The sequence below is a fragment of the Stegostoma tigrinum genome, unplaced genomic scaffold, assembly GCF_030684315.1.
Source record: "Stegostoma tigrinum isolate sSteTig4 unplaced genomic scaffold, sSteTig4.hap1 scaffold_50, whole genome shotgun sequence".
Lineage (NCBI taxonomy): Eukaryota > Metazoa > Chordata > Chondrichthyes > Orectolobiformes > Stegostomatidae > Stegostoma > Stegostoma tigrinum.
In genome coordinates, this window is record NW_026728430.1 from 4,081,544 (window position 1) to 4,153,632 (window position 72,089).

The following is a 72,089-nucleotide window of genomic DNA, read 5'->3' on the forward strand; positions in this document are numbered from 1 at the left end:
AAGTGAACCAATAACTGGAAGTCAGACATTCAAAACCATTGACGAAAAATAAAAGATAGGAGCTGAATTCCTGTCACACCGAAAAACCGTTTCCAAAATATTTTGAAAGACTCGTTTGCAGTCGCACAAGGAGTGCATTCTCAGGGAGAGAGAGAGTCTGTGGGTGGTTGAGGGATTAGGGGTAGGGTGTGGTCAGGGAAAACGTTGAGAAACAATCTCTGACTTGAAATGTAACGAAATTTCGTGAACGTGTGCCGCTGTATAAGATTGAGTAAAACAGAAGCTCATGGCTTTGGAAGATCTGGCATAAATTTCCATGTGATCAATTCTGACTGCAACTGACCAAACTTTATTTAAAATTGCACAGGAAAGATATTCCCGAATGAACAGTTGCTCGGAGATCCATTTCCAGCTTTAATCAAGTGCCTTAAAAATGCAACAGTAATCACTACCAAGATGTAGAATCCATTTAGTACTCAGTAATCTCCACCCAAGAAACACAGGAACAAGGCACATTGGTTTTGCAGTTTAACTCTCTTCTTATCAGCAGCGCTTTCTTTAAGCTGAAATAAATGCGGGACAATGTTAAAAATTAGATAACTCTAATTCATTTTCGACTATTGCAATGAACTGTATGTGTGGGTGCAAAGTATAATGAGCAAAACAGCTTTGCCCTGAATTTAACCACGTTCAGGGCCAGCCATACGAGAAAGGTCGTGGCGCTCAAATGCCATCTTCATTCTTACCTCCATAGATGCTTCTTCGCGAGTTGAATATTTGCAGGGTTTTCCTTGACCACTGGGACAGTTCCCCAGGACCAGACATTTCTCAAACCCAGAAACCAATCTTTATCAAAAGAGGCTATTATGCTGAAAAATGCTCTTTATCCTTGTCCTGCTGGTCCGTGTCACTAAAAGCTGGCCCGGGTGAGGTTGGAGCTCACAGCCTGGGCATTTCACGCGCCTCTGTACCGTCAGAGAAGGACCGCGCGCTCACCGATTGCATCACTGGAGGCACAGAGTAGCTCCGTGCCCTCATTCAGTGTTCCTTCATCACAGTTTACTGTTTGATGAGTATTCCTGTTGAGGGTCTGATGGTGCTCCTTACAAACCCTCTATCACTGTACTTATTTCCTGCTCCCGCTCGTTTCATTGTGTGGCACTGTGACAGTGTCGTGACCCGTTCTTTGTAATGTGGCAGCATGAGCTTCGGCTCGAGTCTGAGTCAAACCACTGACTGTTGTCCCCAATATTTCCTCTTAACATATCCTGAAGTGATACTGTAAGGGATCAGTTAATATTGCAATCAGACATGCAGAGACCGTGGTAAGAATTGCCGAGGTTGTGAGATGAAGTCTCATCCACACCATGTTTTGTTGACACAGATTATAAGTGTGAAGCTAGATGAACACAGCAGGCCAAGCAGCATCTCAGGAGCACAAAAGCTGACGTTTCGGGCCTAGACCCTTCATCAGAGAGGGGGATGGGTTGAGGGTTCTGGAATAAATAGGGAGAGAGGGGGAGGCGGACCGAAGCTGGAGAGAAAAGAGAGGTGGAGAGGAAAGTACAGGTGGGGTGGTAGTGAGGGGACAGGTCAAGGAGGTGGGATGAGGTTAGTAGGTAGTAAATAGAGGTGTGGCTTGGGGTGGGAGGAAGGGATGGGTGAGAGGAAGAACAGGTTAGGGAGGCAGAGACAGGCTGGGCTGGTTTTGGGATGCAGAGGGTGGAGGGGAAGAGCTGGGCTGGTTGCATGGTGCAGTGGCGGGAGGAGTCGAACTGGGCTGGTTTTGGGATGCGGTGGGGGAAGGGGAGATTTTGAAGCTGGTGATGTCCACATTGATACCATTGGGCTGCAGGGTTCCCAAGCGCAATATGAGTTGCTGTTCCTGCAACCTTCGGGTGGCATCATTGTGGCACTGCAGGAGGCCCATGATGGACATGTCATCTAAAGAATGGGAGGGGGAGTTGAAATGGTTCGCGACTGGGAGGTGCAGTTGTTTATTGCGAATCGAGCGGAGGTGTTCTGCAAAGTGGTCCTCAAGCCTCCGCTTGGTTTCCCCAATGTACAGGAAGCCACACCGGGTACAATGGATACAGTATACCACATTGGCAGATGTGCAGGTGAACATCTGCTTAATATGGAAAGTCATCTTGAGGCCTGGGATAGGGGTGACGGAGGAGGTGTGGGGGCAAGTGTAGCATTTCCTGCAGTTGCAGGGGAAGGTGCCGGGTGTGGTGGGGTTGGAGGGCAGTGTGGAGCGAGCAAGGGAGTCACGGAGAGAGTGGTCTCTCCGGAAAGCAGACAAGGGTGGGGATGGAAAAATGTCTTGGGTGGTGGGGTCGGATTGTAGGTGGCAGACGTGTCGGAGGATGATGCGTTGTATCCAGACGTTGGTGGGGTGGTGTGTGAGAACGAGGGGGATCCTCTTGGGGCGGTTGTGGCGGGGGCGGGGTGTGAGGGATGTGTTGTGGGAAATGCGGGAGACGCGGTCAAGGGCGTTCTCGACCACTTTGGGGGGAAAGTTGCGGTCCTTGAAGAACTTGGACATCTGGGATGTGCGGGAGTGGAATGTCTTATCGTGGGAGCAGATGCGGCGGGGGCGGAGGAATTGGGAATAGGGGATGGAATTTTTGCAGGAGGGTGGGTGGGAGGAGGTGTCTTCTAGGTAGCTGTGGGAGTCAGTAGGCTTGAAATGGACATCTGTTACTAGCTGGTTGCCTGAGATGGAGACTGAGAGGTCCAGGAAGGTGAGGGATGTGATTGAGATGGCCCAGGTGAACTGAAGGTTGGGGTGGAAGGTGTTGGTGAAGTGGATGAACTGTTCGAGCTCCTCTGGGGAGCAAGAGGCGGCGCCGATACAGTCATCAATGTACCGGATGAAGAGGTGGGGTTTGGGGCCTGTGTAGGTTCGGAAGAGGGACTGTTCCACGTAACCGACAAAGAGGCAGGCATAGCTGGGGCCCATGCAGGTGCCCATGGCCACCCACTTTGTCTGTAGGAAGTGGGAGGAATCGAAAGAGAAGTTGTTGAGGTTGAGGGCGAGTTTGGCTAGGCTGATGAAGGTGTCAGTCGAGGAGGACTGGTTGGGCCTGTGGGGCAGAAGAAGCGGAGGGCCTTGAGGCCATCTGCATGCGGAATACAGGTGTATAGGGACTGGACGGCCATGCTGAAAATGAGGTGTTGGGGGCCAGGGAATTGGAAGTTCTGGAGGAGGTGGAGGGCGTGGGTGGTGTCACAGATGTAGGGAGGGAGTTCCTCGACCAAAGGCGAAAAAATGGAGTCCAGATAGGTGGAGATGAGTTCGGTGGGGCAGGAACACGTTGAGTCAATGGGTCGACCACGGCATACAACGCATCATCCTCCGACACGTCCGCCATCTACAATCCAACCCCACCACCCAAGACATTTTTCCATCCCCACCCTTGTCTGCATTCTGGAGAGACCACTCTCTCCATGACTCCCTTGTCCGCTCCACACGCCCCTCCAACCCCACCACACCCGGCACCTTCCGCTGCAACCACAGGAAATGCTACACTTGCCCCCACACCTCCTCCCTCACCCCTATCCCAGGCCCCAAGTTGACTTTCCATATTAAGCAGAGGTTCACCTGCACATCTGCCAATGTGGTATACTGCATCCACTGTACCCGGTGTGGCTTCCTCTACATTGGGGAAACCAAGTGGAGGCTTGGAGACCGCTTTGCAGAACACCTCTGCTCAGTTCGCAACAAACTACTGCACCTCCCAGTCGCAAACCATTTCCACTCCCCCTCCCATTCTTTAGATGACATGTCCATCATGGGCCTCCTGCAGTGCCACAATGATGCCACCCGAAGGTTGCAGGAACAGCAACTCATATTCTGCCTGGGAACCCTGCAGCCTAATGGTTTCAATGTGGACTTCACCAGTTTCAAAATCTCCCCTTCCCCAACTGCATCCCCAAACCAGCCCAGTTCGTCCCCTCCCCCCACTGCACCACACAACCAGCCCAGCTCTTTCCCTCCACCCACTGCATCCCAAAACCAGTTCAGCCTGTCTCTGCCTCCCTAACCTGTTCTTCCTCTCACCCATCCCTTCCTCCCACCCCAAGCCGCACCCCCATCTACCTACTAACCTCATCCCACCTCCATGACTGTCCGTCTTCCCTGGACTGACATCCCCTCCCTACCTCCCCACCTATACTCTCTCCACCTATCTTCTTTTCTCTCCATCTTCGGCCCGCCTCCCCCTCTCTCCCTATTTATTCCAGAACCCTCTCCCCATCCCCCTCTCTGATGAAGGGTCTAGGCCCGAAACGTCAGCTTTTGTGCTCCTGAGATGCTGCTTGTCCTGCTGTGTTCATCCAGCCTCACATTTTATTATCTTGGATTCTCCAGCACCTGCAGTTCCCATTATCTCCGGGTCAAAGGCCTGTAGATTCATTTTTAGTTTTCATTGCCTTCCAGAGGTGTTTAGAAACCCCTCTCAGGCCACAGTGGTGTCCATCGCTCCCTTCGCACTTTCAATCTTTACTGACTGCGAATGTGACAAAAGAGCAGAGCATCTTCCCCCGTCGCCGTCACTCTCAGCGCATACATTCCAAAGAACTCAACGGCACGACGCCTGCGCAGTGCTCGCCTATAATGTTAATCAGGGACCTTTACCAGCGCGGGGACTGCTGGGTAACGGCCGTGACATTGAAAACCCTCAATCAATACAAATTTTACTGTGATGCGGCAGTTGGAAAAGGGTGCAGTACAAAACAACAATACAGCACAGACGCAGGCACTTCAGCCCTCCAAGCTTGCGCTGACAGATTTTGCCCTTCCATATTAAAACTGTCTTCTCTACAAGATCTACATCCCTCTATTCCCTTCCTATTCATAGACAATGTATATATATTTACTTTTTCCATCTTTCAAGTCTGAATCTATAAATAAGACAATTTTGTTAACTTATTTTAAATAAGTCTCGAGCGGTACCCATCTAAAATTAAAATTGTAACTACATGGCAATGGGTAAATGGAAAGGAGGTGATGGGATAGTGCTAATGTGTAAGTGGTCAGTACTCCAGAACCCTCCCTCTGACACTTTCAGGCTGTGACTTACAGACAGTCACTCACCTCCTTTTGGAAGAATTTGTTTTCCCTCAAATCCACTTAAAACCTCCAACTACTTATTTTAAAAGTGTTTCCCCCGCCCCGGTTATTGATTTCTGTACTAGGCGGAGATGATTATCCCTATCTAAGCAATCTATGCCCTCCAGAGCTTTGTTCACTTCAATCAGGTCCCCACCCAGCCTCCTCTTCCACCAGGAAAACAACACAGCCTCTCTACTTTTTCTTCATAACCCCATCACTCCAGCCCAAGCAACATCCTGCTGGATCTCTGCACTTGTGCAGTCACATCATCCTTTGATGTCATTTATGTAAATGATTTGGATGTGAACATAGGAGGCATGGTTATTAAGTTTGTGGATGACACCAAAATTTCTGGTGCAGTGCGCAGTGAGAATGTTATCTCAGAGTACAGCAGGGCCTTTATCAGATTGGCCAACAGGCTGAGGAGTAACAGGTGGAGTTAAGTTTGGATAAATGTGAGGTGTTGCATTTTGGGAAGGCACACCAGGACAGGAGTCATGCACTTAATGGTAAGGTCCTGGGGAACATTGCTGAACAAAGACTTTGGGGTGCAGGTTCAAGAGTTCCTTTAAGGTGGAACCAGAGTTAGATAGGACAGTGAAGGAAGACTTTGGTATTCTTGCATTTGTTGGTCAATGCATTATAGGTGTTGAAGTGTCATATTGTGACTATACAGGATATTGGTTAGGCCAATTTTGGAATGTTGCTGTCAGTAAAGACACTTGAAGTGGTTCAGAAAAGATTTAAAAGGATTTCACTGGAGTTGGAGGGTTTGGGCTACAGGGAGAGGCTGAATAAGCTGGGGCTATTTTCCCTGAAATATTGGAGGCTGAGGGGTGGCCTTGTAAATGTTTATAAAATCGTGAGAGACGTGGCAAAGGTGAGTAGTCAACGTCATTTTCCCAGGCTAGAAGTCCAAAACTGGAGCACATAGCTTTAAGTTGATAGCAGAAAGATGTAAAAGGAACCTAAGGGGCATTTTCTTTTCATGTCGAGGGTGGTACATGTATGGAATGAGCTACCACAGGAAGTGGTAGAGGCTGGTACAATTACAACATTTAAAAGGTATCTAGATGGGTGCGTGAACAGGAAGAGTTTGCAGTCGTATGGGCCAAATGGTATTAAATGGGACCACATTAATTAGGATACCTGGTTAGCTTGGACGCATTGGACCAAAGATTCTGTTTCCATGCTGTACAACTCTGTGGCTCTAAGTTGGAGAGTGGCAGAGTTGCTTCTGAGACTAAGATCCTGAATTTAAAAAGAGGAAGCCGTGAATGGCATGGCACACAAGCTGGCCATAATAAATTGGGGAGCATAACTTAAGGAGATAGAATTGGATAGGCAAGTGAAAACACTTAAAGAAAATATTGGAGAACTGCAACAGTTGTTCATTCCTATCTGGCACAAAAATAAAATGAGAAATGGGGCCTATCCATGACTAGGAGGGAAATTAAGAATAGTGATCTAGAGTCTTAGAAAATAAGAACATGACGTGCTGGTGTTGGACTAGGGTGGACAAGGTCAGAAATCACACAACACCAGCTTATTAGTCCAACAGGTTTATTTGAAAACACAAGCTTTCGGAGCCTCAGACCTTCTTCATGAACAGATTGCTCTTTCGCCCTTGAGACTGTTCTGCCATTCATGCTGATATTGCTGATCACCAACTCAGTACTTTCTCACTTTCAACACCCTTTGATCCCTTTATCCCTCTGAACAATAATCTAAACCTTCTTCACAACGTTCAATATTTTGCTAAACCACTTTCTTTGGTAGTTGAAGTCCACAGATTTACTCCTCTCTGAATGAAGAAACCCCCTTCCCGGAATCAGTCTGGTATATCTCCATAGCACTGTGACTACAAAGACAGACTATCATTCCTTAGATAAGGAGAACAATACTGAACGGAATACTCCGGGTGCAGTTGCCCTGGTGTCATGCAGTGTTGTTCAGTTCACTGGGTGTATGATATGTCGTGTCCGCCCCGGAACTATGACGCTTGGTATGAGTTTCAGCCAATGAGCGAGAGCTACATATATTCTTGCCCGTCATTCACTCCGATTGGTTAGACAATCGCCCGTGTTTTGTTGGCCACTCATATCTGCACCCCCCCCCCCCCCGCCCCAACATTCACATTGACGGCAGCTCCAGGCTAATCACACAGGCCCAGTGCGCAGTGCAGGCATTGCAGCAGGCTGCAGGTGGTGCCAGGTTGGAGGAGGGGACTCAATTTGAGAAGCTCTCCAGGCTCAAGCAACAAAATCCCTGTCCTGCTCTCGAGGCAGGAGTTTGTGAGACGGGGTAGGAATGGAAACCGCGGGAGGTGATGGCCTGGGCAGTTTATAATCTCGTAGGGGAGGCCTGGGGCCCCCATGTATCAGGCCAAGGATTACTAACCGCCATCTTGGTTAGGTCGGGGACGGGAATTCTCCCCAGATACTTGGCCGCCATTTTCGGAAAGGGAAGCCGTGTCTCACTTGGGCAGAAATCGATGAGGCTGTAACTAAGAAGGAAATCCTAGAGGTGTATGGGGAGGATTCACCAAACAGCCACTGAAGACTCAAACCCCGAATCAGACTCACTGATTTGATTTTCAGTCAGCCGACCGGAGTTGGGAACTTGATCCAGAGAGAAGAGGACGGAGAAAGGGAGAAAACTGGAAGAGGAGGACAGAGATAGGGGGATAGTTCTGGATTTCAGTCGAAAGAGGAAGGAGGGTAGAGCCAGGAGTTTACAGAATTGAGAAATAAGAGAGAAGAATAATGTTCCTTAGGATCTGGACATGTCTGTTCTGAATTTTTTCCTGCAATGACAGTAAATGACTTTTGTAAACTCCTTTTGCAGGATATTAGAAGAGAAGTATTTGCAGATATTAAACACAAATCAAATTTCCTGCTGTGAATGGTTGACTCATGCAATTTATGAGGAGCTGAGTCCCTTCAGCCTCTGAATGTGGAAGGAGAAATGTTTGACCTGTATGTAGGTGATACAGACAATATTCAGCTGACAATATTGCAGTGAGGAGACTGCATAAAAGATTTACCCTGTTACACATCCAATGTGGGAGCATTCCAGCATATTTCTTGTGGAGAGAAATTGAACCAATCAATCAAGAAGGTTGGGAAAACATTTACACCATTCACAGTGGGGAGATACTCTGCTCGAGCAATGTGCTGTCAAGGCTTCAGTTGATCAACCATTCTGAAGTGATACAAAGGTGACAGTACTGTGCAGAAACCATGGAAATGTGAGAACTATAGTAAAAAGATTCAATTACCCATCCCAGCTGGAAATCCATCAATGAATTCACATCAGGAAGAAGCCACTTACCTGTTCTGTGTGTGGGAAGGAATTTAATCAAACAACCAAACTCATGTCACATCAGAGAATTCACACTGGGGAGAGACCGTTCACCTGTTCAGAGCGCGGGAAGAGATTTACAGACATCCTGGCTCATGTGACATCAGTGGATTTGCACCGAGGAGGGGAGAAGCCATTCAATTGTTCGGTGCATGGGAAGAAATTCCCTCATTCATCCAGCCTTCAATCACACCAGCAAATTCATACTGAGCAGAAACTATTTGGCTGCACCTCCTATGGAATGAAGTTCAGACACGCATCTGCCCTCATTGGACACCAGCGAGTTCACGCCAAGGCGGGGGGGGGAGAAAACCATTCGCCTGCTCTGTATGTGGGAAGGGCTGCAGTCAATCATCCAGTTTGCTGAGACACCAGCGAGTTTATCCCAGAGAAAAGCTGTTCAGCTGCACTTCCTGTGGGAGTAGTTTCAGGTGTTCATCTTCGCTCTGCTCATCAGCAAGTTCACACGAGAGAAGGCCATTCACCTGCTCCATTTGTGGGAAGCGATTCACTCAGTCCTTCAACTAGAGATAAATAAGTGAACCTGAATACGTTTATACTGCAGTAGTTCAAGGAGGAAACTCACCAGCATCTTCTCCAGGGTGACTAATGATGGCCCAGCAAGAGATTTCCGTATTTTAAGAAAGAATTGAATTCTGCTACCAAAATTAAGTCTGACAATATTAGATCTGTTTCAACTGATGTAAACACAACTATAATTGGCTGCAGTTTGGTAATCTGGATATATTGCTGATGGTTTGGACAAGTGTCCCTTTTTAAAAGCACCAACGGTCATTCTGAATTCAAGATTTGTGTTTGGAGAAAGAAGCAGATGCCTTGTGAAAGGGAAAACATAAAAATCAATTTATAGAAAGAAAGCTGACAAAGGAGATGACCAAACAAGTTTTGTTCATCAATGCTTGCAGGGCCAACTGCTCCTTTCACTGCCCTGTATTGTACAGATTAACAGCGTCACATCTGATAGGGCCAGGGTAAAGAATGAAGTGAAACTGGGCTATTGTCATAACCTTAACTTTGTTTCACATTTTCTTCTTCTTTCTCTTGGCCTTGACATTCCCCTCTGAAATGAAGAAGTTTACCTGTATACCTGGTCAGGCAGCAAGCCTGACTCTCAATCCAGACCGAAAACAAAGACAAAAATAAAGCTTGTCTTTAAGCCTCTACCCTACACTGATGACAGTGCACTGGTGCACTCAACTTTCTTCTTTACCACCTTATCCAACTGTGTTCAGGGAGCTATCTGGAATTAGGCCCCAAGATCCCCCTTTATACCAATGATCCTAATGGCCCTGCCATTTACTGTATACTTTCCTCTTGCACTTAGCCTCCCAAACTGCATTACCTCAATTTTCTCTGAATTAAAGTCCGTCTGCCATTTCTCCATCCAACTTTCCGATTGATCTACATCCTGCTGTGTCCTTAGACACCCTAACTCACTATCCTCAGCTGCACCAATTTTCACAGCATTAGCAAACCAACTTAGATTTTCATCCAAATCTTTTATAAAAATAACAAACCTTGTGGAACACCCCTGGTTACAGATCTCCAGTCAAAAAACACCATCGCCACCCACCCTCTGTCCTCTAACCCAATCCAATTTACCAACGCACCATGGATCAATCTCATGTGACTTAATCTACTGGAACCACCTACAATGAGGGAGCTTGTCAAATATTTCCGTAGAGTACATGCAGACAACATCCACTGCGCTGCCTTCAATCAGCCTCTTGACTTCAAAAAAAACAAAAAAAAACACAAGCCAGTTTGTGAGACATGACCTCTTCTGCAGGAAGCCACGTTGCATGTTATCCACATGAACTTTAGCAAGGCCTTTGACAAGGTTCCTCGTGGCAGGCTGATACAGAAGTCGAAGTGACCTTGGTTACACCATGAGTTGGGTACAGAACTGGCTTTGTCATAGAAGATGAAGAGTAGCTATAGATCTGAAACCAGTGCTTTTCTGTAGGAATCAGACCGCTGTCGTTAACATATTTATTATAAAAAATATTTGGAGGAGAACATAGGTGATCAAATTAGTAAATATGTGAATAACAGATCTGTGGAGCTGTGAGTAGTGAGGAGGAATGCTAGACGATACAGCAGGATATAGATTGACTGGAGGCTTGTATGGAAAAATGGCAGGTGGCATTTAATCCAGACAAATGTGAGGTGATACATTTTGGAAGGTCTAATGAAGGAGGGAAGTGCACAGTAAATGGTAGAATTCTGAGAAGCACAATCATAGAGCAGTATCTAGGTCTACAGGTTCACAGTTCCCTGAAAATGACAAGTCTAGTGGAGAAGATGGTCAGGGCAAAGTGTATAAAAACTGGTCATGTTGCAGCTCGCGAGAACTTCAGTGAGGCTACATCTGCAATGTTGTGTACAATTCTGCTCACCAAACCACCACAAGGATGATCAGCTTTGCAAAGGGTACAGAAACAGGATGTCACCTTGTTTGGAGGATATTAGTTATGAGGAGATGTTGGATAAAATTGGTTTATTTTCTTTTGAACATCAGAGGCTGAGGGGCAACCCGGTAGAAATTTACAAAACTGGGAGAGACATGGATAGTTGGAGTCTAGAGTAGAAATGACAGTTTGTGTAGGGGACATAAGTTTAAAGTAATAGGGAAAAATGTAAAGGAAGTGTGAAAAGTAAGTTTTTACACACAGGACAGTATGTGCCTAGAATGCATTGCCAGAGGAAGTGGGATAAGCAGGTACAATCACAATGCTTAAAAGACATCTTGATGGATTTGTGAATTGGCAGGGAATAGAGAGATACAAACTGTGCAGGGGAAAGAAAGAGATTTCATGATTAGAAAATCATGCGTTAATGGAGGCTTGTGGGCTAAAGGGACTATTCCTGTTCTGTAGTGTTATTTGAGACCTCAGTTTTTCAAATACAGACTGGAATATTGGTAGAGTAAGAGGCAGCAAGGGTAAGTTTTCCTGGATTGTATGCACGATAAATTTCCGAAAACAGTGCATTCAGTTCAAAAAGAAAGAGCGCTCGTTTGGTCCTACTTCTTGGGAATGATGGGAGCCAAGTAGATCAAGTGTCAGTGTCAGACCATTCAGGAGACCATGATCACGTGTAGGAAGGTACAGAATAATGTCAGATAATAACCAGCATTAATTCAGAATGAGAAAACTCAATTGATGGAAAGTTGTCTTCAAGGGCAAGGTCAAAGCTGGACAGCAATGACTGGAGTGACAGGTTGATGGGACAAAGTATAAATAATAATAAGGGCTACTTTCAAAGAGAAGATGGCTCAAGTACACTCAAAAAGGAAAGGAAGTGCAAACATTCAGGGCTGCTTGTATGACAATTAGAATTTAAGATAAGATTTAAAAAAAACACTTATGATAGGTGTCAAGGAGAAAAGTCCAAATTGACAGTCACAAGGAATACAGAAGGTCCAGAAGTTGGGGCAAGCAGATGAAAAAGCACACAAGGAAGGGAGACAGTTAGGAGAAAAGGTTGGCAGCCAGTTGAGAGGCGCTGGTAACACACTGGCTGTAACAATGTAGGAGAGAAACATGCAGATTCTGGGCTCAGACACAGGGCAAAATTTAGGAGCCCCTTGGCCTTATCGGAAGCAGCAGAGGCAGTGGATCGATTGCCACCATGAGTGAGACAATGAAGCTTTTTGAGCTCCTCAGTTGTTGTTGTAGGTGAGGATGGAGGATACATGGGGGAGGGGGAAGAAATGTTCAATGAGAACAAACTTGTATTAGAGATATCATTAAAAAATAAACATACTGCAGGTCACACAGAAAGCTGATTTGGCTCTTATGCTAAATATAAAGACTGAGAACTGGAGTTATAAACCAGTGGAAACAGATTCCATTGAAATGGTTCAGTACTGACTGTGATTGAAAGCAAAATCCAAACATCCAATAGCTACCTACAAACTCACTTCTGTGTCAGCAAATGAGATAAATGAGTGAATCCCTTCCCACCCTCAGAGCAGACGAATGGCCTCTCTCCAGCGTGAACTCGCTGGCGTATATTGAGGCTAGTTGATCACCTGAACATATGTCTGCAAAAAACACACAAATAGTCTCTCAGCAGTGTGAACATATTGATGATTCATCAGTTGCCCAGAACATTTAAAGCACTTCCCACAGTTTGGACATTTAAAAGGTCTCTCGTCAGTGTGAGCAGCTTGTATGCCAGGACTGTGGTTCACCAAGTGAATCCCTCCCCACAATCAAGGCTTGCATTGTGCCAGTCCTGGTAATTAACTAAAACCGTGTCCACACACACAATACGTGTATGCTTTCTCCTTACATGTTCAAAATCTGATAATGTTCTGTTTACAATAAACTGAGGTGTCCATAAGACCCTGGGATTATGCCTGGTGTCAGTTTCCCTTTGAGTACACTGTGAAATCAATTTAAAACAGAACAATGCAATGAAGAGAGAGTCCACACAAACACCAGGCTGCCTATGCAATCAGCTCGTAATGAATCTGGTAGTTTGATTAGATTAGACTCCCTACAGTGTGGAAACAGGCCCTTTGGCCCAACAAGCCCACACTGCCCCTTGAAGCATCGGACCCAGACCCATCCCCCTATCACCCACACACCCCTGAACACTCCGGGCAAATTAGCATGGCTAATCCACCAATCCACCTAGCCTGCACATCTTTGGACTGTGGGAGGAAACCGGAACACCTGGAGTAAACCCACACAGCCATGGGGAGAATGTGCAAACTCCGCTCAGACAGTTGCCCGAAGCTGGAATCGAACCCGGGTCCCTGGCACTGTGAGGCTGCAGTGCTAACTACTGAGCCACCGTGCCACCCCGTAGGATTAATGACACACTATTTAAAAAAAAGTGACCACAAAAGCCAGTGATTCACTAATGTCGATCAGGGAACAGAAGCTGCCACCTGGTCTGGACTTATACAAGACTCTGGCGTCTTTGTGAGTGGACAGACAAAGAATGTTGAGAAAGAGGTGAAATACAGGTATTGACTAAATCCACATCTCAATCAGGACTTTGACATCATGTCACAAACCCTTAATCTTCACTGTTGTGAATGTCCAGTGTGGAAGATCTATGGAACACCATCACGGTGAGGACCCCCTCCAAGTCACACATCATCCTGACTTGTTTGAATCCAGTGCAGGATGAACAGCAATTTCCTCCAATTAAACACTGAGACAGCTTCTACACTGACTGCAACCTTCTGTCTAGTAACTGTGTGAAGCTGAACCAGACTGTTCACAACTCTGATGAAATACTTCACACTAAGATGAGCTTTCTCCTGCATCATCACCAAACTAACTGTTTCTATCTCAGTAACATCACCTGACTCCATCCACATCTCAGCTCATCTGCTGCTGAAACCCTATCCATTCTTTGTTACTTCTAGATTTAACTACTCTAACACAGACCGGTCCCCCACATTCAACCTTCCTGTAATGTTGGAGTGATTCAAATCTCTGCTGTCTCATTTCTAGTGTTATTGGCCCAAAGTGCATCACAGGTGCTAAAAAGATACATCAACAGATCTGTTAAAAGACTATCCAATTTAGCATCGTGATAGTACCATACAGCATGATAAGTTTTTCTCAAAGTGAGAATGGGACCTACTTTCCACAGGACTGTACAGTAGTTACTCTCACCGAATGCTGTTCTGGATAAACGCTGAGGATGAGCTAACATAGGTTTTCCCCTCCCTCTCTCGCACTGTTCTTCCTCATCCCTGTTGTACCATTTTGTTTCTATGTCTCCTGTACACTCAAACATGTCTGTGTAGCTCCTTGAAAAGATAACTTTAATAAAACTTCAAGTATATTTTTTTTTCTTCATGCAGCAAGTCATATGTGTATTGTCTCCTCTTTTCTTGCACTCGCAAAATCCTGCTGAGAAGAAAATGCCAGTTGCTGAAGGAACATTCGCAACAGTGGGATTCAAACCCACATCAATGAAAAGACTGGAGTCTTAATTCAGCACCTTAAGACTGTTCAGCCACAGTAACTGACAAGTCGTGGTCATCCTTATTGTCTTCAATGATGATGTCGCTGCACCAAATTTTAGTCATGGAGCAGGAGAGGCCTCGAGACTGCATTACCATTTCTTAAATCTCTAACAACCTCAACCTCAACACCATTTTTGCCTCAAATCCCTGCAGAGTCTCCAATTTCTCTCAGGTTACCTCTCATGCTTTTCTCTTCTCAAGAAAAGAACTTCTTGCTGTTTAACAGAAAGTGTGAAAGAAACATAGGAGGTCTGGCAATGAGACAAGTGAAATCATGTTAGTTTCAAGATATTTGCACTATTTCTTTCTCTCCGCAGGAATGGCTTCACTAACATCCTACATAATTGTTAAAAATTGTAACAACTATGTAGCAATTAAAGCTAAAATTCGATCTTCTCTCTTAATCATTTGCAGCACCCGCAGAGGACTTTAGACCCATTTCTGTCCTTTTCCATACCCATCCTGAATCGAAAAGAGCGAAAATAACAGACCTGCTGAATTTATCCAGCACATTTTCTGGACATTTTGGGTTTCTAAATTAATTCCCTCAATGTGTCAAATGTCTTAAATGCTTGCTCACAAGGTCTTGGTATCTGCTATTTAAATAGTGCACTGTGAACACTTCAATCATCCATTTTATATGAAACAAGCACACAGTAACTGAACCGTCTTCACGCAAAAATACAAAAATGTATTTCCTTTCTCATCTTTTAAGCCCGTTTGGTTTTTTGTACCATTTAATATGAAGTCTTACAACTGCACCAGAAACCTCTGGTTAAAAAGATTCTGAAAATGTAGTCCGTAACATGAGAATTGGCAAAAGTTGTTGACACACAGAAGAAAGAAAATGTTGTGTGAGATTCAGCAAATAAAGGAACATTTCTTAGACTGTAGCTGAAAAAAATTGGTTTATTGAAACAGACTTTTTCACCATTCGACCGAGTGACTGGAGTTATACAGGGCACTTAAAGATGAGGGCAACAACATCACGAAATTAATTTTGAATGTTAAATCCTGGAGCAAGTACTGAAAATGGATTGCAATGTGAATGAGAAGAATACATTGGAACCTTGGGATTTTCTAAAGCAGTTACCTTTTACTTCCTTGGACTGCAGCGGCGTCAGTGAAAAACCCATTTGTCACCTTATAAAGCAGGATTTGAACATTGACTGTGGAAGGCCAAGTTAACTCAGTTGTTGGAACATACGCTGTTTAAGTGCAGAGTTGTGAGTATGAGCCCAACACTGGGCACCACCTGTTTATTTAGTATTTTCCCTTTGCAAATTCCCTTCCTCCAGCTATTCTTGATGACCCTTACATCCCATGAATCAGCTTAGCGAATCTCTTTTGCACCGCATTCAACGCCAGCATATCCTTTCTTAAATACGAGTAGCTAAACCAATATGGCTTCACCAACATCCAATACAGTTGTTACAAGATGTCCCGATCCTCAAAACACCAACACCTCGCAGTTAAGGCCAAAATTCCATTTACTTTCTTCATAACTTCAGCATCAGTTTAGGACTTTAGACCCATCCTTGTCCTTTTCCATACAAATCCTGAATCGAATAGTTATAATAACTACCTGCAAAATGCTATCCCACTGAAACTTCAACCACTTGCTCAACTTTGTAACCTAAAGTCAAGTCCAGGACCTTCCCCTTCCTTGTTGGGACTTCTACTTAGTGGCTGAAAAAATGCTCTCCTGGATGTATTTTAAAAATTCTGATAAATCCTTCACATTATGACGACTCCATTAATGTTGAGGAAGTTGAAAGTCTCTGCTACCATAATCCTGCTACTTCTACACTTTCTCAAAATCTGTCTCCTTATTTATTTAAAGGGGTTTTCAAAAATGTCACCTGTCCTTATTGCTGTATAGATTCCCGAAGCAAAATAACAATATTTCCTCCTCCTTTACCACCTCCACTGCCTTGCATGAAGGCCCTGTATCCTGGAATACTGAGCTGCTAACCATGTCCAAGTGACAGCAATGGCTTTATGACCCCACTAATTTGTATCCTCAAATCATCTGCCTTATTCATCTGACTCCAAGCATTAAATACCATTCACCCGTGGCAAACTCGCTTATATCTTAATTGCCCAATGACAATGCCTTCCAGACTCTCTTGTTTCTTCTCTTTTTGGCCATTATTATTTTTGAACATTCTCTGGATTTCAGCCCACTGCTAAACTTTTTACGTGACCCCCAACAGTACTGGAAACCCATCCCCAGCTCCCACAAGGATGCAGTTCCCATTCCAGTTTAGGTGTAACCGCTGTGTGTAATTCTACTCTTCCTGCTGAAGGACGGATGTTGTAAAACTTCAAAAGGTTCAGAAAAGAATTGTAATGGTTATTATTGTAATAGTGTACCATTAGTACACTAAGTTTCAAGCATTTTGGGATGACTCGGTTCCCAGTTGCTCATATGAAATGTACTGACTGTCATTGAGTGAAAAATAAAAACCACAGGTTCCTCGCACTTGTTGGAGGTGAGGATAGAGGAGATAGGCTCTCCATCTCCCCTTTCAAAATAAATTAGTCTGCTTTTGAGATAAAGATCCAATGCACAGTAGTTTTAATAAAATTTATATCATTTTTTCTCCCAACAAGGTAACCAGACATGTGGTGTTTTCAAACATCATGAGAAACAAGCCCAGATAACATGACTTGAATACAGATAATACGAGCAACAAAAATTCCTACAGATTCTTGGGAACTCATTGGTGTTTAACCACAGTGGCTCAGCGGTTAGCACTGCTGCCTCACAGTGCCAGGGACCTGGATTTGATTCCACCCTTGGGCAACCGAGTGTGTGGTTGTTGGCATATTCTCCCTGTGGCTGCGTGGGTTTCCTCTAGGTGCTCTGGTTTCCTCCCACGTGCTGGTTAGTGGATTCGCCAAGCTAAATTGCCCAGAGTGTTCAGTGATGCGTACATTAGGTGGGCTACGGGGAGATGTGTCTGGGTGGGATGCTCTGAGGTTTTGTGTGGAATTCTTGGGCCGAAGGGCCTGTTTCCATACTGTAGGAATACTCCGAATTCTATGAAAACCCGTCCTAATGAACTAGGGAATCCCTTTTCACACACTGCGGGTGGATTGTCTTTACCCAGTGTGAATGTGTTGATCTACAGCAATAAAACGTTATCATTTTCAAAACCTACTCTACAGTTACGTATTTGTTATTGAGATTAATGCGAAAGGACTAATAAATTAAACGCCATTTATTTCAATGCCAGAGGCCTAACAGCTAAGGCAGAGGAACTCAGGGCAAGATTGGAAACATGAAACTGGGTTATCATTGCAATTACAGAGGCAAGGCTCAGAGGTGGACAGGGCTGCCAGCTTAATGTTCTAAGATATAGTTCCTATAGAAAGGATAGAAAGTCGAAGGGGGAGGGGGAAGCAAAGCAAGAGAGGAGGGAAAAGTGGCATTTTTGAGCAAGGATAACATTACGGCGTTACTTAGGCAGGATATATCTGAGAATACATCCAGGGAAGTTATTTGGGTGGAACTGAGAAATAAGAAAGGGATGATCACCTTATTGGGATTATACTATAGCCACCCCCATTAGTCAGCAGGAATCTGACAAATAATTTTGAAAGAAGTTATCTGGAAGAATAACAGGGTGGTGATGGAAGGGATTTTAACTTTCCAAACAGACTGGGAATTCCATGGTCTAAAAGGCTTGGATGGAGCGGAGTTTGCTGAGAGTGTAGAGGAAAATGTTCTGATTCAGTATGTGATGTACCGACTACAGAAGGTGCAAAACTTGACCTGCTGTTGGCAAATAAAGCAGGACAGGTGACTAGGGTATCAGCAGGGGAGGACTTTGGGGCCAGTGACCATAATTCTATTAGTTTTAAAATAGTGATGGAAAAGAGTAGACCGGATCTGAAAGTTAAAGCTCTATATTGGAGGAAGGCCAATTTTAATGGTATTACACAAGAGCTTTCAAAAGTTGATTGGGGCAGATGTTCGCAGGTAAAACAGAAAGTTAGAAAGTGGGAAGCCTTCAAAAAAAAAAAGAGATAACGAGAGTTCAGGGACAGTATACTCCTGTTCGGGTGAAGGACAATGCTGGTAGGTATAGGGAATTCTGGATGACGAGAGAAATCAAGGTTTTGGTCAAGAAAAACGAGGAAGGACATGTCAGGTATAGACAGCAGAGATCGAGTGAATGCTTACAAGAGTATAATGACAATAGTATACTTAAGAGGGAAATTAGTAGGGCAAAAAGGGAACATGAGGTAACTTAGGCAAATAGTATTAAGGAAAATCCAGTGGGATTCTACAAATAGATTAAGAACAAAAAGGATAACGATGGAGAGATAGGGCCCCTTAAAAAGCAGCAATGCCTCCTATGTGTGGAATTGCAAGAAATGGGGAATATAATAAAACAAGTATTATGCATCAGTATTTACTACAGAAAAGGATATGGAAGATATAGACTGTGGGGAAATAAATAGCAACATCTTGAAAATTATCCATATTACAGAGGTAGTGATGCTTAAAACGTATAAAAGTGGATAAGTTCCTGGGACCTGATCAGGTGTATCCGAGAACTCGGAGGGAAGCTAGGCAAGTGATTGCTGGGCCCCTTGCTGAGATATTTGTATCATCGATAGTCACAGGTGAGGGACCAGAAGTTGGCTAATGTGGTGCCACTATTTAAGAAAGGTGGTAAGGAAAAGCCAGGGAACTATAGGCCAGTGAGCCTGATATTAGTGGTGGGAAAGTCGTTCTAGGAATCCTGAGGGATAGTACTTGAAATATTTGGAAAGGGAAGGACTGATTAGGGATAATCAACATGGCTGTGTGTGTGGGAAATCATGTCTCACTGACTTGATTTTTTTTGATGCAGGAACAAAGAGGATTGAGTAGCGCAAAGAGGTGGATGTGTTCTATATGGATGTCACTAAGGCGTTTGACAAGGTTCCTCATAGTAGACTGATTAGCAAGGTCAGATCAGATGGAATACAGAGAGAACCAGTCATTTGGAAACAGATCTGACTTGAAGGTAGAAGACGGAGTGCTGGTGGAGGGTTGCTTTGTCGACTGGAGGCCTGTGACCAGTGGTGTGTCATTTATAAAGATGATTTGGATGTGAATGTAGGAGTTATAGTTACTAAGTACCAATCCTTGCAGCATACTGCAGGTCAAAGGCCTTTCCAAATGGCCAGCTCTCCCTGGATTCCATGTGATCTAACCTTGTTAATCAGTCGACCATGAGGAATATCGAAAACATCCACCGCTCTGCCATCAATCTTGTTTCTAACTTCTTCAAAAAAACTCAATCAAGTTAGTAAGGCATAATTTCCTATGGACAAAGCCATGTCAACTATTCCCCATTCAGTCCACGCTTTCCAAATATATGTAAATCCTATCCCTCAGAATTCCCTCCAACAACTTACCCACAACTGACGTCAGGCTCACTAAAAGTTTATTGTTCCCTGGTTTTATGTTACCACCTTTCTTAAACAATGGCACCAGATTAGCCAACCTCCAGTGTAACAGCTCACCTATGACTGTCAATGGTGCAAATATCTGAGCAAGGGGCCCAATCGCAAGCTTAGCTTCCCGCAAAGTTCGAGAATACACCTGAAGAGGTCCTGGGGATTTATCCACCTTTATGCTCTGTATGGCATCCAGCACCACCTCCTCTACAACATGGAGCTTTTCAAGATACACATTCATTTCTCGAAGTTCTTTAGCTTTTGTATCCTTTATCACAGTAAATACTGATGTAAAATACTTTTTTGTATCTCACCCATCTCGTGCATTCCCACACATAGGCGGTCTTACTGTGCTTTTAAGAAGCATAGTAGTGTCAAAATTGGCCTCATTTAAAACTTTGACTCTTCGACCAAAGTCTATCCTTTTCCATAATTATTTTAAAACTAATAGAGATATAATCATAGGCCCCAAAATATTGTCCCCCCTGCTGACCCCTCAGTCACCTGCCCTACCTTATTTCCCAAGAGAAGATCAAGTTTTGAGCAGGGACTAATGACACCAGTACAAACAGCCCAAAGATCAAAGTTCATTCCTTGATTTAAGGGCAAAATCCTTCAAATGTGGTTGTGGTGAACTTGCTGGTGTGTTAACAGTTGGGATGATTGAGTGAATCCCTTTCCACACATAGAACAAGTGAATGGTCTGTCCCCAGAGTGAACTCGCTGGTGTCTCAGCAGGTTGGTTGAGTGAGCAAATCCCTTCCCATACTCGGAACATGTGAACAGTCTGTCCCCACTGTGAACTCGTTGGTGTTTCAGCAGGTTGCTTGACTGAGTGAATCCCAGCCCACAATCAGAGCAAATGAACAGTTTCTCCCCAGTGTGACTGCGTTGGTGCATTTCCAGCTGGGATGGGTAAATAAATCCCTTCCCACAATCCCCACATTACCACAGTCTCTCCCCAGTGTGACCGTGCTGGTGTTTGGGCATTTCAGATGAATCTTCACAGAATCTTCGACACACAGACAATACGCATTTCTCCCTGGTGTGAACAGTGCTTCTTCCTTTAATGTTCAAAATCCTGAGATAATTAGGTTACGACAAACAGATTGAGTGTCAGATCTGGATGTGGTTTTGTTTGATTTCTCTGAATGCAATCACAATTTCAAACTGAAGAAAAAAAAAGTAGAGAGAGAGAGAGAGAGAAACCAGAAGAACACACACAAAGATTGTCAAACTCAGAAATTAATCTGATCAATTGTGGATGCAACACTGAGGGGCACTGCTGGATTATCAGTAAAACTGAACTGGTTCATTAAATGTCCTTCAGGGAAGGGAAACAGTCAGCGTTTGTCCAAAACTACAAAAAGAGATAGAGTTTGGACAGACATGAAGGGCAGGCATTTTATTCATCTGAAAATGAATCCAATTCCTGTTTTCTCTCCATACCCTCTGATCCTTCTGAAGGACTAAGATGCAGAAAAATACCTGAAATCTGAAATAAAAACAGAAAATGATAGAGATACTCAGCAGATCTGGCAGCATCTGAAATGGTGATAGATGCAGGAACCATTGCAATCTTGAAGAAGTGTTGAGATGATCATCCACTGCACCAAAATACAGGTTACACACCGAGTGCCAGAAAACGGGCCTAGCTTCAATAGGTGCTTGATGGCCAGCACCGATACAATGGGGACATTGTTGAACACAATGTTACCCGAGTGTCTGACCCCATTTAGTTCCGTGTTTCTCTCCTATTCTCTTTTAGGAAACAGGCAGCAGCAAGTAGTGAAGAATGCAAATGATATTTCGGCCTTCATTGTGAGAGGATTCGAGTACAGGAAGAGGGATATCTTTCTATAAGGGCCTTGGTGAGACCACACCTGGAGTCGTGTGCACCTTTGTTCTCCTTTCCAGAGGAAGGATGGCCTGGCTACTGAATGATCGTAAAGAAGGTTCACCAGACCAATTCCTGGGATCACAGGACTGATGTATGAAAAGAGATTTGATCTTGATTAATCCTTCTTTCTTTTAATCTTTCAGCCACCGACAACATCATGAACTAATTTCAAATCCCATTTGCTGATTTGAGTCTTTTACTGCTAAAGCTATACTTTGGTTCCCATTCCCCTGTCATACGAGTTTAAATCCTCACCAGTGGAACTAGCAAAAGCATCAACAAGAATATCTGTCCCAGCTCTGCCCTGGACAATTGTTCAAGCTTGTGCATGTCCCACCTTCCCCAGAAACAAACAAACAGTCTCAATGCCTCAGGAATCCAAACCTTTTAAGTTATAGCTCCAGCCATGCACTCATCTCATCTGTCCTCTTATGCTTTTACTAGCACGTGCATTGTAGCAGCTCACACTGTTACGGGATTAGATCACAAAAGGTCCTGTGGGGGGTATAAAAGAGTCCTGTTGAGAAGGAACATTAGGGAATTTACTTGGGTTTCTGTAAACAGACAGTTCAAAACACATAAGCATTTTAACAAGAGGCAGTTTTTAAAGGCCTGGTTCAGCCACAATCACAAGTTTGTTACTTAATAAAAAGTAGAAGCAAAAGTCTGATCCTACAGCATTCTGAACTGTTTAGGTAATTGTAACCAGAAATGCAAACAACCAATTAACGTGAAAGGGTTAGCTGAATTCCTAGAGCAAATGTTTGTCAGCAATAAAAGCAGCTCACTGTATCATTATGGAAGGAAAAGCAATAAATGGTGTAAACACAACCTCGAAAAGACCAACAACATAGGAAGGGGCAAAGGAAGATTATAAAGAGAGAAGTCAGGGCTGCAGAGAGATAAAACAATTGAAATGTAGATACGGATAATTTGAATAAATTCTTACATCCAAAGATCAAGGGAAGAGTGACAAAGATAGATTACAAAATCCGAAATGAAGATATGGTTAGTGCCTTAGTTATTTGTGAAATCTGAACAAATTTTGTTTCATGGCTTGGTAAAGCTCTAAAGTGACTGAATTTCACACTCAGTGGAACTGGAATAGATGCTTTTTATTAAAACAAGAAAGTAATAATGGAAAGCGCTTAGAGTAGAAAATGAAACTTCAGTTTAAAAATCATTTACAGAATGCAAATCGTTGGGATTGTAAACTGCAGCAGCAAGTCAGAAACACTGTTTGATCTTTTAAGCTGAAGTAAGAGAGGGATTTTTCCACAATTTGTCAACTGTATTACAAATTGTAGTCACTTTATATCAGAGTTGAGTTTAAAAGACTTAATCACAATTCCTAACAATCCACACTACAGTTAGTAGAGAATTTGGAAAAGTTCTTAGTGATAAGATACCATTTTGGTTTTTGGCAAAAAAATGTGGTGCAGCTGGCAAATGTCTGAGGAGGAATATAACTGTCAAAAGCATTGTAAGGTCCCAAAGACAGACGAAGTAGTTTTCGAGCTAACCTCAGGAGATTATAGAAGGGTTTAGGACTGAACATAGTGTTGTCCACGATTGTTTGAACATACGACATAGAACATTACAGCACAGTACAGGCCCTTCGGCCCTTGATGTTGTGCCGACCTGTCATACCGATCTCAAGCCCGTCTAACCTACACTATTCCATGTACGTCCATATGCTTGTCCAATGACACCCTAAATGTACCTAAAGTTGGCAAATCTACTACCGTTGCAGGCAAAGCGTTCCATTCCCTTACTACTCTCTGAGTAAAGAAACTACCTCTGGCATCTGTCCTATATCTTTCACCCCTCAATTTAAAGCTATGCCCCCTCGTACTCGCCGTCACCATCCTAGGAAAATGGTTTGCTTACTGGATTGGGTATATTGATTTGGGGTGTGTGGCTAACAATGACAACAATATTGCATGTAAATAACACCTAGCGAATGGAATAAAAATATCACAATCAGCCAGGGAAAGTTTGAGTGTCACTGTCCACTCTTCCAATCTGAGCTGTATTTAAGAGGGGAATTAGGCCTCATGTGAAAGCCAGGTTTGGAGTGGACTCTGGCCTCTCCCACACATGCGGTAACAGAGCTCTGAATAAAGGTCACTTGTACAACTGAACACAACACAAACTTCTCCCGACAACAATGTGGCACTGGGTGTAAGCTTGACAATGCTACATTTGAGATCTCGTATTTTAGTGTATCTCTTAACTTCCTATCTTCAGCTTTCAGGTCCTCCTCCCTTGGTTTTCCTATGTCACTGGTACAATCGGATGTTCACCCTCCCACTCCAGAATGTCCTGAAGCTGCTCCGTGTCATCGCTAATCCTGGCACCAGGGAGGCAACATACCATCCTGGATTCATGTCTCTCTCTATCCCTTACTATTGAATCCCCTGTCTCTACAGTCATATTTATCGTTTCCCTCCCCTTCTATGCAGCGGAGTTACTCCGAGTGCCATGAACCCGACTGATGCTGCTTCCCGAGTGGCCACCCCAACATCCCCCACCTCTCTCCCCCACCCCCGACCCCCCAACTGAACAGTACCCAAAACAGTATATCTATTTGAGGGAGATGACTCCAGCACTTCCTTTCTGAGCCTTTTACTTGTCTGATAGTCACCCATTCCCTTGCTGTCTGTGTAATCTTCACCTGCTGCGTGACCAGTCTGTTGAGAATGCGACCACAACCTTCTCAGTTACCATGGATGCTCCATACTGACTGCACCCACAGCTCAAGCTCTGAAAAGCAGTTAACCAGTAGCTGCAGATGGACACACTTCCTGCACAAATAGCCAATAGGGACACTGGTAATGTCCCAGAGTTTAATGCGGAAAACTGTGAGGTGATTCACATTGGAAGGAGTAACAGGAATACAGAGTACTGGGCTAATGGTAAGATTCTTGATAGTGTGGATGAGCAAAGAGATCTCGGTGTCCATGTACATAGATCCCTGAAAGTTTCCACAAGTTGATAGGGTTGTTAAGAAGGTGTACAATGTGTTCGTTTTTACTGATAGAGGGATTGCGTTTCAGAACCATGAGGTCATATTGCAGCGGTACGAAACTCTGGTGCGGCCGCACTCGGAGTTCTGGTCACCGCATTGCACGAAGGATGTGCAAGCATTGGAAAGGGTGCACAGGAGATTTACCAGAATGTTGCCTGGTATCGAGGGAAGGTCTTATGAGGAAAGGTTGAGGGACTTTAGGCTGTTTTCGTCAGAGAGAAGAAGGTTCAGAGGTGACCTAATAGAGACATACAAGATGATATGAGGATTAGATAGGGTGGACACTGAGGTCCTTTTTCCTCAGATGGAGCTGGCTAGCACGAGGGGATATAGCTTTAGATTGACGGGTCATAGATATCGGACAGATGTCAGAGGTAGGTTCTTTACTCAGGGTAATAAGGGCGTGCAATGCCCTGCCTGCAACAGTAGTAGACTCGCCAAGTTTAAGGGCATTTAAGTGGTCTTTGGATAAACATATGGATGATAATGGAATAGTGTGGGTTAAATGGGCTTCAGTGTGGTTTCACAGGTCGACACAACATCAAGAGCCTATGTTCTATTGTGCAAGAGGAGCACATCACAGGTGTGATGTCTTCTGTTTTGACTTCTCTCCAGATTAAGCCAGTTTCTGCCTTAAAAAGAATTTAATTAAGCTAGGTCCTCCCCCTTCATTTCAAACATTACTATTATAAACCTAAAGCCCCTAACTTTATTTAAGCTAATATATACTTTAAAAACTGGAAGAAAATTCTTTACAGTATCAAATATCAATTGGCTGTTTCCATTAGGACTGAGAGACTTTCTGAACTGCCCAAACTGAGACTGAGCATCACACTCAATCTTTCAGTTTCACTTTCTGTTTCACCCAACTCCAAAGCACTCTCATTTAGCCAAGCAGCACTCACAGTGCAGCCTTTTCATTTTCATTGTATGCTCACACCCACTCTGATCTCAGCCTCCCATACTGTTTCAATGCAGCTCAATGGAAGCTCAGGGAACAGCATCTTCACGTTAAATGCAGTAATTTATAAACCTCAGGAATCAACACAGACTTCAGCAGTTTCAGGATCAATGGAGTTGTCAGGAAATGGAAGATTCCACCTGGAGGGGTGCTGGAATTTGTGCCCATCAGGAATTTTAAAAGGAAGTTTGCAGGTATTCAAGAATGAAAAATGTATAGACTAAAATCATGAAGTGGGCGATTGGGACTAAATATGACAGTTCTTTCAAAGAGACGAGGTGTTGTTTGGACAAATCTACCCCTCTCAGGCCAATATCTCCTTTCTCAGCTGCAGGGTATAGAACTGAACACTTATCCCAGAGGTGATCAAACCAAAAATTTGAATATCCTGCTTTCAAGTTACAAACTTACCAGGAGTATTCTCCCATGCATAGAATGGTTAAACCTCTTTCCTTTCACTGTTAAGTGTCAATGATACTCAGATCCTGATCACTCCGCTTAATGGAGAACTTGCATTGGGATCCTGGTTTGCAAATTATTCTCAATAAATATCCTGTAAAGCAAATCCACAAGAGACAAATAACGGTCAGGCCTGGACAGAAATCCAGAAAACACAAGATTGTCTGGAAAAGGCAAACATTTCTCTTGGTTTCTGTTAGTTATGTATAAATCCTCCTCTTAAAAGCACCCTGCTCCCCCACACAGAAAGATGCAGAGGTAAAATACACCCATTATTACAGACTGAGGAAGTCAGACATTAATAAATTTGACGAGGGAGCACAAGGGGACTCAGAGCACTTTCAGTGATTTGATCCCAATCATATGAATACTGGGCAAACGGATATGCTTTAATAGATCATAATATTTAAAGCAGGACTTCCTACAGTGAGAGTGCAACAGGTAACATGAAGTTCTAAGCAAGGATTAGCGGATCCGAAACGTTATTTTTTTTCCTTTCACAGATGCTACCAAACCTACTGAGCTTTTCCAGCAACTTTGTTTTTGAACATGCAGTTCTGAACACGTTTTCGGCATTTCTCCTCCATTAAATATCTAACGGATAACTTGCAGCAATTTATACTGCCTGAAGCCAGTACTCCGCCAGCGTCAAAGGTCCTTCCCAGGAAATACACGCCGTGTCTCACAGTCTGGGAAAGAAGTCCAGAAAAACAAAAACAAAAACAAACATTTCTCTTGTCTTAATCTCCCCTCCCAAGCAAGAAAGGCTGCGCTTGCGTTCCACTGCAGGTTGCCACCTATAAATATGGCGATCCGGCATGAGTCCCGAAGATCACTGCCCCTAATAAAGATGGTGGCAATTACCTCTGCCTATCGCAGCCTCAGGTCCGTAGCAGTTTTTCCGTTTGCTGCAAAACACGGGACCGGCATGTTAAAATTTGTTTTCTGACATGCATCAACGGCTAATAAAGCCTCTCAGTCAATACCGAAAGTATTTCCCTCCCGTTTTTTTGCAGCTTTCCTTTTTATCCCGTGTACTGTACCTTCCGAAAGCAGCTAACCCTCATTCGCAGAGATATTGCGCCCGCGGACAGAGGCGATCACATGATTTTCACACAGACAAACATCTCACTCGCTCTGATTGGCTGGAGGGTAGGCCGCTTCCATTGGCCCCGCCCCGTGCTCCGATTGAACCAAAGCTGACATCGCTCACAGGGAGATAGCAATAGCTGCAGGTGTTGGAGTCACAGATGACACAGTGTGGAGCTGGAGGGACACAGCGAGCCAGGCACCATCAGAGGAGCAGGAAAGTTGATGGTTCAGGACCCTTCTTCAGAAATGGGGGAGGGGACGGGAACTGAAACATAAACAGAGTGGGGGCTGGGGAAGGTAGGTGGGAAGGTGATAGGTGAGTGCAGGTAGTCAGTGGTGAAGATTTTTCCTGCTGTTCATCAGCTCTGTGAGTGATGGTGAGGGTTCATCCCGAGATGAGGGAAAAAATGGGCCACTCCTGATTCTCCTAATGTACGACAAAACAGCTTGTATTTTATGGAAACTTTTACTCTGTCATTTTCCTCGATGTTTTGGCTGTTTCAGAGACTTGGATAGAGCAGGGTCAGGAATGGATGTTGCAAGTTCCAGGGTTTAGATCTTTCATTAAGGTCAGGGAAGATGGTAAAAGAGGGTGAGGTGTGGCTTTGTTAGCCAAGGACAGTACAACGGTGGCTGAAAGAACTTTTGATGAGGTGGTATGGGCTGAGATCAGAAACAGGAGAGGAGAGGTCGCACTGCTGGGAGTTTTTTATAGGCCCCTGCAAAGTTCCAGGGATGTGGAAGAGTGGATTGGCAAAATGATTCTGGGCAGGAGTGAAAAGAACAGGGTGGTCATTATGGCAGCTATTAACTTCCCTAACATTGAATGGAAATGCTATAACTCTAGTATGTCGGATGCATCAGTTTTTGTCCAATGTGTGCAGGAGGGTTTCCTGACTCGGTATGTCGAAGGGCCGACGAGAGGGGAGGCCACACTGGATCTGGTACTTGGTAATGAACCAGGCCAGGTGTTTGATTTAGTGGTAGGTGAGCACTTTGGACAGAGTGACCATAATTTGGTTATGTTTACTGTAGCAATGGAAAGGGTTAGGAATATGCCACAGGGCAAGAGTTATAGATGGGGGAAGGGCAATTATAATGTGATTAGGCAAGATTTAGGAGGCATAGAATGGGTTAGCAAAATGCAAGGGATGGGGACAATCAAAATGTGGAGCTGGTTTATGGAACAGATATTGCTGTCCTTAATAAGTATGTCCCTGTCAGGCAGGGAGGGAGCGATAAGGTAAGGGAACTGTGGTTTACAAAAGAAATTGTATCTCTTGTTAAGCAGAAGAGGGAGGCATATGTGACGATGAGACAAGATGATTCAGATGAGGCGATGGAGAGTTACAGATGAGCTAGTAAGGATTTAAAGAGAGAGTTAAGAAGAGCAAGGAAGGGACATGAGCAGACATTGGCAGGTAGAATAAAGGAGAACCCTAAAGCGTTCTATAGGTATGTGAAGAATAATACGATGTCTCGGGTAGGAATAGGGCCAGTCAAAGACAGAAGTGGGAAGTTGTGTGTGGACCCTGTGGAGATTGGAGAGGTGCTAAATGCTTATTTCTCATCTGTTTTCACTGAGGAACAGGAGAATATTGTAGAGGAGGTGACTGAGTTACGGGCTACTAGAATTGAAAGGATTAAGGTTAGTAAGGAGGAGGTGTGATCAATTCTAGAAGGTGTGAAGTTCGTAAATCCCCTGGGCCAGATGGGATTTTTCCGAGGATTGTCTGGGAAGCCAGATAGGAGGTGGCAGAGTCTTTGGCCTTGATCTTTGAGTCCTCATTATCTACAGGTTCAGTACCAGAGGTCTGGAGGATTGCAAATGTTGTGCCCTTGTTCAAGAAGGGCAGTGGGGCTGACCCAGGTAATTATAGACGTGTGAGCCTTACATCTGTTGTAGGAAACATTTTGGGAAGGATTATAAGAGATAGGATTTATTATCATCTAGCAAGCAACAATTTGATTGGAGATAGTCAGCATGGATTCGTCAAGGGCAGGTTGTGACTCCCAAAACTCATTGAGTTTTTTGAGAAGGTGACCAAGCATGTGGCTGAGGGAAGGGCAGTTGACGTGGTGTACATGGACTTCAGTAAAGCCTTTGATAAGGTTCCACATGGTAGGCTATTGAAGAGAATACAGAGACACGGGATTGAGGGAGAATTAGCAGTTTGGATTAGAAACTGGCGTTCCGTAAGAAGGCAACGAGTGGTGGTTGATGGAAAATATTCAGCCTGGAGTCCAGTTACTAGTGGTGTGCCTCAAGGATTTGTTTTGGGACCACTGCTGTTTGTCATTTTTATAGATGACTTGGACGCAGGCATAGGTGGATGGGTTAGTAAATTTGCAGATGACACTAAAGTCAGTGGAGTGGTGGACAGTGTGGAAGAATGTTGCAGGTTGCAGGGAGACTTGGATAAACTGCAGAATTGGGCTGGAAGGTGGCAAATGGAGTTTAATATGGATTAAATGTGAGGTGATTCACTTTGGCAAGAATAATAGGAAGGCAGAATACCGGGTCAATGGAAAGATTCTTGGTAGTGTGGCTGTGCAGAAGGATCTTGGTGCCCATGTACTAAGATCCCTGAAAGTTGCCACCCAGGTTGATAGTGCTGTTAAGAAGGCTTACGGTGTGTTAGGTTTTATTGGTAGAGGGACTGAGGTCCGGAGCCATGATGTCATGCTGCAACTGTAGAAAATGCTAGTGTGGCCTCGTTTTGAATATTGCGTGCAATTCTGGTCGCCCCATTACAGGAAGAATGTGGAAGCATTGGAAAAGGTGCAGAGGAGATTTACCAGGATGTTGCCTGGTCTGGAGCGTAGGCCCTATGAAGAAAGGCTGAGGGACTTGGGTCTGTTCTCTCATTGGAGAGAAGGAGGCTAAGAGGGGATTTAATAGAGACATACAAGATGTTCAGAGGATTAAATAGGGTGGACAGTGAGAGCCTTTTTCCAAGGATGATGACTTCAGCTTGTACAAGGGGACATAGCTACAAATTGAGGGGTGTTAGATTTAAGACAGATGTCAGAGGCAGGTTCTTTACTCAGAGAGTGGTAAGGGCATGGAACACCCTGCCTGCCAGTGTAGTTAACTCAGCCACATTAGGGACATTCAAACAGTCCTTGGATAAGCATATGGATAATGATGGGGTAGTATAGGGCAAGGGGCTTAGATTAGTTCACAAGTCGGCGCAACATCGAGGGCCGAAAGGTCTGTTCTGTGCTGCATTGTTCTACGTTCTATGTTCGAGGTGCTTCACAGATGAGCAAAACATCGATTAAAGATATCAATTTTACGATGTATCATAAAGAATAAGAGAGAGGTTCAGGGAGGAAATTCCATAGTTTGGGTTGTCAGCAGCTCTAACCCTGGAGTGTTGTAAGTGGGGTGGGTCAGAAAAATATCTGGAAAGGGGAATTGCAGGAGTGCAAAAAACACATATGGCCTTCATGACGGCAAAGGTTTCAGAGACTGTCATTAGAGAGTACGGATGTCGCATGGAGCTTAAGGCATTACTCTGCACTCAATCCATTACAAGTCATGACCACAAAGGTACAGAAGATTTCTGATGCCTTAATCAGGCTGATCAATATTTGTATCGATGGGCTTGCAAAATGTCAGTAATCGCCTCTACCTCAGAGTCATGGTATTGTTGGGATGCTGCTACAGAAGAGGAGACAGGGAGCAAGGAATGTCACATAAAACGCTCTCCTCTTCTCACTATTTTCACTGCAAAACCAAGGGAGCACCTAACATACCACCTCTATCTCCCATCACAACACTTTGCCCCACAATAACTCTGTCTGCCCCTGCACAAGGAGAAGTGGGATTCTTTTCCAGGACCATGTGGTGCCCTGAAACTCTGAGTGAAGACCAAAAGCATCTGAGCGATGAGAGCAAAGATTTGAGAAGACTGTCTGCACCTTTGCTGAAACTTACAGGAGCACCAGGTCAAAGCAATAGGCAGCATGTGGAGTACAAACTGGAATTGAGTAAGTGTGCGTCTGTACAAATTTGGACAGGCCGGGGGTTTGGGACACTTGACAAAATTTTCAGTTTCCTTTTTGAATAGTCACCTGAAATGCCTTTTTAGAACCACTTCTAACCCTTATCCATGCTCAGATCTGGAGGGCCAGGTCACTCTTGCACTGGTTTCATCCTGCAATTTTATGAAGTCAGCAACAAGATGAGTTTCAACATTGACTTTGAAGATTATTGAAAGCTATCATCGATTGCCATTAGAATGTTTTGATTTTGATTTATGTTGTCTCGTGTACCGAAGTACAGTGAAGTGTTTTTGAGAGCGGTGCAGGCAGATCATAGCAAACAATGATTTACAGATCAAAGTGTGTGCTTAGACAGAGCAAGGCATGCAAGGTTATGCCTGCATAGGAGGTGTGCAAAGCAAGATCAACACTATTTGGAGTTACAGAGTCCATTCATCAGTCGAATAATGGCAGAGAAGAAGCTGTTCTTGAACCCCTTGATGGGTGTGTTCAATCTTCTGCCCAATGGAAGAAGTTGGATGAGAGCATTACCGAGATGGGACGGGTCATTGATGATGTTGGCAGCCTTTCTGCGGCAAAGAGAAGTGTAAATGAAGTCCATGGATAGGAGGCTGTTGCCGTTGTGGCCTCCTCTACATTGGGGAAACCAAGCGGAGGCTTAGGGACTGTTTTGCAGAACACTTACGCTTGGTTCGCACTTTACAACTGCACCTTCCAGTTGCAAACCATTTTAACTCCCCCCTCCCATTCCTCAGACGACATGTCCATCCTGGGCCTCCCGCAGTGCCACAACGATGCCACCCGAAGGTTGCAGGAACAGCAACTCATATTCCGCTTGGGAACCCTGCAGCCCAAAACGTATCAATGTGGACTTCACCAGCTTCAAAATCTCCCCACCCTCCACTGCATCCCAAAACCAGCCCAGCTCGTCCCTGCCTCCCTAACCTGTCCTTCCTCCCACCTATCCCCTCCTCCCACCTCAAGCCCCACCCCCATCTCCTCCATACTAACCTCATCCTGCCCCCTTGCCCTGTCCATCCTCCCTGGACTGACTTATCTCCTCCCTATCTCCCCACCTATACTCACCTTTACAGGCTCCATCCCCACCTCTTTGACCTGTCTCCTCTCCACCTATCATCTCCTCTATCCATCTTCAATCCGCCTCCCCCTCTCTCCCTATTTATTTCAGAACGCCCTTTCCCTCCCCCATTTCTGAAGAAGGGTCTAGACCCGAAATGTCAGCTTTCCTGCTCGTATGATGCTGCTTGGCCTGCTGTGTTCATCCAGCTCTACACCTGTTATTCTCTGGATAAGAGTTTGGCTTCTGTGATGATTCGTGCTGTGCACACAACTTTCTGCAGTTTCTTATGGCCTTGGGCTGAGCAGTCGTTGCACCAGGCCATTATGCACCCAGATAGGATGCTTTCTATGGTGCATCTGTAAAGGTTGGTGAGGTCTTCATGGACATGCAGTACAGTAGATAAACAAAACATAAAAAGTAAAAGTTCAAAAAGATGCCAAGTTAGACATGCTGAGACTTTGTCAGATTTGAAACTGTTTTGTGTAGGTAACAGTTAAAGAAAGCTCTTGCAGTTCTTTTGTCAGTGAGTACAGAAGTGCTGGTGAAATAAAGGATTATAGATGTAGCAGCCCTGAGTTAAGAGGAAAACAGCACAGGCATAAATATGCAGAAGATCACGAGGTTGACTAAGGTCAGTGTTGCTTATATGAACTGTGACTGGGCACAGTGGGGAGTTAATCAGATAAGAACAAGGATAAAATAGATCTGTGTCTGTGCAGTGGAGACCAACCAGAGTCAGAAGATGAAGGCCCAAGACAGACACTTTGAAGATCAAGGCTGCAAAAACTATCAGAAGTCCTTTTAACACTGTTGTTTAGCCACTGACAGGAACAGTACAACTGTTTGAGTGTAAGTTGTTGTCTGCATTTATCACTGCAGTTTGCCTGACAGCAGATCACCTTCTACTGACTCTGTCTCAATAAAGTTGATTGTTGCTTCACAGCCCAGCTCTGCTGCCAAGCCTGCTCCTGCCTGACAAGTGTAATCACAAAAGAAGATAATGCTTATTGCCAGTCCAGGCAGGCTGTGATTGTGGATGAGTGGGGAGGATGTTCGACAGAATGGGAAATGTTCATTCTGAAGAGATTGACCTGAAACAGTGACCATTAGTCTACTACTTTGCTGCTATGCCATTTCCCATTTTAATATGCCAATTCAAACTGTGCTGGTTTTGCTGAGTGTTCAGATCACAAGACCATAATGCATCCGAACAGAATTGTGCCATTCTGTCGTGACTGAATGGTGTGCAGTTCTGGTCTCACTGCTATAGGAAGGATGTAGTGAAAGGGCTGAGGATTGACAAGGATGTTGCCAGAGTTGGAGGGTTAGTGACTCGCTTGTCAAATTGACTTTATTTCTGTGTATTACAATTGTTGTTCTGCTCCAGTTCTTATTTTAATCAGATGTCGATAATAATGCCCAGACATACAAGGCAGAAAATGATCTATCTCCATCAGCAGGGTATCAACCCCCTAATATTTTGAATAATTTTTTTTATCTCATCTGCTGTCTGGTTGCATATCTCTTTCTGTTTTCTTTTTGTTTTCTTTTTCGCCACTTTGTCACTTTACAGCCTGGAGGAACATTGAAATCTATAACTAAACTGACCACATGATATCTGTTCTCCTTCTGTCTTCCACCTTCCACGCACCTTCCTTCCATTGATAATAAAATGTGAGGCTGGATGAACACAGCAGGCCAAGCAGCATCTCAGGAGCACAAAAGCTGATGTTTCGGGCCTAGACCCTTCATCAGAGAGGGGGATGGGGTGAGGGTTCTGGAATAAATAGGGAGAGAGGGGGAGGTGGACCAAAGATGGAAAGAAAAGAAGATAGGTGGAGAGGAGAGTATAGGTGGGGAGGTGGGGAGGGGATAGGTCAGTCCAGGGAAGACGGACAGGTCAAGGAGGTGGGATGAGGTTAGTAGGTAGAAAGGGGTGCGGCTTGGGGTGGGAGGAAGGGATGGGTGAGAGGAAGAACAGGTTAGGGAGGCAGAGACAGGTTGGACTGGTTTTGGGATGCAGTGGGTGGAGGGGAAGAGCTGGGCTGGTTGTGTGGTGCAGTGGGGGGAGGGGACGAACTGGGCTGGTTTTGGGATGCGGTGGGGGAAGGGGAGATTTTGAAACTGGTGAAGTCCACATTGATACCATTAGGGTTCCCAGGCGGAATATGAGTTGCTGTTCCTGCAATCTTCAGGTGGCATCATTGTGGCACTGCAGGAGGCCCATGATGGACATGTCATCTGAAGAATGGGAGGGGGAGTGGAAATGGTTTGCGACTGGGAGGTGCAGTTGTTTGTTGCGAACTGAGCGGAGGTATTCTGCAAAGCGGTCCCCAAGCCTCCGCTTGGTTTCCCCAATGTAGAGGTAGCCACACCGGGTACAGTGGATGCAGTATACCACATTGGCAGATGTACAGTGGATGCAGTCCTTCCATTGATGTTTTGTGAGGATTTCATCAGTGCCAGCAGCCGTGATCGAATCGGAGGAACAGGTTCCATTGCAATTACATTTAAATCCTCCCCCAACTGAAAAATCCCTCGAAAATTGAACACAATTTCAAGGAAGCTATAAAACACATATGGAGCAATGAATTGAATTGTTAATAATGTTTAATCCGTGTGATAGGATTATAGAACGAAAAAACACTGCTGATGGTTCGAAGCTGAAAGACTAACAGTGAAATGCAAGAGACACTCAGCAAGGCGGGACACAGTCTGACACACACACTACAAGATAACCAGGGGAATGGGGAGGGAATTTGTTGGTTATCCCGGGATACAGGGTCAACAGCGAAAAGTGGGAGACACTGGATTGGGAATCGCGGGATAAAGACACGTAACTGGGTCAGAGAATGGGGACAGCACAGCGAGGCTCCCTGTGGTACTCGCCTTGGACCGCCCCGCTTTTGGGCAGGTCTGAGTTCAGTTTCCGGAAACTGCAAGTTCTGTGAAGTGGGCGGGACTAAATTTGTGATTGACAGATAGGGGGTGTTTTTCAGTCCAGAAACAGCCTCTGCTCCGCCTTTTCTTGGTGAATGTTTCCCTGCAGTCGAGTTGGTGAGTGTTTAGAACTCTGTCGGTTTCCCGGTAATGTAGGTGAACTGGAGCTCACTGTGTGTTAGATCATATCGCCAACCCTCTCTCATCCCCTTTCTCCCAATCCCCAGTTACACGCTGCTGGCTCAGGGAGTTCTGGCGGATGCGGGGCTGTGGTCAATCTCGGCGCTGGTTTCGGTTCACAGAAGACGGTTTAGTTTTTCAGGTAATGACAGATCATTCTGCCCAGCAGGACAGATTCTAATGTTGTCAGCAGGGACCATACAGCCCTCACAGACTGGGGTTAGTTTCTTTCCAGCAGAACAGACCGAGGAAGGGTCATCGGACCCGAAATGCTATCTCTTCTTCCCAGATGCTGCCAGACCTGCTGAACTTTTCCAGCAACTTCCGTTTTGTTGTCGACTAAGGGGGGGACATGACTGACATGTATAAATTTATGAGGGAAATAGAGAAAACAAGAACAAATCTTTCTGCTTAGTGGTGGAATCAGTATCGGGCGACATGGATTGATGGTAAGCGGCGGGAAGTTTTGATGAGTTGAGCGGATTTTTTTCACTCAGGTAATGGGGGGAAACTGAAACTCACTGCCTGGCAGCCTAGTCGAGCTACAAATGTTCATAACACTTCCGGAACTATTGAGATGTATAAAATAAACACGGAAAGAACTGGGATGCTGTAAATCAGAAACAAAAAAGAAATTGTTGACAACATTCTGCAGATCTGGCAGCATCTTGGAGAGAAATCAGAGCTCAAGTTTCGGATCGAGTTTTTGAAGCCAGGATGTAGAACCCCCCAATGAGGAAAGAGGGGACCTAACTTCAGACAACCAACGCGGACAAGTGCTTGAAGTATTAGCGGGGAGAATTTTGCAGGCAGTTATCAGAACTCTTTTGAAAAGATTTGGGATTGTTATGGAAAAGGACAAGGATGGACCTGTAATCAAAGTTCTAACTTGGTTGATTTTAATAAGATATGATTTGGCCATAGTGCACAGGAAGCAGATACTTTCAGGTACATGTGCAAGAGGGAACATAAATGGAGAGATAAGGAGAGCGCTAAGGGAAATATGAATTGATACTGCCAAGTGAAATGAAGCAAAATGCTCTGTTGATTTACAGGTAGACGTATGGTTAAAGGATAAGGGGGAATGTGTAAGGCCCATTAAGGACCACAGAGGTATCTGTGCGTAGAACTAGAGAGTGTTGGCCTGGGTCGAAATGAATACTTTGTGTCAGTGCTCACTAGTGAAATAGATGAATCAGGGAGAAGGTCTGTGATAGAATGTAAAGAAACTATCACAGAGAGAGAAAGGAAGTACTAAGTAGTCTGGAAGGTTTAAATGCAGATCAGTATCCAAGGTCAAGTGAAATGTCTCCTGTGATGTTAGGATGAAATAGCAGGGTGCTTGCAAGGTTCTTAATTCCCCACTAACCACAAAGGGACCCTTCTGAAGGGCCACCGGACTCAAAACGTTAACTCTGTTTTCTCCTTCGCGGTTGCTGCCAGAAGTGCTGAGCTTTTCCAGCAACTTTGTTTTTGTTCCCAATACTTTTATTTAATCTCTTTGACATCAGCAAGACTTTTGGGAGACTGAAAGCAAAGCTAAGTGCGCATAGAATCCATTGAAATTTGGCAAATTGGATCCACAATTGGCTGAGGTTCAGGAAGCAGAGAGGTGGGTTTTGTTTTGTTTCTAACCGCAAATCTGTGCACATTGGTGTGGCAGAGTGGCCAATGTTGGGCCCTTATTTTTGTTTTAGGTAAATGCCTTAGATTTGAATGTATGAAGGTTGATCAGTTAGTTCAGATGATGCAAAAGTAATAGATGGTAAATAATGAGATGGATAGCCTTAGTTTACAGACCGGCTGATCAGTGGTAAATGGAATTTGATCTAGATTAGTGAATAGCAATACATGGACGAGTTATCCAGTCCTTGAATTCATTTGTTAATCAAACAGTTTGTGATTAGTTGACTAGCCAGGGGAGGAAGGCTATTTCCTTTTCCCATCAACATACACCATGACATAGTCCTGGATTGTAAATGGGGATTTTGGCTGTAAGACAATTTTGCTACATGTTGCTCACTCCATAGTCAGACCTCAAATGAGAGGCTCTAATGTATGGTGCTGCAAATTGTGAGGAACGAAAATCACATTTTGGCTTTTATTGCTAATCAATTTGCTGTCCCCTAAATCTTGATCATCTCTAACAGAAATCATGCAAACATGAACATGAGGAAAGAGGCCACCATTTTAGCAGGAAAACAAATGTGTAAAGCTAAGAGAGCAAATGATGACAGTAAATTTAAGAGACGTACCAGAACCAACATTTGCAGAGTAGGCACCCTCCCTGGATTCAACCCGCTCCCTTCCTTTGCTGCAAGTGAACAGTTTCCCGACCCTACCACCCAGAAAGACTAAAGAAATGGAAAGGGAGGAGACACTGCTTTGCTCCCAGATGTTGCACAGAGGAGGAGGTTTCACTGGAAAGACAACATCTGCATTGTGAGCCCAGGACTGAAGCAGCCAATAGGAATTGCTGTGCTCCGTGGTGATGTCTCAGGTTTCAGGCACGTGGACACGGGAGCCCCGCCCCCGCCTGTTGTTCCCCTCCTGCTGCCAGGGTTGCCGGGGCAACCAGCGGGCGGCTCGAATCAGAGCAAGAAGCTGCTCGGGATCTGCCCCTCCCCCTCCCTCCGGCGGCAATTGCTGAATCAGAAGGTGACCATGTGACTGTTCTGTCTGTTTATGGTTTGCCTGTTCTGTCTGTGGGGAAAGGTATGGACCATGTGGAAACAAAAAGGAAAGACCATGGAGGAATTTGAAAGTAAGGATGGGGCTGAACAGCGGGCCTTAGATTGGTTGTTATGAAATGTTTGTTGGTGGGATGTGGCCAGTGCTGCCTGGAGCAGCATTTATTGCCCATCTCAGGTGCTGTGGAGAACGAGCTGCCATGGGCCATGTCTATAATCTTTGACTGCCTATTATGCTGGGGACCAGGCAAGTCAGCGTTTCTACTGGACCTGAAGCCTGTCAATTTCGGATGGGTAAATCATGTTAGACAAATCTACAATTTTTTTTTGAAAATGTAACTGATAGAACCCGGTGGATGGGGTCATTTGGATTTTCTCAAAGCTGCTGATCAAGTTCCGCTTAAGAGGTTAGTGTGCAAAATCAAAGTTCATAAGATTGTTGGGAATTTACTGGTGTAGATTGTGAATTGGTTGGCAGACAGGAAACAGTAGAAATAAATGATCTTTTTTCAGTGTCTAAGGCTTTGACAATTGGGACACCACAAAGATCAGTGCCCTTGGACCTCATGTGTTCAAAGTGTACATCAATGATTTGTATGTGCGAATCCAATGTACTATTTCTAGGTTTGTTGACACAAAAGAAGAGGGATTGTGAGTGAACTTCAGAGTAATTTAGATGATTTGAGTGAGTAGCAAATGCATAGCAGATGCAGTATCAGTGTGAAGTTATCCACTTTGGTACCAAATTCAGAATGGCAGAGTATAATTCAAGTGGTGGTCGATTTGGAAATGTTCATGTACAAAGGGACCTGGGTGTGCTTGTACACCAGTCATTCAATACAAGCTTGTAGGTGCAGCAAGCAGTTAGGAAGGCAAATGGAACTTTCTCCTTCATTTCAAAAAGGTTTGAGTATGGCAGCAAGGTGCTCTTACAGCAGCTGTGTTGGGTTTTGTGAGGCCGCATTGAAATCTATGAGCAAGTTTGGTCTCCAAAACAAAGAAACATTATTCTTGCTGCAGGCAAACAGCAATTTCTTGTGTTGCTGAGTGAGGGACAAAAGTTATCACTGACCATGAATCAAGAAGAAGCTCCAGTTGTTGTCTTGGTTTCAAGTCAGATTTGGAGATGATGTCACTTGTTGACAACACTTTAAAGCATTTCCCAAAGCGGGAAGTGGGTGATGTTCCCTCACTTTTGCTTCATTTCCCTCTTGCAAAACAAGACAGAGTCTGAGGCACTGTTTGGTTTAGGCATACCCACTGCAGGGCCCTGCTCCCCACACCACCACCTCCCCCTGCTACACACACTAAGAAAGGAATGATGTGGATAAAGTAATCCAAAAGGTGTGGTGGGAAATACAAGACAAAATAGAGAGAGGTAGTGTTAGAGGAGCTGGAATCATTGAAAGTGGATGAGTCACCAGGCCCAGATAGATAGTTCCCTGGCGTGTTGAAGGAAATAGCAGATGTTGTGAGAATTAATTTTCAATCTTCACTTGACTCAGGTGAGGTGCCAAGGGGCTGGAGGAATGCAAATGTGCTGTTGTTGTTTAAAACAAGTACAAAGGAAATGGCATACAACTATAGGCCAGTCAATCTTACTTTGGTGGTGGGCAAACTGTAAGAATCAATCCTGAGAGATCAGAGAAAATGTCAATTAGAAATGCATGAACTTGTCCGGGATAGTCAGCATTGCTTTGATGAGGGAAGGTCATACTTAAGCAATTTGACTGAATTCTTTGAGAAATTGGTAAGGAGTCTCAGTGTGGGTAGTGAAGTGGATATTGTTTTCATAGATTTTGTTAGGATATTTGACAAAATCCCACACGGCAAACTGGTCAAAAGTAAAAACCCATGGATAACAGGGTAATGTGTTGAATTAGATCCTCTGTTTCCAGTGCTCTGACATATTTCCAGTCGCAAGTTCTAGCAGGAGACTGTAATATAGGAAGCAGTGAAATTGTTTCAGAGCTGAGCATTATGGACTATTCAGCAAATTTTGAGCTGGTACTGCTGTGTTCTGTTATCTGTGAGAGATTGCATGGTCCAGGGCTGATGTGACTCCTTTAATCTGGCTCTGAATTCATGTTCACCATTGCTGTATTTCATCTCTACCCTCCTAGATCTTCTCTCTGCGATTGTATAACTTCTGTCCCTGCATTTTAGCTCTGTTTTGTGTTTTACTGTTACATCTGCTAATTGTGCCTAAATTAGACTTCCACCACTGCCTATCCCCTGACCGTGTGCTTTTGCTTTACCAACTTGATATTCTCACAGAATTGTTAACAGTCCGAAATTGTTTTTAGTGCTCTGCTATCAACTTCTACTCTGCAAATTACAAGATTCATCCAGTTCACATTTTATAACCTACCATTTTGATTTTTTGGTTTCTGTCTCACTCTCCTTGTTTCGTCCAAATCAGCTGAACACGGTTTTCAGAAGAGGAGATTTTGCAGTTAACAAACTGAAACCAACCGTCACTCAGGATCTGAGAGAGTTACCAAACGTATCACAACCTGAATACAACAGAATATTGGACATGGAAGGAGAAAGCACTGTTCCCAGTGGGGAGAAACTGATTCTGTTTTTGGGTAAGGCTTCAATCAGCTGGCTTATCAGAATGTAAACACACTCATAATGATTAGAAGCCATGGAGATGAGGGGATTGTGGTAAAGACTTCTTTCATCCATCAAAACTGAAAAATCATCAGCGTAGTTACACCAGGAAGAGGCCATTCACCTGTTCTGAGTGTGGAGAGAGACTCACTCAAATCATCCACCCTGCTGACACACCAGAGTGTGGCAAGAGGCTGTTCACCCCCACAGAGTGTGGAAAGAGATTTATCAATTCTTCAAACCTGGTGACACACCGGCAAGTTCACACTGATGAGTGACCTTTTAAATGCCCAGTCTGCAGGAAGTGCTATGAAAGGTCTGGGGAACTAATGCTCCATCAATGTGCTCACACTGAAAGAGACTGTTTGGGTGTTCTGACTGTGGGACAGCATTTCAGTGATCATCTCGGCTCACTGTATACCATTATGTTCACATTAGGGAGAAGCCCTTTACCTGCTCTGACCGTGGGAGGGAAGTCAGTCAGTCACCCCATCTGCTGAGGCACCAGCACATTCACACTGTGCAGTGACCATTCACCTGCCCCAGCTGTGGGAAGGGAATCACACAGGTGTCATATCTGCTGAGTGACCAGAGAGTTCACAAGAAACTGCAGTGATTGGGCTTTACTATTAACCACGTTCAGGAATTAACCAGGTTCATTGTGATCTGTTTCTGCTGATATTAATAACCACCTGTTCAGGTATATGTTAATGTAGATACGTATCAAATAAACCAGTTTTGTGTAAAACACAGTGTTTCATCTTCTTATTGTCTCTAACACAGGGGATTCCCTTTCAATTGCTGTCCCACTCCCCTCCATCCTCACCTTTAACAAGAAGTATGAAAGCTCCATTGTCACTGAGATGAAGACCATCTGATCAGTTGCCTCTGCCCAGACTGGGAAAATTGCTCTGGAAAATGGGTCTGATTTTCGGCCAATGTATTTACTCACAGAGGAAAGACCATTCAGGTGCTCTTATTGCAGGACTGGCCTCAGGCAATCGTCTGTCTCACTGTGCATCAGTGTGTTCACAGAATAGGGAAGCTGTTCACTTGGTCTGAGCATGAGAAGATTCACTCAGACCTTCCACCTTCTGAGGCGCCAGTGAGTTCATTAGTGACTACAGGAGTTGGATTTCCTGTTAATCAGATGCTAGACACGTTCATTTTCTCATTTTGTCTTTTTTCTACTGGTGTTAATAAATTCCAGAAGTTTTAAATGCAAATATTCAGAATAAAAACACACATGAATTAGCTTAGTGTTAAACCCAGTGTGTTGAGTCTTTTTCGTAGCTCAAACACAAGTGAGTCCCTTTTGAAGGCTCTCCCTCTTTCTCCTCATGACGCGGGTGAGATGTTCAAGGAGCTGAGACCCCAGTACATTTGAGACAATCTGATTGGCTGCCTCTGCTGCTCCCCTCCCTTCCACGAGCTCATTGGATCAAACTGCTTGTCGAGTGCTTCTAGCTTGACCCCGGATTCCCAGCTTTCTCCAGTTTCTCTCCTGTCAGAGCTTGTCTTGCCCACGAGGCCCATGTTTGTTCCACTGACCTATTCTCACTAAATATATTTGCTAATAATGTTAAAGTTCACTGTCCCTTAAAATTTCATCTTCCCAATTTTTTTTTTGAAAAGCCTGGATTTCATGGTATTTGCAAAGACTTGAACTTGGTGTTCACCAAAGAGCTGTTCTTGGTCCCTCCTATTTCTCACCTACACGCTGCTACTTTTTAACATCATCCAGAAGCATTTTGTTAGTTTTCACATGGTCACTGACAACTACCCGTTCTAACTCATCACCAGCCCTGTCCATTCCTCTATTGTTATTCAATGATCCCATACCTGATACTGGAAAAGCTGAAATGTCCTCCAGGGAAACATTTGGAAGAACAATCCATTGTCTTCAGTTACTGCTACACATTCCATTCTCAAACTCTGAACCTGTAACTCTTTCCTGAGAGTAAGGCTGAACTACACTGCTCATAGTCTCAGTCACAGATTTGACCTGAAGGTGAATTTTCAATCACAAAACCATACTTTCACTCACACCAGATCTTCTAATTTCCATAAAGTCAGCCATCTCCACCTCAGCCCAGCTCATCTGATCCTGAAATCCTTGTCTGTGCCCATGTTAAACTTGATAATTGCAATGCATTCCTGATCACCTTCTCACGTTCACCCCAGACCCGTGTGGAAATGTGAGGTCTCCCAAAATCTGTGTTCTGCCATTCCTGTTAACATTCCCACTAAACTGTGTGAGTGCAGTCACTCCAAGCTTAAGTGGTCTGACTGAGGCATTGACTTCCAATTTTGGAAGTCATGAGCGTGCACCATCCCTGGAGGCCTGCACAACCAGAATAAAAATGAGAGGGAATTCGGGTCCTGTTCACCCAACACCCTCTTTGTTCCCTGAGAGTGTTGCTGCTCATTTCCCTTGCTGTGTTGAACTCTGAGGTGTGCATGCAGCAGCAGCGCTTGCTCTTGGGACCTTGGTGCTCCGCTGGATCTTTTTTAAACCTGTCCTTGTAGTGAATCTGTTAATCTTGGCCCTCGTTGGCTGAAATCCAAATATTAGAGCATTTGTACAATTTCATTTCTCCACTCCAGTCTCTTGCTTTCATCTTCCTTGTCTGCTTTGAATTCTCCACACATTGTGTGCAGGAACAGACTGAAATCAATGAGATGTTTTTAGTGGGGCCATGAGAACCATGAAGAATGTAGAAGAATTAACTGAATTACTGTTCATTTTCAACCCATTTAAAATAACCTTTCTTCAGTTTAAATGTGTTGAATATGGAAGGAACGCTTTAAAGTTTCAAAATTTGTACATGTGAAGGAAGAAAAATTGAATTAGTGGTTTTGCACTCTTGAAATGTCAGAACTGTCTGTCTCCTTGTTTGTTTGTGGTGCTGTGTGACCAAGTTAATCCCATTCTATAATTATTTGGTGGATTTCCTCCCCAGGCTTAATTACACCCATAATAAATAAGAAGAACATAAGTAGATGCAGTAAATTTTACTTATTTTAAATAAAATAATTAGTTTTTAAAGCCCAATCAGGTGGTAGGGAAGGTGATGTGTTGTGACCTCAGGATGTGGGAACTCCTGGAGACTGGTGTGATCCCAGACTGATATATCTTCAATAAGTGTCTGCGGCTAGAGGAACCTCAGCCCATAATCAGTGAATTAGATGTTATTATACAAACGCTTAAAAATATCAGGGAGAAAGTTACCTGGACAGTTTGTTCCAGGTGATAGCCACAGCTCATACGTATTCTCTTCTTATTTGGTCCTTGGTTCGGAGCATGAAAATATGACTCCACGTAAGGCAGGTTTGGGGATTTTCTTACATTTCTAAGAACAGCATTTGAAATCTAAATACAGGTAAGTGTGACACTATTGAGAAACTGGGTTTGACTGTAGCAGTATAGTGACAGACCTTCAAGAAGACATTCACCAACTCTTAGCAACAATGTATCCCAGTCAGAAAGTGACTAAATAATGAAGTTAAGAATACTTCCAAATTTAAAGAAACACTGCACACATTTACGAAAGTCAGTGGTAGATCAGAAGATTGTACAAATTTGCGTGAACAAAGAATGATTCTAAAGAACAGGAAAAAAATAGAGTGTCATTAAACTAGGGAGGGTTCAGAAGAGATTTACCAGGATGTTGCCAGCATGGAATGTGAGTTACAAAGGAAGACTGGATAGGCCGGGACTGCTTTCTCTGGTGCATTGGAGGTTGAGGGGTGACCTTATTGGGTTTATAAAATCAGGATTAATGGTAGGTGCCATTTTCCAAGGATGGGGGTTTCAAGACAAGAGGGTGTATTTTTAAGGTGAGTGGAGACAAATTAAAAAAAAACACGTTTTCTAACGTAGAGAATGATCTTCCTGAGGAAGTAGTGGATGTCAGCACAGTTACACTGTTTAAAAGACACTTAGAAATGTATTTCCACAGGATGAGGGTGTCGCTGACTCGGCAGCATTTATTGTCCATCCCTAAACAGTTCAGAGTCAACCACATTGCTGTGGGTTTGGAGTCATATGTAGGCCAGACCAGGAAGGATGGCAATTTCCTTCCTAAAAGGACAGTAGTGAACCAGATGGGTATTCCTGACAGTTGGCTATGGATTCACTGTCATCATTCGCTTCTTAATTCCAGATATTTATTGAATTCACATTCCACCATGGGCCACAGTGGGATTCAAACCCAGGCCCCAGAACATTCTCTGGGTCACTGGGTTAACAGTCCAGCGATAATACCACGAGGCCATCACCTCCCCATTTGGGGGGGAGTGCACTGACTGTCAATCCCCAGGACTCCCTGGATCACCACAGTCTAATCAGATCACACAATGTGCCTGATTTTGCTGTCTGTTGAATCAAATTAACAGAAAATACTACCAAGTTCTGTCCTTAACAAGCTCTCCTGTATATTACAAATCCGAGAACAGAGTTAGTTCTCATATCAGTTTTCTCACTATGCTCTAGCGAAGATGAGATTTGAATTCCTGATATGCAGAAACAAGAATCCTTTCAATGTCTCAGATGAGTAAACATCATCTAGAATGTCAGAGTCAATGTCCCAGCAGTCTCAGAGAAAGGGAAGGTGAAATCATCCCATAAGCTGCTCATGTGCAACTTTCAATTCCCAACACCCAACTTCAGGACTCTGATGTTCTCAGTGGCATTTCCTGATGGGAAAGCTGCAAACTGCACTCAAGGCAGGTAGGTGTTGAACCTACAAACCTAAGATCTGCAGTCAGGTGTGTTACTCATTACACTATTGACCTGCTAGTGTTCACATGCTGCAGAGTTGTGGTGTTAACAGGGACATCACCATCACTGCTGCACTTCAGTGGCCCCCACTTTGAGATTAGGTGAATTTCACCGGCAAAAAAGAAACACATTTGTTCTCAGGTAGTTGCTTCAGTATGCCCTTCTATCTGTGCTGGAACTTTCTGTTATTTTACTCACCGTCAGCCACTCCAGTGAAATGTATTTTCAGGCTTTGAGTCATGGTTTGTTCAATTAGATTATGGATGATCTGGTAATTCTCAACACCGTTGTCCTGACTTTCCCCGCTAGAGTCCCTTACTGATTAGAAATCTGACTTAATGTGCCAGTCTCGAGAGCTGTCTGCAGTCAAGAATTCCACAGATTCATAACTCTCAGAGAGAAGAAATACCTCCTCAGCTCTGTCTGAAATGTGTGAACCTAGTTCTGAAATTCTATTTTCTGTTCTATGATTGTCCCAGAAGGGGAAACAACTTTGACCAGAATCTGTCAAGCTCCTAAGAATCTTGTGTGTTTCAAGAAGGAGCAGGGCTTACATAGTCCTGTGGCCAGTATTTAGGAGCAGCTACATACTCAGGTGCGGACAAATATGTGATTTGTTCCCGGCCCAGCGTGTTGATTTCATCTCTGATGTAAAACCTGCAGTGATTCAGATAGAGTTACACTGTTTATGCTGTTGTCACTGTGAGGAATTCCTGGGCATTTATCAGTTTGTACAAGAACAACAAATCCCTGAATGAGGATTAACCTTGGAAATTGCTGTGAGAGCACCAAATCCTAACCACTACACCACCAGGGAACATCACATTAATTAGCCACGGGGAATGGAATTAGGGCTGTGAAAGAAATAAAGAAAAGATGTGGCTAGAGCAGGTATGCAGCTGACAAAGAAACAAATTGAAACAAAGAAAGAGGACAGAATAGGGGGCAGCATTCACACACTAATTGTTAGTCTCGATGGTGAATCCAGAAAACTGTAAAGTGGTGAATTGAAAGGTGTGCTGCCTTCTTGGAGCTGACATTTAGCGTCATTGGGAGAGTGCATTGAGCTGATGACAGAAATACCAGCGTGACAGCAATATGAAGAATTAAAACGTAGAATTTGCTCCAACAGGTTTTGGATAATGAGGACCAATTATACATTTTAAAACTGCAGTGTTAGATTTTTGTAAAAAGCTTGGAGCAATTTGGAATAAGGATCAGGATGAACACAGCAGGCCAAACAGCATCTCAGGAGCACAAGAGCTGACGTTTCGAGCCTAGACCCTTCGTCAGAGAAGGGTCTGATGAAGGGTCTAGGCCCGAAACGTCAGCTCTTATGCTCCTGAGATGCTGTTTGGCCTGCTGCGTTCATCCAGCTTCACACTTTGCTATCTTGGATTCTCCAGCATCTGCACTTCCCATTATCTCTGGAATAACGATCAGCCCTGTTTGCATTGAATGGTGGAGGGGTCGAAAGGGATTAAATTCAATCTTTTTGCTGATGGAGATTCCAGTGCAAGAAAAGTTTAGGTTAGAGTAATAACTAGAAAGCTTGTCTTGGAGATTTTTGTATATTTGTCTATGAATATTTCAATAAAACTGCATTTGATAGCCTGGCCACTGCTTGAGGCATTGGGACTAATAGGGGAAATAAGCAGATGTCTTCAGATACCAGTAAGATGGCTTGGGTAATGAATTTTAATAGAACTTGATGAAGAGCAGGTATGTGTTGTCGCAGTTATACAGGCATTGGTGACACTACACCTAGAATATTGAGTGCAGTTTTGGTCTCCTTTTCTTAAGAAGCGTTCTCTTGCTCTCAATGGAGTGCAATGAAGGTTTACCAGGCCAACTGACATATGAGGCGATATTGACTAGGTTAGGATTGTTTTCGCTGAAGCTCAGATGAATGAGGGGCAATTTCATGCAGACATATAAATTTCTAACAGGACTGGACAGGATAATTGCAGGGAGGGTGTTCCTGATGGTAGGTGTGTTCAATCAGGGGCCACAGTCTGAGGATTCTCCTATGTCTTATGGTCTTATGACGTTAGATGCCTTCAAGGCAGAGATCAACAAATTATTGATTTCACAAGGAGTCAAGGACTGTGGGGAGAGTACAGGGAAGTGGAGTTGAAATGCCCATCAGCCATGATTTAAATGGCGGAGTGGACATGATGGGCCGAATGGCCTTACTTCTACTCCTATGTCTTATGGTCTTATGGATTCGGGGTAGACGGAGATGGGGAGACATTTCTTCACCCAAAAAGTCGTGAGCCTGCGGAATTCGTTGCCACTTGAAGTAGTTGATGCTAAAACATTGAACATATTCAAGAGGCAGCTAGATATAGCACTTGGCGTAAATGGCATGAAAGATTATGGGGAGAAAGCAGGATTAGGCTATTGATTGGAATGATCAGCCATGCTTGTGATGAATGGCGGGGCAAGCTCAAAGGGCTGAATGCCATCCTCACGCTCCTATCTTCTATGTTTCTATCTTCTGAATAGTTCCAATTTATTTTGACTGAAGTAAGGTAATAAAATTAATTATGCGCCAAACATTTAATTGAAGATGACATCCTGTAATTAATCAAATGTGTTAGTTAGTCTCCAATTTGAAATAGATGATTAAACAATGACGCTTGCAAATTTGGCCTACAACAGTGAAAGACATGATGCATTTCCAAGTCAGAATGGTGTGTGGCTTGGAGGGGAAATTGTAGACACCGTTATTTCCTAACTATCTGGTGCCCTTGACTTTCTGGGTGATCAAGTTATGGTTTTGGAATGTGCTGTCTCAGCACCCTTGGTCAGTTGCTTTGCTGCATTAAGTTGATGGTGTTGTACGGCTGGTCCTGGGTACCAGGTGACAAAGTCCTTACTGCCAACCTGCAAACATACATACTAGGAAAAGTAGGCCATTCAGCCCCTTGAGCCTGCTCTGCCATTCAATAAGATCGTGTCTGTTCCTCTATTCTCCAAATAACCTTTGATTCCATTCACAAAAATCTCTGATCCCTACAGTTGACAATTCTAAGGTGACCTCAGATTACTTCTGCTTCACAGCGATGACTGTGATCAACATGGGATGATCAATGACATGGCTAAAGTTGTTTGTGGCCAGGAATTGAATCACACATTGTTGATCGCTGCATGGGTTTCACATGCAGGACACATGATTACAGATTTCTTTCACCCAGTCTCTGAGTGTCTGATTAGTGTAGTTTGACCCCAGAAGGCTCTGACATTACTCACTGAGCCTGTGTCCTCAGACACGAACAGCCACTTACTCTGCCCACTCCAAGTTTGGTAGAAACTGTTTCCTCAATTGCAGTTTGAGCCATATCTCAGCCCTTTAATCAAGATGATTCCCCCAAACCTTCATTCCTTTTTGTTCCTTGTGATACTGTCGACCCTATCAGTTCTGAGCTTCCACACATTCTCACCCAGTTCATTCTGTATGCTCCATATTGAAGTGGTGAACAGTTCTCTAAGTGATTCAGCAATGTGCCAGGAGGTGATGGGAGGCTCGTGCATTTCCAATGTCAACCTCAGAAGAAGGAAGATGCAGGAAATCACTGCTCATGGAGCATGAATCCTGAGATGTTGGGGAACACTGCCGAGATGGAGGATGCAGAAGCAGGCGAGGATGACTAATTACCTGGTCAGACTTTTATGCTGGAAATCATCAGCACCATGCTTCTCACTGTCACACGGGAGAATATCAAATTGCAAATAAATCAGGTGGGAATAGATAATAATGAGGTGTAAGTGCATGCAAACAGGAGTCTCACTACTTACCACCAAGCTCTTTGTCTCTGCTAAAATCTTGAGTGGAAAATTTGACTTTTCAGTCTTTGACATTGAGAATTTCATTTTTGAAGTCGCACCATATTTTCCCAACAGCTTTACAAAATGTTTGCTGAGGGACACATATGAGGTCTTGACGCTGAAAGTGACGGAAAGATTGGGTTTTGTTTTTAAGTGATCACAGGACCTTTGCTGGATACCAAGATGAAGGGAGACACTCCCTTGTCCACAGGAGTAACCGAAGTTTGGGGACAGAAAGAATCCAGAGTTTGAAAAGAGAAGAGGCCTAAACATGCAGCAGTCATCAACAGGACATCATTTATTCTCACCGTATCTTCCAGAAATTGAGGATACACTGTTTCAAATTACGTTCATACATTTTGATTCAATAGAGTACGTACGTTCCAGTCCAGATTTGGGATTAACAACATCAGCATAAATAAAACACAACTCAGCATGAACTCTGTTGAAATTAACAGCAGCAACAACACAATCCATCCCCTAAAGTCGCTTTTGAACTCACTGATACGTCTGTAAGTGACATGACTGAGTGAGTTGCTTCCCACTCATGAAGCAAATGAACACCCTCTTCCCCGATGTGTCTTCACTGGTGTCTCAGCAGTGTCCTCTGCTTTTACATTCAGAGTATATTCAGAACATTCAAAATGGCTGTTATCCATGTGAACAGGCTGATAGGAATTTAGGTCAGATTGGCAAGTGAATGCTTTCCTACACAGGGAGCACGGAAGCGGCCTCTCCCCAGTCTGAATCTAATGATATTTAATGAGGATCCTTGAGTGTCTAAATGACCTCCAGCAGTGAGAGCACAAAGCTGTTTCTTGGTGTGAAAAAGCTGGTGTTTGACCCAGTTTATCTTTTAAAGCTCTTCTCACAATCAGAGCAGTTAAACAGCCTCTCATCAATGTGAGACCTAAACCCCATCTCTTCTTCCACAACATTGATGACTGTATCAGCACTGCCTTGTGCTCCCACGAGGAGCTCAAACAGTTCATCCACTTCACCAGCACCTTACACCCCAAACTTAAGCTCATCTGGACCATCTCTGACACCTCTCTCTCCTTCCTGGGCCTCTCTGTTTTCATCTCTGGCAACCACCTGGAAACCGATTTCCATTTCAAGCCCACTGACTCCCACAGCTACCTAGAATATACCTCCTCCCACCCACCTTCCTACAAAAGCACCATCCCTAATTCCCAATTCCTTCGGCTCCTACGCTTCTGCTCCCAGGATGAGGCATTCCACTCCCGTACATCTCAGATGTCCTTGTTTTTCAAGGACCTCAACTTCCCCCCTTCAGTGGTGGAGAATGCCCTCGACCGTGTCTCCCTCATTTCCCGCAACTCATCCCTCACATCCCCTCCCGGCAATAACAATCAAAACAGAATCCCCCTCGTCCTCATGTACCACCCCACCAACCTCCAATCCAACGCATCATCCTCTGACACTTCCGCCATCAGCAATCTGACCCCACCACTGAAGACATATAATCCCTCCTTACCCTTATCTGCTTTCCAGAGGCACCGCTCTCTCCGGGACTGCCCTGTCCACTCCACACTCCCCCCAGCCCCGCCACACCCAGAACTTTTCCCTGCAACAGCAGGAAGTGCTACCCCTATCCTTACACTTCCCCCATCACCTCCATCCCAGGCCCAAAGAAGACTTTCCACCTCAATCAGATGTTCACCTGCACATCTGCCAATGTGGTATACTGGATCCGCTGTTCCCGTTGTGGCCTCCTCTACATTGGGGAAACCAAGCGGAGGCTTGGGGACTGCTTTGCAGAACACCTATGCTCGGTTCACACTAAACAACTGCACCTCCCAGTCGCGAACCATTTCAACTCCCCCTCCCATTCCTCAGATGACATGTCCATCCTGGGCCTCCTGCAGTGCCAGAACGATGCCACCCGAAGGTTGCAGGAACAGCACTTCATATTCCGCTTGGGAACCCAGCAACCCAATGGTATTAATGTGGATTTCACAAGCTTCAAAACCTCCCTTCCCCCTACTGCATCCCAAAACCAGCCCAGCTCTCTAACCTGTCCTTCCTCCCACCTATCCCCTCCTCCCACCTCACGACGCACCTCCATCTCCTACCTACTAACCTCATCCTGCCCCCTTGACCTGTCCGTCCTCCCCAGACTGACCTATCTCCTCCCTACCTCCCCACCTACATTCACCGCTACTGTCTCCATCCCGGCCTCTTCAACTATTTATTTCGGATCCCCCTTCCCCTCCCCCATTTCTGAAGAAGGGTCTAGATCCGAAATGTCAGCTTTCCTGCTCCTCTGATGCTGCTTGGCCTGCTGTGTTCATCCAGCTCTTTGCCTTGTTATCTCTCATCAATGTGAACCAGCTAGTGCCCCAACAGCTGGGACAGAAAATTAATCCCTTTCCCACTCACAGAGCAGGTTAATGGCTTCTCCCCAGTGTGACACCTTTGATGGGAATGTAACGTTGAATGTAATGTAAATCCCTTCCCAAACATGGGGCAGCGGAACAGCTTCTCCCTGGTGTGACTGAATGAGTGAATCTCCAATTGAGATGGGTAATTGAGTCCCTTCCCACATTTCCCACAATTCCACTGTTTCTCCATGGTGACCGTGTCCTTGTCTTTCTCCACGTTGAGCAATCAATTTAAACCTTGTCTACACACAGAACACATCTGAGTTCACTGACTGGAGCACTGTCATTCGGGAACTGAGACTGGATAAAGCTCTTTTCATCATCAGTTTACTGTCTCCCATTCATGTTGCATCTGTCCCAGTGCTTTCCCAGTTATTTCGTTTTCCACATTCCACAGATGATACACAGGTCCTGATAAATTGAGAAATCCTGTCAGATTTTGAAGTGATGATTGGCTTGATTTGCCATTTAGAAATTTTCCCCAAAAAGTCTCCTTCAGAAAGAAAAGCCTTCCTGCAGCCAGCACAAACTCCTGTTACACCCCTTCCTGACCAATAAATGTTACACACGGTTATTGAAAATGAAAATTAACATTTTTGAACCCTTCCTGTATACTCACTGTTGGTGAAGTATAATGTCTAACCCAGGCCCTTCTCTCACGTCACCCTGGTGCATACTGTGTGGTTACAGCAGAGGCAGAGACAGGCTGCTCATAAACCTGCTCCCCTTGCTCATGTCCTTTTGATCTCTATGTTATACATTTACCAAATATTGTTTTACCTTTAACAGTGTAGCAGAAACACAAACCTGCAGATTCACTTCCAGTCAGGAACAGGTCATTGATTTACGCTAATCTCTAATTTGAAGCACATTTCCAGCATTCACCGTTGTACTTCCCCTGACTCTAAACCCAGTTGGAATGAAATTCTGTTCCGTGTCTGGGAGCTGTGAGCCATGGAAGACAGTAGCTGGGACACATTTCTTACACACAGCAAGATTAACCCATACCGTGGCTTGGCTGTCAGTGAAGAGAGACGTGAAAGAGTAAAGTGCCATCTGACCCCCTCAGTGAGACCCTGAAGGATGTGTCCCGGCTGAAGCTCTGTTGCTGCCATTCGAATGCCCCCACTCGGCATTCTGCCCCCACCACCACCCCCCATCCCCACCCCCACAACCCTGAGATTGTCCTTTCTGAGCTCCAGGTGCTGTTCAACCCTCAGGACAAATACAACAAGGTACAGTGATGTATTTGAAGCAAAGCTGATTTATTTTACATTTCCCTAGAATGTTAAATTTTAGCCCAATTTGAGAGGTTATAAACATCGTCAGAAACAAACTCCAAATTTCAAAACGAAAGCATCAGAAAATTCCAGCGCAGACCAAGACCATTTTTAAAAATTTATTTGTGAGATGTGGGTATTGCTGACTGGCCAGTATTATTTGGCCCATCATGTTTGTGTTGGTTGAGACTGAAACACACAGGTTTGCAGCTTTCTGGATTCACCATTGAGAAGAGCAATTTCAGGCTGTGAACTCTGCCCCTATTTGTTTGCATTTCTTGTTTCAATTTGTTTCTGTGTCTTCGACACACCCGGCTCCAGGCACATCTTTTGTGGTTTTTTCTAGCCCTAACTCCATTCTTTGTGGCCATGAAAAACTAATAACATTTCTGCAATTTAATCTCTCCTGTCTTCCCCCGTGACAGACAGCCTTTTTGCCCCTCTCTCACCCCCACCTTGCTCAACACTTTTTACATTTCTACGTCCCAGCCCTCTGTGACCTCACTGTGCCCTCGGATCAGTGGCGCGAGTTTTGAATTCTCTTCCTCCAGAGAAAATCTGAAATCTTTGTGGCAGCAGCTTTCCCTAGATTTTATTTTTAAAACAAAAACAGTGAAATTGTTTCAACATTGAGTTTTTTTATCCTTCATTCACAAATTTGCGACATTATAGGTAAGCTGTGATCCTTTCAGAGTCCAAAAATGTGCAGGTTAGGTGGACTAGCCACGCTAGATTGTCCCCTAGTGTGCGGGTTCGGTGGTTGGGTTAACCCTGGTAAATGCTGAGTTATGGGAGTACAGGGTCAGTGCAGTGATGGGCCGAATGACCTTCTTCTGCACTGTAGGGATGTGATTCTAACCAGTTGTGATCATGGTCATGTTTTCCCCATGACAGCTCACACATCACCAGGTTCATTCAGCTCAGGCTGTCATGCTGCCTTCTTGTTTTTGTGGGTTTGTACTCAGACCTTTTATGGTTTACACAGTCTATTTGAGGATAAGAGTGAATTTGTAACTAGAGATTTCCCAACCAAAATCACTTGCAGATGAGGAAATATTTCTGCTGCTGGCATCACTCACAAGGATCGGGAAAATAAAGGTCATTCACAAATCTTACACAACGCAGGTTGTAATTACCAGGCCAGACTGAATAGCATAAAACTCTTTTCTAAAGAAAAGAGGAGGCCAAGAGTTAACCTGATACAAATTGGCAGCTTTGTCCCTGTGAAATGAAGTCATTGGATCTGAAACAAAAAATGGGAATCAGTTCTGAGGAAGAGCAACACGACCTGAAACTCTAAACATTAATTAATGTGCTGAAATATCCCTTTACCCAAATTCATCAATCAATCAAATTCATTCATTAATCAACTCATCCAGGATTTTCCCATTTCAGCAAATTACGGAAATGTGAACCTTAGGTCAGTAGTTGGGAAATTATTGGAGAAGATTCTTTGGGACAAAATTTACTTATTTTTGGAAAACATGTTCCGTGATTGTTGGACTAAAAAAGAGCAAAATGTGAACAGTTTTTGATATCACTTATGAATTACTTGACATTCACGTTACATATGTATAGAGTTTAAAAGTGTAATGTAATTATTTCAGTGAAATTAATGTGATCGTACAGTGAAAAAAATCATTAGAGTCTAACTACAATTAATGAGCTGAATAATATGTGATTATTTGTACCAGTTTTTGCATTGATAATTCAATCTTATTTGATACCTTTAATATTTTATGCTATTAAGTGTAACTCAACAACAAAGTAATGAAATGATGTCAGAAAAAGAGCTGTAGTTTCAGCTTTATGGACCTAAGGGATACTTGTACACAGAGCTGGATGATTGCACTGGAAACTGTTAAAATACATAATGTCTGTGTGGACATGAAAAATAATTTTCTTTGCAAGGTGTTCCTCACTCAGAATAATTAGAAATTTATAGTGATTATGAATCTACCATTTAAAAGATAGTTACTGTGATTGACCAAAAAAAATTATATTTTACTTAGAAAATTAGACTAAGCAATATACAGGTTGTAAATGTGTTTATTCAACAGAATATCTAGATTGTCCCAGGAACTAATTATACATACACAACTCATAATAGCTTGAAAAATACATAGAAACAGTGATTATTGAATTGAGAAAGACATGATAGTTGTATCGGGCAGTTCAAATGTCTAACTACATTGGCAACATGTTTATGGTGTTCAAACAGGCAGCATATTTGTCAAAGCAGCAGATTTTCATTTTGGGATGTGCGTCTCATTAACTAGAATCTGTTCTGTTCTCAGCGTAAGAAGCTGTTATTATTGTGTGCGATGGACTGTCACTAACAGTGTAATTTATCCGATCAGCTTTCCTTTGTCTGTAAATCAGGCGGCCAGTAAACTATACACCTGCTTTTCATAGTTGAAGGACAAAATCATGTCTGAGCGAGTAAGTCACAGATCACAAAGTTATTTCACTGAGAAAAATTTCGAGCATATCATCATCAGCATTTTCTGGTAAGATTTTCTGAACAGTTCTGATCTCTCGCTGTAAAACTGATGATATCTATGTTGCTTGTCAGTGAGGATTCAGCTCCTTTGTTCTGAGCTGTTTTTATACAGGTGGTTGTTTCATTAGGTATCTGCCAAGTTTACATTCTCCTTTGACTGTAATTCTGTGAGATTACCGATTCACACAATATTTTAATCTTAAGAAAGTAACGTTCAGTCACTGAATATTAAATAATTTTTGACTCTAACTGAGCAATGGACTTCTTTTCAGCTAATTATTCAATTTTCATTTTATGGCTGTATTAAATGTTGCAGAAACAAACTCTGGGCAGTGTTTCCATTCACTTGTGTTGGATTCACTAACCGCTACGTGGTCAGTCAGTTTCTGGCTGATGGATCAGTTTCTTTGCCCTATTGGATGATGGCCATTTGCTCAGTTTTCACTGGCTCGCCTTGGCCTCAGTCCATCAGCTGCTGAAACCCTCCACCTCGCATTTGTTCCCTTTCACCATGACAATTCCAAAACAGTCCAAGTTTGTCTTCCACATTCTCCCTTAATATACTCATGATCATCACAGATTCTACTGTCTATGTCCTTACAGGTCCTCTAAAATATCCACCACAATTTCACCGTGATCTTCATTATGTTCAATCTAAACATTCTTACAAAGTTTGGTTCGCTGCTTTCAGATCTAACCATGACCTCGCCCTATCTTATTTCTACAGTTTCACCCCTTCTCACAGTATCTGCACTTATCCAATTCTGGCTGCTGGAGAATTCCTGATATTATTTTCCGCACTCACTATTGGTGCATTTACCCTCAGCTGGCTTGGGTCTAAGCTGGGAAATTCTCTTCATCTGGTCTGTTGGACCTCTTTCCATCTTTTAGGCTCCTGGAAAACCTGCCTATTTGGTCAAGACTTTGGCTTCCATCATTTTAAATCTCCCTTTCCAGATCACAGTCCTGTGACCATGTGTAGACCATTCAGCCCTTCGAACCTGTTCCATCATTCAATACATTGATGACTGATCTGTTTGTGTTTGAAATACCATATTTACTTCAACGCAAATGAACGCTGACACTTCTGCCAAAGAACAATCTATTAACCCATGTGTTAAAAATATTCAATGACCCCACCTTCTGAGGTAGAGAGTTTCAAAATAGCACGGTCCTCTGAGAGGAAACAAACTTCCTCATCTCTGTCCTGAAAGGGTGAACCCAATTTTAAAACAGTGCCCTCTCGTTGAGGAATGACCCACCAGAGGAAACCTCTTTTCCACATCTACCTTGTCAGGACACCCCTCATTCTTCCAAACTCCAGTGAAAATAAAGCCAGCCTGTCCAACCAATCTGCATTTATTTATATCACGCCAAGTGTGAATGATGTTGAAGTGTTTTGTTGTCAGTTTTGCAGTGAAAATGTTGATTCACAATTCAATATGAGCCAGTTCTACCTGTTACCCACACTAGCTTAGCTGTCTGACTAGATTGTATTTGTTTTTGAGTTATCTTGTCAGGAAGGTCATGTATTAAAGTGACAAGGAGTGGGTGCTTATGTGACATTTTCTGCTTGATATAACATTTTAAATATAAGACTATAGCTTCTGTATTTGAGACTGTCATGTTGCTGTGTTCAACAGACTGTGTCTAATAGGATTGTGCTCCCTAGAACACAGATTTCCTTTGTCTACAAATTACACATGAAGTGACTTGAACACCTGGAAAAGTGATATGTTCCTTGCAATGTGATTTCCATGAATGCACTTTGTGGAACCTCCCAAAGCCAGAGGAACACAAGTGTGTGCAGATTTGTTTTCCTCACTGAAGGAAGCACACATTGGCATTCCTCCTCAGGGACTGAATCACTGACTATATTCCAGAAAATGAGTAGCAACGTTTGCAATATGAAGGGGATCGAAAAGATGTCGCAGAAACTGGATGGGTGGAGAAGTCAGCTAGAATGATACTAAAATAGAAACATCTACTGTGGATCCTCGAAATTAAAAAAAAAGACAGGGAGGGACCTAGCAAATCTGACAGCATCTGTGGAGAGAGAAACAGTAAGTTTTTTGTGTCTGATGTGACTCTCATTTCAAACAAACAGCATTATTAAACTGCTAATCAGGCTCCAGATGCTGAATGGTGTAATTCTGCCACTATCATGAAGGTTTATGTTGGAGAAGCAATCTCCCCATTTGTTGATTGTGGCACTGAAGTTGTGCCCTTGAAACAGAAAAGGCACTTTCTGTGTCTTGTTGATTCTGGGTAGAAATTAATGCCCATTGTGCATCACGGAGGCTGGAGAGAGTTCTGATACTTGAGAATATTCAATTCAAGATGCTATCTTTGGAAAACAAGAATGTTTTCACCAAGGTAGGGAATCACTGATCCTCACTGTCCATGGTGCAGAATGAGCCTAGAGATTTGTTTTTGTAACTAATACAGTCAGCTGTGGTATACTGTAGTGCTCTCAGTCCTGCCTTTCCTCACAACCCAGCTTCATGTTTCAGCCAGAGGATCGCAATGTAGAAATATTTCCTGCAGATGGGACAATCTAGGACAGATCCACATCCACATTTTCCCATAGGATGTGTTCCTGACTCGTGATGGAAATTAATGTAATATTTAGTTAGACTGAATTGCTGCAACAAGTAGAACTGCCAGAGATCTAGATTGTTGAAAGTGTTGCAAAGTTGGATAGAGTACTATTGGCCTGGAAAGCAGGATGTTAGAATTTTGTTTGTAAAATTTTGATGTTTGTTAAATGAGAAGGAGGAAAGAAGTGAGTGGTCCCTTTAAAAGATGATGTGTTTTTTTTCGGCTTGGAGATTTAAAGAAATAGTTCCGTGACCAGCTTGCTGGTTAGTAGGTTCAAAGAGCACTTGAATTTTAACATTTGTATCAAAAGGCTGCATAGTTAGCAGGCCAATCCGCAGTTTCATTTTGTTCTCAAGGCAACAGTTTTGATTTTAGCCAATTAATTTAAACCAGGGACTTAAATACCAAAACAAAAACAATTAAATTTAAATCTAATCATTTGACAAAATGGGATCAATTCTATTGTAAGAAATTGATATGTCACTAAGGGTGTAAAAGATGAGGGAAGTCAGGACAGCAAACTGCCACCTGTTCGAGTTAACGACAATCATCTCTAAAGAAAGATTCATTGGCTCTCACAGATTTCGAAAAGCCGTGGAGTAAGGGCCATCGAAAGCAAAGGTACCTACAGCACAACTAGTTAATGTTGCTGACACAAGAATTCCACAGAGAAGGCATTCCTGACAGAAGAATTCAGCGGAGAAGATACAGGACATTCCAGAAGATGTGACCTGCTGTAATTTTGAGAGACTAAGTTCTTTTTTTTATTTTGCTTTATATAAGTGGGACTTGAATTTATAATGACAGCATACTATTAGAATCTTATTTTATTCAGGAATAGTTAACAGTTAGAGGGGAAATGTTCAGTTTGTTGCTGGCTTACCTAGTTTGATCTCTGTTAGAATTATATAAATATATTGTTACTTGTTGATTACAGAGTGCATATAAGGGGTATATTTTGTTTGATCACTCCTTATTAACAGGTTAGGGTGAGAGGCAAGTTACACCACTTTTCACACTTCTTTTACCAGATTATAGGGTGAGGTGTGCTTCTCTTGGATGTTTCAGATTTAGTTATTGGGGGTGAGGCTGGTTCAATTTCACCTGCAAGAGGCACAACATCCTGATGGTGAGCAAGATGGGTTGCTCATTCCCTGGCACTGTGTCCCATCCAAGAACTCTCTCCTGAATCATACTGTGGCCTCTCCTAAACCAGATGGACAGCAGTGCGTCAACAAAGCAGACCACCATCATCTTCTTGATGGCAGGCAATGAAGGGGAATGACTACTGGCCCATTTATTGAGCCTCAGATTCCATGGAGCAACTTCAGACCCATTCTGTGGTTCTTTCCCTCACTCTCTCTTTGGCTGTATCTTCGAGGCTCCCTTTGTTCCTGTGTGTTTGTGTGTCTGTCCCTCTTCTCGTCCCCAGTATTCCACCAGGTCCTTCATGGGATCTGATTGGCCATCAGTCAGTGAGTGACCCCTTTGTCATCTGTAAGGTAGAGCTCACTTACAGTATTGTGAGGGTGGCACTTGCTGGATTGGGAGCCAGTGACAGTGTCGGAATGGGAATATCATTCGGAGTCACTGTGCTCTGGGTCTGGGAGTAAAGACTCAAGATGGGGACATTCCAGGCATGGACTCCTCTTGTCCCTTCATGGATAGTGGGTGCTGTTTGGGAAGAACATTTTGGAAGGAGATGCTGAATAGAAGGGCGGCACAATGGCTCAGTGGATAGCACTGCTGCCTCACAGTGCCAGGGACCTGGGTTTGATTCCAACCTTGGGCAACTGTCTGTGTGGAGTTGGCATGTTCTCCCTGTGGCTGCATGGGTTTCCTCCGGGTGCTCCAGTTTCCTCCCACATGCTGGCGAGGTTGATTGGCCAAGCTGAGTTGCCCATAGTGCTCAGGGATGTGTAGATTGAGTGGGTTGCAGGGAGATGTGTCTGGGTGAGGTGCTCTGAGGGTCAGAGTGGAGTTCTTGGGCCGAAGGGCCTGTTTCCATACTGTAAGAATATCTGAATTCTATGAAAACAGTGCTGAGTGATCTCTGATGGGAATATTGGAAATAATGCACAGCTCGGTCCCTCTGAACAGATGGTGGAGGGGTGGGGTTATAAAGGTGTTACACACAGTGTTAGTCTTATTCTCCATTTCTCCCCGTCTAAGGCTGTCATTGTCTTCATCCTACATTTGTGACACTGTCTCTATCTCGTGTTCTCGCTCTGTCCTTCTGTACTCTCTGTGCACCCGCCCATGCTCTCTGTCCCTGTGTGTTCCTGTGTATGCCTCTCCATAATCCCTAAATGCAGTTGTGAATCATTCTCGATCTCACTTAAGTGTGTGATGATCTCTCTCTATTCTTGCCTATCTGTGACTCTGTCACTGTTTCTATCTGTCTCTGTTTGTCTGTCGTTCCGAATGACTATCTGCATCTCTCTCTTTCTCTGTCACAGAGTCACATATAGATAAGGACAGAGAGAGAGATCATCACACATATAAAGTGAGATCGAGAAAGATTCACAACTGCATTTAGGGATTATGGAGACGCATACACAGGAACACACAGGGACAGAGAGCATGGGCGGGTGCACAGAGAATACAGAAGGACAGAGTGAGAACACGAGTTAGGGACAGTGTCACAAATGTAAGATGAAGACAATGACAGCCTTAGACAGGCAGAAATGGAGAATAAGACTAACACTATGTGTAACACCTTTATAACTCTACCCCTTCACCGTCTGTTCAGAGGGACAGAGCTGTGCATTATTTCCAATCCCATCAGAGATCGCTGAGCACTGTTTTCATAGAATTCAGATATTCCTATTGTATGGAAACAGGCCCTTCAGCCCAAGATCTCCACTCCGACCCTCAGAGCATCTCACTCAGGCACATCTCCCTGCAACCCACCTAATCTACACATCCCTGAACACTATGGACAACTTAGCTTGGCCAATCAACCTCGCCAGCATGTGGGAGGAAACTGGAGCACCTGGAGGAAACCCACGCAGCCACAGGGAGAACATGCCACCTCCACACAGACAGTGTCTCTTTCTCTCTCTGCCCCTATGTGTAGCTGTCTCTATCTCGAGTGTTGTGTCCAGCAGTGACTCTCTCTGTTTCTGTACCTGTGTCTATCTGTCACTCTTTGTCTGTCTCTCGCTCTGTCTACATGTGACGCTATCTCTCCCCACACTCCAGGGCCTGTGTCTGTGTTGGTTCTGATGTTAATCTGTGACTGTCTGTCTCTGTCCCAGTGCCTATCCTTGTCTCTGTCTCTCTTTGTCTATTTGTGAGTCTACATCTCTCTCTCTCTCTCTCTCTGTGTTTCTCCCATTTGCTATGTGCGTATCTCTCTCTCTCTATCCCTGGATCAGAGTGTTCCTCTCACCCTGTGACTATCTGTGTGTGTCTCTTCCTCCGTCACTACAAAAACGGTCTCATTGATATAACGATTACAAGTATAATCATCCTCTCTCTCTCTCTTTTCCTTCAGAGCAGAGGGTCAGATATGCGTTCCACAGCAACAACAATGGAAGCTACACTACAAAACTCAGTCCCAGCAACAATGTGACCTTCCCCCACCCCCTGCCCACTCCACCCAACCCGAGAATGACCAGTGCAACAGAAGCGCAGAGAAAGGACCCACCTCACAAATAAATGTGCCCCTGCAAGAGGCACAACATGCTGCCTGTGAACAAGATGGATCGCTCCTTTCCTGGCACTGTGCCCCATCCAGGAACTACCTCCTAAATCACACTGTGGCATTCCCTCAAATAGATGGACTGCACTGGCTCAGCAAAGCAGAGTGCCATCACCTTCTCGAGGGCAGGTGGGAAAGGGAAATGATAGCTGGCTCATCGAGTGTCTCTTAGATCCCATGGAGCAACTTCAGACCCGGTCTGTGATTCGCTCCCTCGCTCGCGCTCTTTGTCTTTGTGTGTATCTTTGAACCTCCCCTTGTCCTTGTGTGTTTCTCTCTCTCTCTCTCTTTCTCTCTCTCTCTGTCCCCCTCTTCCAGTGTCCAATATTCTTCCAGTTCCTTCATGGGATGTGAGTGGCCATTAGCCAGTGATTGAACCCTTTGCAGCCCATGCGGTGTAGCTCACCCACAGCATTGTGAGGGTGGCACTTCCTGGACTCAGACCAAGTGACAGTGTCAGAATGGGAATATCATTCGGGCCAGTGTGCACTGTGTCTGGGAGCAGAGATTGGAGATGGTCATGTTCCAGGCATGGACTGCTCTTGTCCAATCAGGAATAGTGGGTGCTGTTTTGGAAGACCATTTCTGGAAGGGGATGCTGAATAATCCAAAGTGATCTCTGTAGGTGCTTGGAAATGGAGCACAACTCTGTCTCTCTGAATTGATGGTGAAGGGTGTTGCTCTCATTCCCCATTTGTCCCTGTGTAAATCTGTCATTATCTTCACCTTACATTTATGACTCTTGCTCTCTATCTTGTGCTTTCTCTCTCTCTCTCTGTCCCTCTGTGAATCTTTTTGGTCTCTCTCTGACCCTGTGTGTTCCTGCACATTTCTCTCCATATCCCTGAATGCAGCTGTGAATCTGTCTCTGTCTCAGTTTATGTGTGATGATCTCTCTCTGTCACTGTGTCTATCAATTTCCCTCTGTTTCTGTATCTCTCTGTCTCTCACTCAATTGTTGTGTGTGTGTGTGTCTGTCTGTCTGTGTGTGTCTGTGCGTGTGTTTCACTCTTTCTGTCCCTATTTCTCTCTCTCTCTCTCTCACCACACCCCGCCCCCGCCTCCAAATATCTACATCTATCTCTCCCACCCTCACTACATTAACTCTCTAACTGTATACTTATCCTCTCTCCCTCTCTCCTTCAATGCAGAGGGTCAGGCATGAGTCCCACAGCAACAACAATAGGAGCAACATTCCAACACTTGTTCCCATTGACTATATGACCCCTCACCACCGAGAATGACCAGGGTGACAGAAGCACTTGGAGTTCATCTGCCACCCACCTGCATGTGTCCTGCAAGAGGCACGATGTCCTGGCTGTGATCAAGATGGTTGCTCCTTCCCTGGCACTGTGTCTCACCCAGGAACTCCCTCCTAACTCACGCTCTGGCCTTCCCTAAACCAGGTGGATTGCTTTGGGTCAGCGAAACCAACCACCATCGCCTTTCTGAGGGCAGGTAGTGAAGGGGAATGACAGCTGGCCCATCGAGTATCCCTCAGATCCCACAGAGCAACTTCAGACCAAATCTGTGCTAATTTCCCTGCTCTGTCTCTGGGTGTATCTTTGAGCCTCCCTTTGTTCCTGCATGCTTCTATTTCTCTCCTTCTTCCAGATTCTTCATGGCATATGAGTGTCTATCGGTCAGTGAGGGAACCCTCTGCAATCCATGTGGTGTAGCTCACCCACAGTATTGTGAAGATGGGATTCGAACCCAGTGACAGGGTCAGAACGGGGATATCATTTGAAGTCATTGTGCTCTGTGTCTGGAAGCAGACTTTGGACGTGGGGATGTTCCAGGCATGGACTGCTGTTGTCCATATGGGAATAGTGGTTCTGTTTTGGGAAATCATTTTTGGAAGGAGGTGCTGAATAACCCTGAATGATACTTGCAGAGGATGTTGCAAATGATGCATAGATCTGTCCTTCTGAACTGATGGTAAAGGGCTAGAGTCATTAAGGTTTTACACACTGTCTCTAATATTCTCCATCTTCCCCTGAGTAGAGCTGTCATTGTCTTCATCTTACGTTTGTTTCTTGTGCTCTCTGTCTCTCTCTCTCTCTCTCTCTGTCACTCCGTGTTCTTTGTGAATCTCTCGACAACTCTCTGTCCCTGTGTATTCCTGTAAATTTCTCTCTGTGGCCAGAATGTAGCTGTGTCTCATTTCATATCCGTCACAATTTCTCTGCCCCTGTGTCTATCTGTGACACTCCGTCTCCCCCGTGTCTATCTGTGACTCGCTCTCGCTGTGCCTCTGTGTCTGTTTGTCCCTCTCTCTCTCTCTCTCTCTCTCTCTCTCTCTCTCTCTGTGTCCCAGTGTCTCTCTCTCTGTCTCTCTCTCTTTATGTGTCCCGGTGTCTATTTCACTCTCTCTCTCTGTGTCCTGGTGTCGATCTGTCTCTCTCTCTCTCTCTCTCTCTCTCACTCTGTGTCCCAGAGTCTATGAGTCTCTCTCTCTCTCTGTGTCCTGGTGTCTGTCTGTCTGTCTGTCTCTCTCTTTCTGTCCCAGTGTCTATCTGTCTCTCTCTGTGTCCTGGTGTCTATCTATGACTCTCTCTGTCAAGCCTGTGTTGATCTGTGTGTGTGTGTTTCTATGTGTGCATGTCTATCTCTCTCTCTCTCTCTCTCTCTTCCTGAGTAGAGCTGTGTCTCTCTCTGTCCCTGTGTGCATTTGTGATCCTCAGTTTCTGACATGACCTGTGCTGTGTTTCTCTCTTTCTATCCCCATGTATACATTTCTCTTGTCTCTCTCACTACCGTGTCTCTGATTCTCTCTGCCCCAATGTTTATTTATTTTAATCACATCTGGGATGGAAACATTTCTGGCCAGGCCTGCATTTCTTGCCTATCACTGACTGTGCAGAGAGCTGTGGGCCTGGACTCCATGACAGGCCAAACCAGACAACGAGCATTACTGAATCAAGTGTTTTCTTTTTCCCAAACATTGACAATGGGTTCAACATCATTGTTGCATTCTCAGCTCTGAATTCTTTATTGAACTTAAATTCCACCCTCAGTCGTGGCTGGATTTGAACCTTGGTGCCCTGGACTTCGGCTGAGTTTGTGTGTGAGCAGTATTGATCATACGATGAGGCCTATTTCTCGGTCCTTTCGGATTTCATGGTTTGCCTCTTATGTACCTGTGTGTTTCTGTGACTGTCTCTGTCCCTGTGATTATAATGTTGTGATTGTGTTGAAGGATCTGCTGGAGACTGTGTGCTGAGAGTTCCCCTACGATTATCCAGGATTGCAGTAAATGAGGTCTTTCACTGGATTGAGGCTGCGCTTGTTATTCTGACTATTCCCCAGCATTCCTGAAAAGTGGGAACTGGGCACAGTGAGACTGTGGGGGAGATGCACTCAGACGGCGTAGCAGTGAGTCATTGGTAAGGTTTCTGCATCTGTGTCTCCTTGTCTTTGTGTCTTTCTCCTTCTCCAGTGTCCAATATTCTTCTACTTCCTTCATGGGATATGAGTGACAATCAGTCAGGATGTGAACCCTTTACAGTCCATGAGATGTAGCTCACCCACAGTGTTGTGAGGGTGGCACTTCATGGATTCAGACCCAGTGACAGCATTGCAATGGGAATATCGTTCGGAGTCAGTGTGCTCTGTGTCTGGGAGCAGAGAACGGGGATGTGCATGTTCCCAAAAGGGTGAAAGCAGTCAATCTTGGAATAGTGGGTGTTGTTGTGGAAGATCATTTTTGGGAGGAGATGCTGTATAATCCTGAGTGATCCCTGTAGGGACCTTTAAATGATGTACAACTCTGTCCCCCTGTACTCATGGTAAAGGAGAGAGAGTGTCTGTCTCAGTCTCCATTTCTCCTTGTGATAACAGTGTCATCGTTTTCATCTTAGCTTTGTCTCTTTCTCTATCTGTCTCATGCCGTTTCTCTGTGAATCTGTTTGTCTGTCTCTCTTTCTGTGAATAATCTCACTCCATGTTGCTGAATGTAGCTGCGATGTCTCTTTGTTCGGTTCATAAGTGTGATAATCTCTCTCTGCTCCATGTGTCTACCTGTGGTTCTGTTTGTGTCCCTATATATATCAGTAATCTCTCTATGTCCCTGTGAATATCTGTTTCTTTCATTCATGGATTCCCTACAGTGTGAAAACAGGCCATTCAGCCCAATAAGGCTATACTATCCTTCAGAGCCTCCCACCAAAACACACACCCCCATAACCCACTTGTTATGTACATTGCTGAACAATTTAGCGTGGTCAATCCACTTACCCTGTACACCTTTGGACCGTGGAAGGAAAACTGAGCACCCGGAGGAAAGTCACGCAGACTTGGAGACCATGTGCAAACTTCACACAGTCACCCAAGGATGGGAGAGAACTTGGGTCCCTGGTGCTGTGAGGCAGCAGTGCTAGCCACTGAGCCATGGTGCCTGTCTATCTATCTCTCTGACCCTGTTTCTATCTGGTTCTCTCGCTCTATCTGAGTCTGTGTCTATCTATGTCTCTCCCTCTCTCTCTCTCTCTCTCTCTCTCTTTCTCTCTTTCTCTCTCTCTCTCTCTCTCTCTCTCCATGCGTCTATCTGTGATTCTCTCTGCCCTGTCACTGTGTCTATTTGTGATTCTCTCTGTCACTGCACCTATCTGTGTCATCGTCTCTCTGTCTCTCTCAAAACCTATGAAAATTTGTGTCTCTCCCACCCTCGCTGTATAAATTGTCGAATTGCTGATACATTTACAAGTGTAATCATTCTCTGTCTCACCAGCTCTGTGTCTTTCTGTGTGTCTCTCTCTTTCTTTTTGTCCCTGTGAATATATGTGAGTGTGTGCGTGTGTGTATGTACAAGACTGTATGTGAGAGCGTCTGCACACACGAGAGTGTGTGTGATTGAGCGTAAGGGACTGTTTGAGAGTCTTCACTGTGGCAGGGGAAGAAACACAGGGGAAGACAGTTACTTAATGAAATTACAGGATGGAATCATTGACACAGACTTTGCAGTCCACTAGACACACTCACATACATGGTCTTTCTTTCTTATGCATGCACACACACAGAGCCTCTCTTTGGGTCTCTCTCTCACGCGCGCAAACACACAGAGACACACGTGTGCGCAGACACACAGAGACTCACACGTGCACAGACACAGAGACATGCGCACGCAGACACACAGAGACACGCGCGTGCGCAGACACACAGAGACACACGCGCACACGCACACGCTATTTACCTGGATGATGCTGATTATGGATGATTTGAGGGACAAAGAAAGGCTGGATATAGAACATAGAACATAGAACATAGAACATTACAGCACAGTACAGGCCCTTCAGCCCTCGATGTTGTGCCGACCTTTTTTTGTGAAAGAGAGAAGAAAGGGGTAATAAATAGCATAACATCCTCCATGGTTCTTCCATGGCATATGAGCATAGTGAGCAAGGCCAGCTACTGTTAAACATCTCTGATTGCTCTTTAAAAGGTAGCAATGAGCTGCTTTCTCAAACCACAGCAGTCTATCTGCTTTAGATGCACCCAGGGTCCTGCTAGGGAGGATGTTCAAAGGTGTTGACTCAGTGATGGAACAGTATTTCCGCATCAGGACAGTGAGTGAGTTGCAGGGGAACTTGCAAATAATGGTGCTCCAAAGTATCTGCTGCTCTAGTACTTGCTGGCAGAGATTGTAGATTTGGAAGGTACTGTCAAAAGGGCTTCATAGAACATAGAACGTAGAACATAGAACATTACAGCACAGTACAGGTCCTTCGGCCCTCGATGTAGTGCTGACCTGTCATACCAATCTGAAGCCCATCTAACCTACACTATTCCATGTAGGTCCATATGCTCGTCCAATGACGACTTAAATATACTTAAAGTTGGCGAATCTACTACCGTTGCAAGCAAAGAGTTCCATTCCCTTACTACTCTCTGAGTAAAGAAACTGCCTCTGACATCTGTCCAATATCTTTCACCCCTCAATTTAAAGCTATGCCCCCTCATGCTCGCCGTCACCATCCTAGGAAAAAGGTTCTCGCTATCCACCCTATCTAACTCTCTGACTATCTTGTATGTCTCAATTAACTCACCTCTCAATCTTCTTCTCTCTAACGAAAACAGCCTCAAGTCCCTCAGCCTTTCCTCATAAGACCTTCCCTCCATACGGATGTTTTTCACTGAAGCGTAGGAGCGTTAAAGGTGACCTGATAAGGAGTTTATAAAATAATGAGAGGTATGGATAGAGGTAATAGTAGCTGTCATTTCCCTAGGATGGGACATTTCAAGACTAGGGGACACAATTTTAAAGGTGAGAGGAGAAAGATTTAGATAAGACATGAGGGCAAAGTTTTTACACAGAGGGTGGTAGGTGTGTGGAATAAATATCCTGAGTAAGAGGTGTATGTGAGTACAATTATATCACTTAAAATACATTTGGGCCAGGGGCAGACAGATAAGACTAGTTTATTTTTTGATTATGTTCGGCATGCACTGGTTGGACCAAAGAATCTGTTTTTGTGCTGTCAGACTGTATGACATGCAGATACACACATGCACATATACACACACACACACACACACACACACACACACACACACACACACACACACACATGCACACACACACACGTGCACACACCCACAAACGCACATGCTCACAAGCACACGCTCACAGGCACATGCTCACACATGCACATGCACATACACATACACACACGCACACACACATACATACATGCGCACACACACACACACATGCACGTGCACTCACACACACACAAACATGCATGCTCTCACACACACACACGTGCACACTTACACACACATGCACACATGTGAGCACCCGCACACACATGAGCACACATACACACATGCGTGGTCACACAACGTGCGTGCTCATACACACATGCATGTGCTCTCAAACACGTGCACATTCACATGCATGCGCACACTCACACACCTGCACGCTCACACACACATGCACACATGTACATGCACATACGTGCACACTCACACAAACTCACGCTCACACGTACATGCACAGACTTGCACGCTCACATACACACACACACACACACACGCGCGCGCGCTCACACACACACAACATGCTGACACCTTGAGCTCTGAACCTCACTGACTACACCCCCTGACAAAACCTGTATAAAGTGCTCCATGTTCTCCACAGTCCTGTGCCGGGGGCAAAGTGGGAGCAGAGACGGGAAAATGTGGGTGTTTGAGGGGCAGAGATATGATAAATGCTTTAAATTCTCAAACTCTACTGACATTTTCAGGAGGAGGAGAAGAAACAAAGCTTTGAAAGTCAAGTTTGAAATGGCTGCATGTAGTGCAGGCCAGGGAGAGACAGGGGCAGAAGAGAGAGAGAGTGAGAAAGAGATAACAAAGTGTGAAGCTGGATGAACACAGCAGGCTAAGCAGCATCTCAGGAGTTTGATTCTGGGAGCCACACTGACAGCAGGAAAATACTAAGAGATCCTCAGCAAATATCCCCATTATCTTTCTGTTCCTGTCTCTTGGGGTGTCTGCAGTCAGGCTCTTCGGTGCTATTATGAGACCAATGTTAAATATTTTCAAGCTGCACTGACAGAGATAACATGGCTTTAAAAAGGTTTCAAAGAACAAGGAATAGTAAAGCTTTGCTGCCCGAGAATTAACATCTCAATGGCCTGGAAAATCCAACAAAAGACTCCAATCCTGGGAATTACCATCTCTATCACACAGAGGCCTCCCTAATGAGCAGACTGAGTGACATTGCACTGCGTCCGAGGTGGAGTCTGAAAACCACTCACTGAGAAATGTGTCAGATTTATCCCGACACACTGAGAGTGAGCAGCTCTCCCTGTTTGATTGAGATTGTGTGTGTGTATGTGTGTTTATTAATATTTTAAACCTGTTATATTACCAGCTTATGATTTATTTGGTAGTTTGACGTTGCTATGATGTATTGTAATGCTGTGGAGGTGGGATAGTAGATAGGCCTGGCCTCTTGCTGTGTAATTTTGCTGCAAAATGCTCTAGCTCCCCCTTTCAACTAATCATTTCTCTTTTATCCCCAGGAATTTCTGATTGGGAAAGCTACAGTGTGAAGATCCAAAATGTCTGGGGCCAGGAAAGCTTTGAAAAAGAACAACTTCCAGAGGGGGAAAACATTGGCCTGATGCCTGTTCCCACTGCATCCCATGAGGGCCCCATATGAGTTGTGTCTCTGTCTGACCCTGAGGTTCAATGCGGGTTATGGAGGAGGGCAGCGTGATAAAATGTGACAGTGAGAGAAAGATTAGAAGAATTGAAAGAGCAGGACAAACAGGAGAGCCAGAGAGAGTATCAGAGATAATGGGAACTGCAGATGCTGGAGAATCCAAGATAATAAAATGTGAGGCTGGATGAACACAGCAGGCCAAGCAGCATCTCAGGAGCACAAAAGCTGACGTTTCGGGCCTAGACCCTTCATCAGAGAGGGGGATGGGGAGAGGGAACTAGAATAAATAGGGAGAGAGGGGGAGGCGGACCGAAGATGGAGCGAAAAGAAGATAGGTGGAGAGAGTGTAGGTGGCGAGGTAGGGAGGGGATAGGTCAGTCCAGGGAAGACGGACAGGTCAAGGAGGTGGGATGAGGTTAGTAGGTAAATGGGGGTGCGGCTTGGGGTCGGAGGAAGGGATGGGTGAGAGGAAGAACAGGTTAGGGAGGCAGAGACAGGTTGGCCTGGTTTTGGGATGCAGTTCGTGGAGGGGAAGAGCTGGGCTGGTTGTGTGGTGCAGTGGGGGGAGGGGACGAACTGGGCTGGTTTAGGGATGCAGTGGGGGAAGGGGAGATTTTGAAACTGGTGAAGTCCACATTGATACCATTAGGCTGCAGGGTTCCCAGGCGGAATATGAGTTGCTGTTCCTGCAACCTTCGGGTGGCATCATTGTGGCACTGCAGGAGGCCCATGATGGACATGTCATCTAAAGAATGGGAGGGGGAGTGGAAATGGTTTGCGACTGGGAGGTGCAGTTGTTTGTTGCGAACTGAGCGGAGGTGTTCTGCAAAGCAGTCCCCAAGCCTCCACTTGGTTTCCCCAATGTAGAGGAAGCCGCACCGGGTACAGTGGATACAGTATACCACATTGGCAGATGTGCAGGTGAACCTCTGCTTAATGTGGAATGTCATCTTGGGGCCTGCGATAGGGGTGAGGGAGGAGGTGTGGGGGCAAGTGTAGCATTTCCTGCGGTTTCAGGGGAAGGTGCCGGGTGTGGTGGGGTTGGAGGGCAGTGCGGAGCGAACAAGGGAGTCATGGAGATGGTGGTCTCTCCGGAAAGCAGACAGGGGTGGGGATGGAAAAATGTCTTGGGTGGTGGGGTCGGATTGTAGATGGCTGAAGCGTTGGAGGATGATGCGTTGTATCCGGAGGTTGGTGGGGTGGTGTGTGAGAACGAGGGGGATCCTCTTTGGGCGGTTGTGGCGGGGGCGGGGTGTGAGGGATGTGTTGCGGGAAATACAGGAGACGCGGTCAAGGGCGTTCTCGATCACTGTGGGGGGAAAGTTGCGGTCCTTGAAGAACTTGGACATCTGGGATGTGCGGGAGTGGAATGTCTTATCGTGGGAGCGGATGCGGCGGAGGCGGAGGAATTGGGAATAGGGGATGGAATTTTTGCAGGAGGGTGGGTGGGAGGAGGTGTATTCTAGGTAGCTGTGGGAGTCGGTGGGCTTGAAATGGACATCAGTTCCAAGCTGGTTGCCTGAGATGGAGACTGAGAGGTCCAGGAAGGTGAGGGATGTGCTGGAGATGGCCCAGGTGAACTGAAGGTTGGGGTGGAAGTTGTTGGTGAAGTGGATGAACTGTTCGAGCTCCTCTGGGGAGCAAGAGGCGGCCCCGATACAGTCATCAATGTACCGGCGGAAGAGGTGGGGTTTGGGGCCTGTGTAGGTGCGGAAGAGGGATTGTTCCACGTAACCTACAAAGAGGCAGGCATAGCTGGGGCCCATGCGGGTGCCCATGGCCACCCCCTTGGTCTGTAGAAAGTGGGAGGAGTCAAAAGAGAAGTTGTTGAGGGTGAGGACGAGTTCGGCTAGGCGGATGAGGGTGTCGGTGGAGGGGGACTGGTCGG

The 72,089-nt window shown here is 44.6% G+C and overlaps 1 long non-coding RNA gene across 4 annotated transcripts; it reads right to left on the reverse strand.

Annotated features, from left to right (window-relative positions):
- Positions 1 to 15,394: 15,394 nt before the first annotated feature.
- Positions 15,395 to 27,469, reverse strand: LOC132208683 (uncharacterized). Of its 4 annotated transcripts, none has more exons than XR_009444820.1 (5): positions 27,356 to 27,461; positions 26,832 to 27,220; positions 26,265 to 26,406; positions 22,246 to 22,356; positions 15,395 to 21,131 (listed from the first exon to the last, which is right to left on the reverse strand). It is a non-coding gene; the product is annotated as an uncharacterized LOC132208683 (long non-coding RNA). The 4 variants fall into 4 exon arrangements; XR_009444821.1 differs by having other exon boundaries at positions 27,177 to 27,220; positions 27,356 to 27,459; XR_009444818.1 differs by having other exon boundaries at positions 26,265 to 27,220; positions 27,356 to 27,469.
- Positions 27,470 to 72,089: the final 44,620 nt, after the last annotated feature.